Source organism: Saccopteryx bilineata, chromosome 4, assembly GCF_036850765.1.
Source record: "Saccopteryx bilineata isolate mSacBil1 chromosome 4, mSacBil1_pri_phased_curated, whole genome shotgun sequence".
Classification (NCBI taxonomy): Eukaryota; Metazoa; Chordata; class Mammalia; order Chiroptera; family Emballonuridae; genus Saccopteryx; species Saccopteryx bilineata.
Window position 1 is genome coordinate 251821066 of NC_089493.1, and position 72089 is coordinate 251893154.

The window sequence follows — 72089 nt, forward strand, 5'->3', positions numbered from 1 at the left end:
GCTGACCTCTCCTGGTGGTACCATGTGGCCTCCCATGATCTCTGGCTTCTACATTGGTTTGCCAATGGTTAGTACCAGCAGGAGATGAGGGTCAGGGAATTTACCCTCTGCATCTCTTCCTAGTAAGCAGAAGCTTGGCGGTGGCGATGTTCTTTACCTAAAGGTGACACCACCATCACATGAACCATCTTGCATGGCTGCAGTCCTCCCCAGCTTCTCATATCTACCACCTCCCTCTGCCGCTTCAGCTCCAAATTAGCATGTTGCACCAAAGAATGCCTCACCATTCTTGCCAGTTCCCTTAAACTGACACCACTACTGACATCATTGCAATTTGCGCCTTTATTAAACTTTAGTCGTTTACTTACCCCTTTGAATTTGCTATTTGTTTGCTTCACTGGCCCTGACTGAGACCTCAAGTTACTAGTAAAGAATAGGTATGCATCCAAGTCAGAGTGGCTAAGAATCCTGAAATACAAAGAAAAAAATTCAGTTACCAGCAATCTGGGCACCAAGAGAAGAGCCTAATTCTGACCCAAGATCTGATTAAACCAGGAACCTCTTCTACACTTCTTCTAATACCAACTAAAGCCACAAAGGGATGGAAGAGAAAGGTAGTAAATTCTGACAGAAAACACATGTAGGAGGGATTGGTAACAAGATCAGAGATGAAGTACAGAAAAATTGAACTCCACTAATCTAGAGACCACCACTCATGCTTTTTTCTTCCAAGTCTCCAAGTCTATCCTCAAACTTTCCCCCATTGTATAATTTTATCTATTCTCCTTGAGCTTCAACTATCATCTTAAACACAAAAGTCTTTCTCTAACCTAAATATTACTCTTCAGTTACAGATCCAACTGGTTGGATATTTCCAAGCAGCTCAAAATTTGTTTTATCCCAAACTTATCACATCTTTATGTTTTCACAGTAACTTGGCAACTCCTCTTGCCTTGCCTATTTCTGCTCATGGCACCATCTCCCTCTCATTCAGCCGTGCTCAGCACCTGAGGCGTTGTTTACTACCTTCTCCCACAATACTCATATCTAAATCTGTTGTCCAACAGAGAATCCAGATTGAGAGGCGTTGTGTATCTTTTCATGTGGGCTTCAGTCTTCCTCTCCAATCTCACCTCTTTTCTTTATGGTCTGCATCCTATTCCTAGAATAGACACAAACTGAACTTTATGTGTGCCTTGCTTTTATATTATTCACTGTAATAGAACAATCTTTTGACAAACAATCTCACCGGTAAAAAGGAAAAATCTCACTTTTTAGGATATACAAATCAAGCACCACTTCCTTCACAAAGTATTTACTCTTTCCTTTCTCCAAACCAAATGTTCTCTCTTCTTCTAGGTATTTTATTTACCACTCTTAAATAATTTATATTTTATTATGTATCATAATCACGTATTATTATTATTTATTTTTTTTATTTATTTTATTTTTTTTTTAAAGCTAGTCTTTTCTTTTTTTTTTTTTAAAGATTATTTATTTATTTACAGAGACAGAGAGAGTCAGTGAGAGGGATAGACAGGACAGACAGACAGGAATGGAGAGATGAGAAGCATCAATCATTAGTTTTGCGTTGCGCATTGCGACACTTTAGTTGCTCATTGAATGCTCTCTCACATGTGCCCTGACCGTGGAGCTGCAGCAGACTGAGCAACCCCTTGCTCGAGCCAGCGACCCTGGGTCCAAGGTGGTGAGTTTTTGTTCTAACCAGATGAGCCTGCGCACAAGCTGGCAACCTCGGGTCTCGAACCTGGGTCCTCCGCATCCCAGTCCGACGCTCTATCCACTGCGCCACCGCCTGGTCAGGCTATTATTTTGAATTATAGTATTATGGATAACACTATTATGTATTATAATCATGTATTATATATTATAATTATGCTACTAAAGTAAGGAAATTATTCCTATGGTGAATTTTAAATCACATGAAAGCACAAAGGGTCCATTTTGTTTTATTCTCTGCAGCACCTATAGCCAATAAGTAAGTTCTGAATTGTATTTGGTTGCATTGAATTTTTTGACATGTATATCAAATTTTCAGGCAAAGTTATTTATAAAATTAAACAAAGGCTATTAAAAATCCAAACTCTGCACATTATATATTCTTGTATATCTTCACACAAAACTTCATTTTTTTTACCATTTAGAAAATAAAACGAGTAAATTTACAAAACAATATTTAAGTTGGAAATATTAACCAAGTCAGTCCTTTAAAAGTGATGCTTGTGTTGATAGTTCACGTTAAACAGTTTTGGTAACAATGTATTTTTCTCTTCTAGACCAAAAACTATTCTGGACAAGCATGCAGTGTTGTTAGAAAAATGAAGTCATTTGTCCCTGCATTGCAGTTTTCCTGATTGGCACATATATGAAGTGGAGACTGAAAAACAAATGTTGTTTTGCAGGATGTTTTCTGTTTTCACAAGAACACCCACATTTGCTAAGAATGAAAAATTTGGACCTAAAAGCTTCTTCAGGAAATCTTTGAAAATCCCTTAGTTTGATCAGTCTTTCTACATATTTTTCTAATTATTTGGGACATCTGCATAAAAATATGTTCTTTGATTTAGCTATTCATTCTTTTAATAATCATAACTGAGTATTAGCATTATAATTTTCTGAATAACATTTATTAGATTCTTCTATAATAACAACAATGCCTGTTTTATACTCTTCCTGAAGCCCTCACCCACTTAAGAGCCATTCTCTAACCTGATATTAACTGTAACCATATGCAGTAGACCTCTTGTTTGTTTGCATTTCAGTTTCGTTTTGTTTTGTTTGCCTATCCTTTTAATAGCTCATTCTTCTGTTACAGTTCCCACTTACAGTTTTGGGAACCTCCCTTCCCCATACCTTCAGTCCTTGGGGTCCCTGTTGGTGAGATTGGCTCCATCCTAAGCTCTAAAAATGGGCACACAACTCCAGCCTGTGAAGTCAGATCACCATGTCTCCTGACTACAGTGCTTCATTCACAAAAGAATAACAAATCAAGGTGAATTCACAGGAATCAGATCAGAGACCCTAGAAAAGGGCTCTCCTACCAACAGGTTTGCTAAACAGGAAGAATACAGCTCAGAAACTTATGGGGTGATTCCTTCTGAGGAGGAAACCAATACAGGAGAGCAGAGAACCAAGAGGTGGAGAATATTTTCTGATAAAATTACTTGTGCATCTAGACTCACAGATGCCTTCCCTGAATTTTTTGATTATATAAGCCAATCCTTTTTAAATTAAGCCTGTTTATAAATCAATAAATTCTTTTTAATTAAATCAATTTGAATTGATTTTCTGACTCTTGCAAATGGAAAAATTTATATCAGATATGCCATGGAGTGCCACACACTCTTAACTGCTTTCCTCAGTGACCAAGGAACAGCGTTAGCCTGGTCTCCTACTCCTCTACAGCCACTATGATCATGTCTCTTTTGATAGCCAGATGGAGAACCCTCACCCACAAACTCAAGAAACCCCTTTGGGCTTTATTTTAATTATTCTCTGCATCTCTCTACATAACATAGCCATGTGCAACATCATTTTTCAAACAGTCTATTTACTGATGTATTTCCTAAATGTGTTTCAACTCCTTCTGCTGCTTCTATAGTTCCCAAAATGTGCTTTTAACTTTATAAATCATTTTAAATAGTCACAAGCACAATAAAACATATAGAAATAATTCACAATGACCATACAGATTAATAAGATCACCAGAGAGGGCTTTGAGATACATATTTGAAATATTGGTGATTCTAGAAATAGGCAGAGCAAGTACTAAATACAGGCTGAGGACCACATATAAGAGCCCCACCTCACTCCCAAACTGTAGCTCCACGTTGCCTATCCTGCTTTCTATGAAACCACCATTAACACGTCTACCATTTAAATTAAAAAAAAAGTGACCAGGGTAGTAAATGTATTTACCAACTTTTGCACCTTAAAAAATCCAGATATTTGGCATAATATCCATGAGTATATCCATGTCAAAAACAGAAAATATAAAAGTACAAGTATCCTGGAAAATCCACTACATGTGGATTTTGAAAGACACCACCATTCAACCTCACGTTGACAGACTTTCAGAAGATCCTGATTTTTTTTTTTTAGTAAAAGTTATAGAAAACTGGAATAAGACTTGAAATAAATTACTCTGCCTTCCCTCCCCTCAAAAATTGAGATGTGTAAATTTTCCAAGCCTCAGTTTTTTTTTTTATCAAAGCTGTTGACAAGGGACATTATATTTCTTCTGACTTTTATCTCACTATTCAGAAAGGATGACTGAAGTAGTCTTCATAATACTATACATCAGTCTCATCAATAATACCTCTGCTGTACTCCAATTTACATGAACTTATTATGAAAAGTAATTGACCACATAGAATTTACTGTGGGAGCTAACAAAGGCTGAACACAAAAACACAAGGAGATTGAGGAGGAAGCCTGGTGCAAGGTTATACATGTTGAGAAGAAAACCCCCTGGACCTGGAGGAGGGGGGTGGGGGGACAGTTGGGTCTACTTAAAATGCACTCAACATAAAATTAAGCTTTAAACTTTGAATAAATAAATGTCTTGCTAGACAGAAAAATTTAGTGCCCCAAATCCACTGGGCACAAGAGGATGGTTTTGTCACGCTGTCACTATCTGACATCATTGTTATAACACTCGAAACCTGGTTACTGGCTAATTTTACTATTCTTCCTCTTGTAAAACCAGATTCCAATTATTCACTTAAGATAACAGCTGGGGAGTGCTGACAAGGGTCAGCATCTCTGATACATACTAAAGTTTAAAAGTTTTCAATTTCATGTGCAATATTGAACACACTTTTTAAGTGGTTAAGATCACTGGTACTCTCAATTCCAGTACAATATTCCTGACAGCTAATTTAAAATGCGCAGAAAGAGGGGGTTGACCTAAAAAATTTTAAAACAGCAAATGTAAGGTCATAACACCAGTATTTCTTCTTTCCCAATTATATTACTGAAAAGTGACACTGAACATCCTTTACGGTTCCCTTCAGTGGAGAGTGTACAAATCGGAAAAGGGTATATATACTTTTGCTTTAAGTAAGGCTCAAAGATGTATGTTTTTCCCCTCATCCTGGAGACTGGAAATTAAAAATTTGGCCTATATAATTTTTATTTTTAACATAATATATATTAGGACAGATTCCGAAGGCAGTAAGGCCTAGGAACTCAGATGACTTCACAAATACATATGTGTGCATATATATTTTTACATATAGAGTACTCAAACCTGACCAAAAATAACACATTGAAGGCTCTCTCCTCTAACAATCTAAATTCCATCTAGTTCTGAATCCCTGTTCAACTTCTGCCTTCTCTGTGCTCTTCCCTTATAAATCCAGCCCACATTCGCCTCCTTTCTCAGACAATGATTCCTACTTCACAACCACCATCACACATATAATGAGTACTTAGCTAAAGTGTAGAACCTTATTTCTGAAGTCAATAGGCTACTCCTAAACCTGAAACAGTTTAAAGCTAGTTGTGAAGACAAAACTTAGACACTCAGAATTATAAACAACAGCTCACCACAACTATGGACCACAGAGGTGAACACAGGAATACGGAGTGAGAGTCCTCACCAAGGCCGGGCTGGTCAGAGGTGGGAAGGGTTGATGAAGGAAGTGAATTTCTTTTATTTATTTATTTATTTTTTATTTTTCTGAAGCTGGAAACGGGGAGGCACTCAGACAGACTCCCACATGCGCCCGACCGGGATCCACCCGGCACGCCCACCAGGGGGTGATGCTCTGCCCATCTGAGGCATTGCTCTGTCATGACCAGAGCCACCCTAGCGCCTGAGGCAGAGGCCACAGAGCCATCCTCAGTGCCTGGGCCAACTTTGCTCCAGTGGAGCCTTGGCTGCGGGAGGGGAAGAGAGAGACAGAGAGGAAGGAGAGGGGGAGGGGTGGAGAAGCAGATGGGCACTTCTCCTGTGTGCCCTGGCCGGGAATCGAACCCAGGACTCCTGCACGACAGGCTGACACTCTACCATGAGCCAACCGGCCAGGGCCGGAAGTGAATTTCAAGTTTGTCCTTGAAGAAGGCCTCTTCTCACATAGCCAGTTTGGAGGAAAGAGGTGGGGCAATATGAACGAGATGTCGAGGCAGAGATGGACCAATACAGGATAGTCAGGAAGACGTGACTTGGGCTGCAACTAGAAGCTTCTGTTTTAGCAAGTTCCCAAGTTCTCTTCATTGGTAAATTGACTCAACGTTAAATGCGCTATCACCTGTGAATGGAGTAAATCTCACCAACCACAGCAAAAGAAACTCAATAGCACATACTTCTAAAATAATTTAGTTTAGGTAGCATTAGAAATACAGAAGAAGGATGTCAAACTAGTGCCCACCCTGATTGGGGTTCATTTATATTGGTTGTCTCAATTTGGGCCATAGGACAATAATTGTGAATGAGTGCAATTAACTCTCACACTTGCCTTTCACTTACGAGCCAAACATAGACAGTAGAAAAAAGAATAAAATTTCCTTAAAAGTCACAATTGAATTTAAAATCTCCAGTGTGTGGGTTGAACTAAACTTAAAGCAACATGAAATAATAAAGGAGACTTTCTCCCTAAAACAAGGGACAGCCCTTTACTCTCTGTGGAAAATACGCATAGATTCTCAGAGGTTACACCTTGCTAAGTTGCTCTGCAGAAACCCAAGTTTCCCTTCAACAGCCCAGTGGTCTCAATCTTCGTTACATATTAAAGGCACCTGGAAAACTTTTTAATTTTTTTTAAATTTCTTCTATGAGCAGAAGAAAGAGAGAAGCATCAATTCATTGGTTCACTTAGTTGTTCCATTTAGTTGTGTACTCATTGATTGCTCTCGTGTGTGCCCTGACTGGGGGTTGATTCTGCAACCTCTAGTGCTCTGGGTCGATGCTTTATCCACTGAACCTCCCGGCCAGGGCAAGGCACCTGGAGAACTTTTAAAACCCACTGAAGACAGGGTCCCAACTGATCCACTAAAGCAGAATCTTCAGAGTGGAGCCCGGGCAGGTGATTTTCACCTGCAGCGGGGTTGAGCATAACTGACATCTCCCCTTTAACAGTCATCAATGGCCTTAACAGGTTAGGGAGGGCTCAACCATCAGCCCGTTTACTATCATTCTGTGAATACAAGAAATCATTCACAGCAAAGCATACATAAGCTTTAAAACTTAAGCTTTTGTCTTAGCTATCAATACTTGGCATAATTCATTAAGCAATTAGTAGAAAATCAGAAAAACTAATCAAGCAAAGTAGGCACAGCTTTTAAAAAAATTAGTGAAAGAAAGCAATGGAGATAAAAACAAGTAAAAGTAATTTTAGAAATAAAAGTTCCTGGGATGTACGAGTACAGTCAATATTAACTCAGTAAATATTTAGGATGACATAGATACTAACCCCAATGACAAAAGTAATACCTACCAGTTTTTATTTCTTACTAGCAACCATTCAGAGTACTAGCAGCTTCACATATTAAACCCAATCTTACAACAATTCTATGAGAGAATACACCACTTTAGAGATGAAAAGATAGGGTTCCTGAAGGCTAAGTCATTTTGCCTGATGTTACCTAACTAGTGACTGAATGAGGTGTCAAACAGATTTACTAATTCCTAAAGTGTCTCAAAAGCAATTTGATTTACTTATCATGACCCACTATTATACAAAGGCTCAGACTACAGCCTTGAGCGATATATATAGCTGGAAAAGGTTGGGTAAATATGAACAGTTATAAGTGACTTTTGAGTCTATTTAGTCTTAATTTAGGGCAAAAATCACTTAAACTTTAAATTGTTGAGCCCAGTTTAACTTCTGACTTATTGGATGGCCTCTTTGAATGTCATTCTGGCCAGTTTCCAACTGCCTTTCTTATAGGCAGCTTTCATTCACAGGCCCAATTTGCGAAGAATTCTCAATAGTTTTGGAGTAAGAAAATCTAAAATTTCATTTTTTGTGAGCTAATTCTTTCCATGGTACTAGTCTTTAAAACATTCTTTGTTAAACTATGTGGGTACTGGTAATGAGCCAGACCATACAGGAGTCAACATAGATCTTACAGGATAATACTTCCAAGTTTCGTGTAATCATTTCAATAAGTTCTTGAAAGTGTTTATAGCATTAACGGAGCCCTGTAAATGAGAGACTGCATTCTGTTTATAGAATGAGAACTAAGGGACACTCCAGCCTAAATCATCCAAAAATGACCAAAGCAGAGAATGAAAACAATTCCCCACGCAGAGCACAAGACCCATCCCACAAGAACTTTGCTATGATAATTTAAAATCTGGCTCACTCCACTTTCTAATCCAAATACCAAGAGAAAATAAGCCAAACAATTCTACCTTGAAGATTGGAATAGGGCTCCATAGAGTCTGAAGGAAAAATCCACTCCTACACTGAGACAGGGCCTTAAAATCCTAATCTAGTTTTCTTCTGTTTTCTTATTTGTTCCTTGGCGTGTCAGCCTGCTCCTCGTAATTTATTCCAGCTGTTCCTCCTGAAAGTCTGGCGTTTGCAATTTGCTGTGGGCCTCAAAAAGCACAAAGAAACCGTAAATCATCAAATGCTGATCACCAAGTCAAAGGAACAGATATTGCTTTTCCTAAGGGAAGACAGAAATGACTATTGGATAGTTGTAGTTTTAAATAATACATGAAGGCTTCCTTTAATGCATAAAAACCTGACAATGTCATGATTATATAGTCAAAATGTATTACATGTCCAAAGTACTAAAATATGAAAGATATAGTCTCAGGATATGTTGTTTTCTGAATATGCTAATCTTAATTGCCATAAATTTGCATTTCATATCATTTCAGTCTGAATATGAGCATATTTGATGTGAATCCAGTATCACCCACAATTTTTATTTTGCTATCTTTATCCTTGATTTTTAAAAAGAAGGGAATCTAGTGCTAAAATCGTAATTCTAAAGTTAAAATTCTTAATTAAAATTCTGTCAGTTTGCTAATTTTTCAGGCTTAAGAATAGATTAGTATAGTTTAGCAATAGTGGGTTCAAATACAATTAAAGTTGTACTTCTATATATTTTTCCATTTAAATGTTCAACCTTCTTTATGCTTATAAGTTCTATATCTTTTTTTTCCATTTCTACCTCTTTTTAAAGCAAAAATAAAAATTCTATTTCCTGATATACTTTATAGAGACCAATTGCTGTTAAATAAATCTTTCTGATTTATACTACGCTTATATTTTTGGGTCTGTTTCTTAAGACAAGTCTTTTTCATTGTATTGTTCATTGGATTTTAATTTGTATACTGTTATTCAAATAAAACATACCATTGTATTTTGTCATTTAAATTCAACATTTTGTTCATCAATGCTAGGTAAATGGCATTCAATTTGATAATATTTTATTTTTTTTTTAATAAATTTTTATTAATGGTAATGGGATGACATTAATAAATCAGGGTACATATATTCAAAGAAAACATGTCTAGGTTATTTTGTCATCAAATTATGTTGCAAACCCCTCGCCCAAAGTCAGATTGTCCTCCGCCACCCTCTATCTAGTTCTCTGTGCCCCTCCCCCTCCCCCTAACTCTCTCCCTCCCTCCCTCCCATGTCCTCCCCCCCCCCACCCTTGGTAACCACCACACTCTTGTCCATGTCTCTTAGTCTCATTTTTATGTTCCACCAATGTATGGAATCATGTAGTTCTTGTTTTTTTCTGATTTGCTTATTTCACTCCTTATAATGTTATCAAGATCCCACCATTTTGCTGTAAATGATCTGATGTCATCATTTCTTATGGCTGAGTAGTATTCCATAGTGTATATGTGCCACATCTTCTTTATCCAGTCTTCTATTGAAGGGCTTTTTGGTTGTTTCCATGTCTTGGCCACTGTGAACAGTGCTGCAATGAACATGGGGCTACATGTGTCTTCACGTATCAATGTTTCTGAGGTTTTGGGGTATATACCCAGTAGAGGGATTGCTGGGTCATAAGGTAGTTCTATTTGCAGTTTTTGAGGAACCACCATACTTTCCTCCATAATGGTTGTACTACTTTACAGTCCCACCAACAGTGAATGAGGGTTCCTTTTTCTCCACAGCCTCTCCAACATTTGCTATTACCCGTCTTGTTGATAATAGCTAATCTAACAGGAGTGAGGTGGTATCTCATTGTAGTTTTGATTTGCATTTCTCTAATAACTAATGAAGCTGAGCATCTTTTCATATATCTGTTGGCCATTTGTATGTCTTCCTGGGAGAAGTGTCTGTTCATGTCCTCTTCCCATTTTTTTATTGGATTGTTTGTTTGTTGTTGAGTTTTATGAGTTCTTTGTAAATTTTGGATATTAGGCCCTTAAAATTTGATAATATTTTAAATGGTGGGGTATTAAAGACCTTATTTTCTGTAACATTCCTTCTTTAATACATGGCACAAGTAGAATTTCACTTTATTTTTTGCTTGAAATACTAATGTGAAATTTTAGGAGATTCCATGGATAAATGTAATCAAATTCAATTCAAAACATATTTATTGAACACCTACTATGTGCCAGGAATGGTTTTAAGCTCTACAGATATAGCATAAAACACAACTGATAATGGTTCTGCATTCCAGTAGAGTTGTCATAGTAATAGTAAATATGTGTCAAGTCATAAGTGTTTTTTTTTCTTTCTTTTTTTTCTTTTTTGTATTTTTCTGAAGCTGGAAACGGGGAGAGACAGTCAGACAGACTCCCGCATGCGCCCGATGACCCGGCACGCCCAGCAGGGGGCAACGCTCTGCCCACCAGGGGGAGATGCTCTGCCCCTCCGGGGCGTCGCTCTGTTGTGACCAGAGCCACTCCAGCGCCTGGGGCAGAGGCCAAGGAGCCATCCCCAGTGCCTGGGCCATCTTTGCTCCAGAGGGGAAGAGAGAGACAGAGAGGAAGGAGAGGGGGAGGAGCGGAGAAGCAGATGGGCGCTTCTCCTGTGTGCCCTGGCCGGGAATCGAAACCGGGACTTCTGTACGCCAGGCTGATGCTCTACCACTGAGCCAACCGGCCAGGGCAAGTCATAAGTGTTTTAAGAATAAAAGTGGGATAAAGGAGATAGTTGAGATTGAAGAAAACACTCTACATATGGAGGTTAAGAAAGTCCTCCTAGTTAGATGCTTAAGCTGAGATCTAAAAGAAGGAAGAAAATAAACTAAGAAAATACATGGGGCAGAAAATTTTAGATGTGGGAAGAGGCAGTGTAAAGTCCCTGAAAGGTAAATAATTATGCTTGGTGTGCAAAGACTAGCAAAGTCCTTGTGGTGGAATGAAGTAGAAGAGTATAAGGAGAGACGATAGAAGATGAGGACAGGAGGTCACAGGAGTAGAAAAGAAATGGGGAGCAGATCCTGTTAGGCATTGCAGGTCAGAGCAAGCATTTTAGAAATGTAAAACCATCTGAAGATTTTGAAAAGAGAACTGAGAACATCTATCTCTCATTTTATAATGCTCTATGAAAAACAGGTTATAAGGATAGGGTTGAAGCAGAGAGATTAATTAAGATGCTATTGAAGTTCTAGACAATACATGAGGGACCTCAGCCCAGCAAAGTAGATGTAGAGGTAGTAAGAAATAGTTTGATGCAAGAGATCCTTTGAAGAAAGAATCAAAAATGGTATGGATAAGATTGTTGCAATGGTGGTATGAGAGGGAAATTCAGGATGACTCCAAATTTTCACCTGATCGGCTGGAAGAATGGAATTGCCAGATACTAAGAAAAAGAAGAAAACAAAGCACAAGTGTAGGAAAAGGAATTATTAGTATGGAAATTCCTTTTAAAATTAGAAATAGTACTACCATACGATCCAGCATTCCCACATTCTGGTATATAGCCAAGGAGATGAAATCAGTGTCCTGAGATATCTGCACTCCCATACACAATGTCAGTAGATAGATGGTAACGGATTGAAATAGAGCAAATGATTCTGGAGGTAAAGAATTAGAAAAAAGACAGAGAGCTAAGAACTGCATTGAAGACTCTTGTTTTTGCAAACCCAAAAAAGGCAAAAGGTGAGGGAGAATACTCAATTTTAAATATTTCAGACTATTCCTGCTTTTAATGTTACAGGGCACTTTTATAACTATAAATGATTGGCAGTTATTGGAAGTTCTCATTTTCAGAAGAATCAGTACTAATGAAGCTAACTAACATCTTATTTATTTGCTTGCTAAGCATCAGCAGCTAGTCCCAGCTGATCTGAATATGAGCAAAATAACCGTATTTTCCCATGTATAAGATGCTTCTTAATTTTGGGGCCCAAAATTTGGGGGGAAATGTATTATATCAAGTTATTGAACTCAAGTTTTATTCATCATAAATTCATACAACTCCTCATTCACGCGGAAAATAAAAGCGGGAAACGTAAGTAAAAAGAAAAAAATCTACAACCAGTGTATAAGACGCACCCAGTTTTTAGACCCCAAATTTTTCAAAAATAGGTGCGTCTTATACACAGGGAAATACGGTAGTTCAGGCATCCACAGAGTTTGACATCCCTGAAGGGAATTGTGCCATTGAATAATGTCCTTTAAGAGAAACAAATATAGGGTAATGGAGCATGATTTGACTTTGGGTGATGGGTGTACTGCAAAATTGACTGTCCAAATGATGTGGAGATGTTTTCTCTAAATCTGTGTACTCTGGTTGACCAATGTCATCCTATTAAATTTAATTTTGTAAATAAAAAAAAATAAAAAAGAATAATGTCCTTTGAGATAACCCAAAGGCTCTACCCAGCCATCTGGTGTTTAAGAAATTGATAGGGCTGCTCTAACGGAGTATTTATATTCCAATGAAGGCTCCTCACAGCTGGGTTTCCAACATCAGCCTACCAGGCATCTAAACAGGGACAGGCTATTTATTTATTTCTATCCCACTGTAGTCGTCAAGATGGCCCCAATGATTCCAAACTCCTGATTATTAAGACTTTTGCAGCCCCCTCTCACATTGACTAGGGCTGATCTGTATAACCAATAGGATATAGTGAAAATGATGGTGGGTGACGTCAGAGGCTAAGTCATGAAAGACTTCAGAGCTTCCACTCACTCCTTCTTACATTAGTCACTTGGGGGAAGCCAGCTGCCGTGTTTCCAGGACAGTCATGCAGCTGTAGAGAGAAAACCACTTGGCAAGGGACTGATGCCTCGTGCCAATAGCCAGTGAGGAACTGACACCTCCTATCTACAGCGATGGAAGTGAACCATCTTGAAAACATTCTCCAGAACCTTCAGATGACTGCAGCCTTGGCCAACAACTTAACTGCAACTGCATGAAAGACTCTTAGTCATTAGCACTCAATTAACCTTGCCCCAGATTCTTGATTTATAGCATTCAGGAATAATAAGGATTACTATTGCTCTAACCTGCTAAACTATGGGATAATTTTATATATAGTAATAGGTAATAAACACCTCCATAGTCTTTACTGTCCTATACCTTTTGTCTACACATTTTATTTACAGTTTGAGTTGCTCATGAGGAAACAGAGGTTAAAACAATAGTTCTCAACACTGGTTTCATAATGGAGTTCATTTCAGAAGTTTGAAATATATGCACACTTGGTTCCCAACCCCAGAGATTCTGATTTTATCATTCTGGGTACAGCCTGGACATAAGAATTGAGTCAAAGTTATATTCAAACATGTACTATATGACTGCAGATGAGATAAGGAGCCAATTGGGCCTGACAAATACTCACTTCTTTGCAAAAGTAAAAGGCAGGGTAAGTGCCCTTTATGGGTCAGAGTGTTCTAGATATGGACAGTCTGCAAAAAGAGTCAGCCATGAAGGTCTAGCTCTCATCATTTGCTAATGATCCATACAGAGCAAATATAACTATAGCTGGAGGTACCGAGGAAAATCAAGGTAAATGTGGGCTATTGTCCACCTGACCTCAACTTACACACCACTTAACACATGTTGTTATGTGCCTACAGTTTCATGAGAGATAATCTGAACTAATTTCTTTTTTTCACCCAAAGTTCTGTGGCATTCCGTCCTTCTCATGCTCCTATACACCTACATAACATACCCAAGAGTCAAAATATTTTCAGTGGTAAGAAAAAGAAAACCTGACCCAATCATTTTAAAATAAAAGTGTATTCTCTCTAATGACACAAAGCTCAGATAGAACAGTTTAGAGTTGGTTAACTGAGTGATTCATTGATATCATGCACATAGGTTCATTCCCTCTGTTACATATTCAAGTGTTCCCCAATGGACACAGATAGTTGCTTCAGCTCTGAGCATGGAGAGAAAAGGAGAAGGGTGTCTCTTTCAATGGATGCCTTTTTTTAAAAAAAAATTTTTATTTATTCATTAATCTATGCCCTTTTATCAGAAAGGGAAAGAAAGAAACACTTGTACACAGACTTCCCAGAGATTTTATTGGTGTGAAGACTGTTACATGCTCATTCCAAGCAACCAAAAGGAAAGAGAATAGGAAAATATGATTACTAAGGATGGACAGGATTTACTCCACAGAACTAAAGAAAGGATCAATCACACTCACACACACACACACACACACACACACACATGCTTACTTCATATTATTGACTTGATATATTCCATCAATTGGAATACTTTCAATTGCATATAACAGATATGTATCAGGTAGCTATTGTGAGCTGCAAAACACAAACATGAATTCTCAGTGGCAAAAAACAAAAATCACATATTTCTCAGAAATCGGCATGTTAGTATTAGACATTTAGTTCTGTTCATCTCAGCCAGATCCACTCACACATCTGTGATTCCTTTCATGTTCACTGATTGAGGGTAGGCTCGTCTAAGTAATGCTGCTTGAAGTTGTGGGCAGGCTGGACTTTGCTCCTCACAGTGGGTTGGGCTGAGTTCTGTCTATTCCATGTGTATTCATTCAAGGGCACATGTTGAGAAGCAGAAGATACCCAGAAAAGCTTTCTTATGGCAATGGCAAAAACACAAGGAGACAGGCAGAAATGTGGTGCCTCCTAAGGTCTAGACAGAGAAATGTCACCCAATTCCATTGGACAAAGCAAGTTCATGACCAAGGTCAAAGTCAAGATATAAGAAACATGCCAATAGAAAGAACTGCAGAGTCACATGGCAAGAAGTTTGAATATAAGGAGAGGTTAAGAATTGAGGCCAGTCTTTCTATCACAAATACACCATCTGGCTTTTTTTTTTTTACCAAAAATAAAATTATTAGAAAAGTATTAATGACTCACATAATTGATGAATATTTAATGATCAGGCTTAGAAAATAAATATCTCTGAAAAACCAAGAAGCTGAGAGCACAATAGTCATTTTTATCAGTAATAATCTCCCAGGAGACCACTACCACCAGACACTCTGCCACTGTCACTCCTGTGAATGAACCCCAGATGTCTTGTCTTGATTCATTCAAAAGTTAAAATTCTTACAGAAGCATCCCAGCAGCCAAGGATAGGCCATGCCCACCACAGCATTATCAGGATCAGGGAAAAAAGGACCTAAACTTTTACATTTCCATATTGAGAGTCGGACACTGCCTCCACTAAGACTACTCACAATTTTCCCATGATATGAGGGAACTTAGATGCCAGAGAGAAAAAGACAATGTGAAGTGGCTGCAGACTATGGCAGGGATTCTGTGAATGGATAAAAGGCATTCCATTACCACAGCAAAACATCCCTTACAAAGGACAGTACTTCATGCTCAACAACAGGAGGGTGAATCATTAGAACATTCATGATTAATCATCTGAGGCTTAGCCAGTATTTAGTAGAAACACACTTTCAAACAACAATTTTTTTGGGATCATAGAAGAAAGAAATCTGTTAACCCCACAAACCTCTTTCATTGTTTTGCTGAATATACTCAAGGAAATTAAGTATGTTCCCAATTTTACACTCAACATTTAAATAATCTAGTATACATGCAAAAGATATACAGTTAACGCATGTTCAAACAGGCTCAGGAAAAATCACTGAGTCTTGAAATATTCTAATTCAAAAGGCTTTTTTTAAGGCTGAGAGATCCACACTAATATGGTAAGTGTTCAATTCTACTCATGGCTTTAGAAGATCTATAAATTCAAATAACTATTATCATGCTTAATATAATTCCACCCAAGGGATATAGACTGCAGTATCAGATTAGATGAGATGAATGAAAATAGAAGATCTCATTTTTTTTCTCTTCCTAATTCACTTTTGGATATTACCACAATGACAAACACACTGAAGAGAGCCGCCTTAATAAATGGCAAGTTTTATTAAATGTGTAGAGTAAATCAAATCTATATCACAAAACAGCCATTCGGTTGGTGAAGAGAAGTGCAGGAGGAGCAGAAAGGTAAGTTAGAAAAGGGGAGAGAGGGCAGGAGGGAGAATCAGGAAAGGAAGGGGGCAGGTGAGAGGCAAAGGGAAGGAGAAGCAGCCGCCATCAGCTCTCACTGCTTTCAGCACACAGAGGCGCGCTGGGTCATTCATGCTTTAAGTAGGGCTGCGAGATGATCAGCATCTGCCTGCAGAAAGTTTAGCATGTCCTCTTATGCAATTTTCTTCTTAAGGAGTTGGGGCTCCTGCTGTCAGATGAAACACAATGGCTCTCAGTTACCCACACCCACAGTTGTAGCCTGGGCTCTTGTGATCCCAGACTACTCTTTTCCTTTCTTTTCTTTTCTTTTCTTTTCTTTTCTTTTCTTTTCTTTTCTTTTCTTTTCTTTTCTTTTCTTTTCTTTTCTTTTCTTTTCTTTTCTTTTCTTTTCTTTTCTTTCTTTCTTTCTTTCTTTCTTTCTTTCTTTCCTTCCTTTACTTTCTTTTTTTCTTTTTTCTGGAAATAGAGCAAGGATGTCCTCATCACAGGTGACAACTCAAACTGAAAAAAGAGAGGAGAATAAGAAATACAAAATTAGGGCAAATTCTTAAGACCATGACTTCTCATCTAAACAACTTTCTGGGCAGCTATAGTTTTGTTATTACTAATGCTCTTCTAGATAGATGGTCCCCATAGAAGTTCTTTGGTCATTAACTCTTTCTTTCTTTCTTTTTTAGGTGAGAGGAGGGGAGATAGTGAGACAGACTTCCACATGCGCCCCAACCGGGATCTACCTGGCAAATCTCATCTGGGGTTGATGCTCAAATTAACTGAGCTATGGCTATTAACTCTTAACAATATTCGGCAGAGCCCCACTTTTTTTTCTCTCCAGATTCTTCTACTAGATAGAATGCCTGGAAAAAAAAGTGAACCATTAATTTCTGTATTGAAAGTAATAATAGACTCAGGTATATCAAAACACATAATGAAGGAACATGCCCAAAATGCCCTGAAAGTTTATACCATAGCAGTAAGTTTCAACTGGTGTACCACAAGAATTTTTAAAACATGCAATACCTGACTCTTTAGTCAGGGGGGGCACTGAGCTCTTTTCACTTAGATTGTCAAATAAAAAAATGACAACAGCCAACACAATAATAGCCGTTCAGTGCGAATGAATCAAAATTATACCTATATTTTTGTCAGATCGGCAAAAAGTATGATATATTTTTTGTTTGTGCTGAAAAATTTTAATAATTAGTTTATGTGTGCCATGAGATAAAAAAGGTAAAAAGTCACTGCCATAGAGGAAGGAAAATGAGTAAAAGTAACTCCATTCGGTTGTAAGTCTCATCAAGTCATGGCACAATTTGGAGTCTTCTTTAGTAAAATAAATAGCTTCTTAATTTATGCTATTTTTAACATTCTCCATTAAATATAAGTACTTTTGCATATATACATTCTAAAAAGGCCATCTAGTTCTAATTAGATCTAAATGAGAGTAGAAAATTAGCTGAAATGTCCACAATTTATGCTCAATAAACTATAATAATTTAATTATCTGAATAGGTCCTTATCTAGAAGAGAACTTTCTATTAAAAATGATGTACTCTTTCTTTATCTAAAGCAATCCAAAGATTCCAAACAACTAATTACAGGGTCATTTTCTTTTTCCTATTCTTGGCTGAAATTAGGCAGACAGTGTTTTAAATCATTTTACTTCTAGAGTAGAAAACTCTCTAACAAATTATGGTTCTCAATGGTCATACTAATAATTAATTTTAGTTCTTGATTGCACTGGTATAAAAAAAAAAGAGTCCTGGTTTTAAAAGTAGAAGAATCTTGCCCTTTCTTCAATTCCAGAAAATCATTGAATAAGTATAAAATTCTTACATTCTTGTTTTTTGTACTTAGAGCATCCTGTTTTTTATTTATTTATTTATTCCAATAAATGTTCCTACAGGCTTCGGGCCTGCTCAATTATTTGCCTGCCTTACCTCTGCTATTCAAATCCCTGCCAAATTCCAAATTAATTCTATTCAGCATTTAATTTCTATACTCAAACAATAAAAGAATATTCTCTAAATGCTAATCTGCTGTTTATTCATTTTCCTCTTACAGCTTCAGTCCCCCAGAGTTTGACATTTCAATAAATCCTTAAAAGGGATTATAATGCTGCCTTGCTATATTTTGTTTTCTCCAAGAAAATGAATTAAGAAACTTCCCCACCTTTAAGCCTTTAAAATATTAAAAATAAGCCTATCTTTCTTTATCCAGAAAACAGCCTTTGAATGTGGAACTAATTCTAAACATCTGGAATAAAAAACAGTCCCAGGGCTACAGAAGATGAGTTCGATGGATTCTGGCAAAATTGTTCCTATAATATGTTGCCTTCAAATCAATATGATCACCCTCATTCTCATAGGGTGCTAAAGCAGAAAGTTCCATATGTGCTTATGCAATATTATAAAGATCCTTGCATTTGTTTTTCCTGTGACTCTATGGCCCTTGTGCTTTCCTGTCATTGAAAGCAATCTGTGCACAATGAATTGAAAATGCAATCCCTGATGCGATTCTTCTTAACATTACAAATTGAGACAACAGATTAGAGATTTTGGCATGATTAGGGGGAAAGAAAACTTAATATGCAGGGGCCAATTAATCTGAAAACAACTAACTGAATTAAGAGCTATTCGCAGCTGACTTGCTAAAATCGAGCTGGCTATATGAAAGGCCCAAAGCGATCCTATTGTTCTCATGCCTTCATTGCCAAATACAGTGAGTGGATACAGACTAGTGCTGGGCAAGGCCTACAACTGTCTGTGCTTTCCTGTTTATTCCATCAAGTTCATACCTGTCACACAGGTCAGAGTTACCTAACAGCTGCCACAGATAACAAGGGCCTCACTTCCTCAGACGTTCACTGTGTGTGATCAGTCTTACCAAGGTAACGAACCCCTGCAGCCATGATGTTTTCACAATTTTAAAACCTGAATTGGTCCATGCAGTTGGTAAGTGCTTAAACACTTAGGATGTGGGAGTGACATTTCCTTGCAGAGCGCAGCTCAGTGTTAGCTCAGCAGACAAAACTGATGCACTCCACAGTCAGTGTAACCCACCACCCTTTTCAGAACCATGACAGGGAGTTCAGGCAGTCAAAATCCAGAAATATGTTCTAAGTGGAAATCCATTTGCATCTCTGGTTTCATGCTGGTGTGCCCTCCTGCTAAGTTCCTACTAATGACTGAACATTTTGCTTCCACTTCCAATTCAATTTGTGTCAGTCCATATCCCAGGGGCAATGGGGTGAGGAAGCCGGGAGACAGCAGGAAACCACAAACTCGTTAGGAGAGAAGAGAGTAGAATATGGGATTTATAACCAGTTGTCAAATTGGACAGGAATGAGTGTGAAGACTGACCACAACCTAGGGAAGGTGGAGAACACACAGCATCACATGAGAGGTATTTTAAGGGATGGGGGGGGGGGTATGGGCTGCATCACTTTTATCAACCTTTCATGGCCCCACCTACCCCAGAAATACAGTCTAGCCATGCACTCAGGATGGGAAATAAGTGGATTAGAGAACTGGATTTCATGAACACATGATGGTCTTCAACACAGCAGTCTAGAATTTAAGCTCACATCTATCCATCCATTCACTTAAATTCAACCCTTTTATGAAAGTTTTCAATTTCATCTCATTTAGAGGAAGATTTGCCCAGCTTCTGAACACAAACACTAATCTATTACATTTGGCAAATAACTCCACCTTGTGCTACCCCTTCATTGTTATCCTATTGCTGTCAAATTATTGTGTTGTTTTGGACATTTAATGGTAGAAGTTTTGTTTCTCCAAATAGATTATGAGCCTCATAGAGATAGAGAGTATGTCGTACTTCTAGTTCATACTCCTATAAACACATATCGTATGTGATTGTGGCCACATGCCTCCTCTGCCCTTCCTCATATTAGGTGTTTTACTGGAATATGGTCAGAGCCTAAGGCTCAGAATCTGTAAAACTAACACGTCAATGGTAAACACCGTTGATTTCCAATGCAAAGGTCAGTGTTTGGGGTACTAGTAAGGTGACCAATCATCCCCCTTTAGGGAAGACAGTCCTTTGGTAAATTACATCTTCCCTCAAAAAGTGTCCTCCTTCATGTCCTCCTTTTTGTTATTGGAAGACTAATCTGTAAATGTCCGTATTCAATTGATCCAGAGTCGATCCATTGCATGTGATGTGACATATTTGTATTTGACATGACAATTCACCAAAGATCAGCGCAGTGTGGTGAGGCGTGATTATGAGATGCAGCCGTTCTGCATGGGAGACTTTGAGAGAGTGTGCGATGTACCGAGAGCGCAAATGGCTTTGTGTACTTCTTACTGAAACACGACATGGCACATAAGACATTGTAGACTCATGATTATTTTTTTCTCGGTGAATATTCAATCACAGACAGGTAAGTTCACATTTTATTAACTCATTATCTATTTAATAATTTCCAAATATGTATAATTTTATTTAAAAGCATTTTCCCGAAATTCAAGTTTTAAAGTGAAAATCTAACCTCAAACCATATTTATTAATAATGCATTTTGATTAAATAGTTGCATAAACAGACATTTTTAAAATTAGAAAATGATAAATATACCCAAATATCACTCCAAATTAGTGGTTTTGTTTGATATTTAGTTTTATTAATGAGTAATTTTTTCTTACTATTATTAAAAATTAATAGGCACATAAGCATAATTACAATATAAAATATTACAAGTTTTTATTATGCATTTATCATATTATAGTGTATTATTGTTGCAATGAATAAAATGTTTCTTTTATTTACAATATTGTTTTCTTCAATTTATTTTTGTCCTCCTTTTCATTGTAAAAAAGTTGGTCACCTTAGTACTAGAGATCCAATAGATGTCAACTACAGTCTACATCCTCAGTGGACTTTGTGATGATAGATATATGCATAAAGTTATTTTTTTAATAGTAAATAGGACTTTTGACATAAAATGGTGGCTTGGCTGTGTGGATTTATTTCCTGAAAAACCTTTAGCATAACCTCAAGGAATAAAAAACATTATAAATCCAAAGGACAAAGAAAGTGGTAAAAGAGACAATGGAAAACAAAATGTGTTCATTAAAACTTAAGATGGACAGAGGATTGAGAAGTGATGTGTGACTTGCATGAAGAAAGCCAACACCTGCTAAGAAGGATACTGATGAGGAGTAGACTGAGAGAGTCTTTAAGCTTAGACTCTGGACAGCTCTCAGGAAGGGTGGAACCAGGTACTTTGGGAGACAGAGACAAGAATGAGAATATATAAGTTTTCACTAGCCACTACATGTCTTCTCTACCCAATGCCAGGTAAGTTCTCCTCCCCATCTTTTCCAAAGGAGAGGCATGTACTCTCTAGAGATATTGAGTCCAGGAAGACATGGGACTTGGAGACACTGAACTCAGCACTGAAAGTAAGGTGTTCAGTTGAAAATGAAGAATTAAGAGAATGCCTATTGTTAAAGCAAAAATTATTCTGACACTTGTAAAAGATGGTAAGGGAGATTTTATTCAGGGAGACTATTACAATGGGATTTTTTAGTAGAAGAAAGAGACTGGGCTCAAATCTGAATACAACAAGGAAAAGTAGGAACTTATAGCCAAGGAATAGGATCTGGGTCCGTGGATGAAAAAGTGCTAAGAAACATCAGGAATAAAGAGGGATTTTGGCTAAACTGACTTTATAAGATAATGGCTGAAAGCAAGCCAAGGTGATAAGATATCAACATTGGTGCATAAGGAATTTAATCAGATATCAAGGGTGGTCAGATACCAAAGATGAAAGATAAAGAACTTGATCAGATATCAAGGTTGGGTGATTTTCGCTAAACTGCTGAACCAGCAAGAGTTTTTCTAAAATTGGACCAAATGGGGCAATGGCAGAACCCAAGGATGAGGCCTAGTCAAAAAGAAGACTCAGAGGAAACTAACAAGTTGGAGCACATGTCAGTCATATGCCAACAATTGGGTACAAGAATGCCGTTATATTTCTCAGCAGCATGTCTAAGAGCTAGAAGAAAACTAGAAAGTAATGTCTCCAAAAGTATCAGAGGAACTTATTTTCAATCTAGAATCCTATATTGTTAATTTGATTCCAGTGTGAGAATATACTCAAAGCATGTTTAGATTATTGAAATATCCCCTAATTTTTGTGAGCCGTATATTTTCTACTTTGTAGATGGAAGGTATTAGGTGAAACCAGATTCTTTGTCATAATTACATTCATGTTTCAACACATGAATTGGGGGGTGGAGGTCATAAACATTCAGTCCATTGAAAAATTCATCTATAGTTAAACTGGAAAATCTAAAACAACTGCAACAACAAAAGCCTGATCAGTTTTAAGCTCTATCAGATTATATTTAGCTGTTAATTTTCTAAATGTCTAAAATAATATGAATTTAGAAGTGGTTTGAAATGAGAGCAGTATTACTAAGTCGTGTTTAACTTATTTGTATACTTGGCTATTTTAGTTTTTAAAATGTACAATATAGTCATATTTACAAACAACAACTAACCTCATCATATTTGTCCTACATATTCTACTAATCCTTGCTACTGAGTCCTCAGTGCTGACAAATCTCAGGCTTTGCTTTCATTTAGGGCAATGTATAGGCCTGACCTGTGGTGGCGCAGTGGATAAAGCGTCGACCTGGAAATGCTGAGGTCGCCGGTTCAAAACCCTGGGCTTGCCTGGTCAAGGCACATATGGGAGTTGATGCTTCCAGCTCCTCCCCCCCTTCTCTCTCTCTCTGTCTCTCCCTCTCCTCTCTAAAATGAATAAAAAAAAAAAAAAAAGAAATTAGGGCAATGTATGAAGTGCCTCTCTTGTGCCTCATGTCATTCTTGCAAATTTAATTTTATTACAACAAACACAGACTCTCATGTTTCCTTTTCCTTACTTTTTCCTTTGTAGCTGAACTTCGTAGAAATGTTTTTAAGTCAGTGTATTTCTTCTATGTAAAAGAGAAAGAGAAACTGCTTATGATAACACTTTTCAAAGATTTTTAAAAAAGAACTATCATATAGACATATTATATAATCGTTTTTTAGAATTTTTTTTTCTGTGTTGTTGTTTGCTTATTTGTTTGTTTGGGTGGGAGTAGCTCAGGCTAACCTTTTTTTGTCTTAGCCTTTCTTGCTTTGTAAAGTATGAAAGGGCCTTATTTTCTGTTGCTAAAGTTAATTTGAGGACAGCACCTTGCTAGCCAATTTAATGGATCTGAATCACTGCCTCCAAATGGTGTTTTATTTTTGGATTTTAGTTTTATTTATGTATTTATTCTTAAATATCCAGAGGGCAGTCAGGGGCCACCAGAGATAGGGAGCTGTGGTCTACCAGAGAGAGGCTGCTGTCCCTTCAGTGGGGACTTATAGACTCCTTATGGCACTCTCCAATTCTCCATTCCCTGCAGATGATCAGGAACTGTGACAACAATTGAACTCCTTTTCACAGCAGCTTCTGTGTTCTCCTTATATGATGTCTTAACATCTGTGAGAACTTTTCCTCATGAAGAGCTGTCTCTTCCTCTCAGTGCTAACCCTCTCCCTCCATCTTTGATTCTAATTCCAAAAGGAAATTACTTTAGATGACTTCTCCTGAATTAGTCATAATTTTTTTTTTTTTTTTTTACAGAGACAGAGAGAGAGAGTCAGAGAGAGGGATAGATAGAGACAGACAGACAGGAAGGGAAGGAGATAATAAGCATTAGTTCTTTGTTGTGGCACCTTAGTTGTTCATTGATTGCTTTCTCATATGTGCCTTGACCGTGGGCCTTCAGCAGACCGAGTAACCCCTTGCTCAAGCCAGCGACCTTGGGTCCAAGCTGGTGAGCTTTGCTCAAACCAGATGAGCCTGTACTCAAGCTGGCGACCTTGGGGTCTCGAACCTGGGTCCTCCGCATCCCAGTGTGATGCTCTATCCACTGCACCACCGCCTGGTCAGGCCTGTCATAATTTTTGGTGATTTAATTTTACTCCATTCTTTCAAAAATACAGGCTTCTTTCTCAGCACCTCCTGTGACCTGTCACTCTCTTCACAGCACCATCATCCTTATTTACTGCTAAATTTTCTGGATGAATGCTTTCTATTAATTTATTTCATTTCCTTACCATTCATTTTTTTTCTTATTTGTAAATATCTTAATTTTTGTTGTTTAATGAGTATCTCCAATGATTTTTCAATCACCTGGACTCTCATTGTTCTGACATTGTATTTTGTGCTCTTGAAATTCTCAGTTCCTTATGCTTACCTGTTTGAAATAGAACTCCTCCTTGGCTTATGTTTTCCCCATTGTTTCTGAACTTGAAGCACTCTTTTATAGCTCGGGACTCTGCTTTTCTCTGTGCATACTCACCCCCTCAAGAACTTGATAGGCTTGCCTTTGAGTGTTATCCATGTTCAGTTTAACTCTTAATAACTATCTTCAGTCCTTCACTCTAACCTGAGCACCATCTACAGCATCAAGCACAGATAAACATGTGGTAAACATGCATGGTATATTTATTGAGTTGTTATGAAGGTAACATGGTATGAACTTTTATATAAATATTTCACAATTTTTGGTTCCTAAGCTGAGAAGACTCTAGCTCGGTTAGTCAGAACGTTGTCCTGATATGCCAAAGTTTTATTGCTGGTCAGGGCAAATGCAGGTATTGACCAATGAATGCACAAATAAACGGGACAATAAATCAATGTTTTTTTCCTCTTTTTCTTTCTGTCTCTGTCTCTCCCGCCCTTCTCTGTCTTTGTTTCTCTCTCTCTCAAATAAATTTAAATCAATTAAAATTTTTTTCTGGTCTGAACAGGCAGTGGAGCAGTGGATAGAGCACCAGCCTGGGACACAGAGGACCCAACTTCAAAACCCCAAGGTCTCTGGCTTGAGTGCAGGCTCACCAGATTGCGCACAGGCTTACCAACTACAGTATGGGATCATAAACATGACCCCATGGTCACTGACTTTATAGCCCACAGGTCATTGGCTTGAAGCCCAAGGTTGCTGATTTGAGTAAGGGGTCACTGGCTCAGCTGGAGCCCCCTAGTTTAGGCACATATGAGAAACAATCAATGAACAACTAAGGTGCTGCAATGAAGAATTGATGCTTCTCATTTCTCTCCCTTCCTGTCTGTCTGTCCCTATGTGTCCCTCTTTGTCTCTCGATAAAGTATTCTGTGTTAGCTTCCTCAGAGAAAAAGACAAAAGGGATGTTCCTTTTTCTAACACTTAAAACATTCCTTTTCATATTGTATTGGCCTAAGTGCCAACTAAAATTGAATACCCTGTTTTGATTACAGTCCAACATCTCTAAAAAATGATAATAAAGCTTCAAGTTCAAGTTGAATTAGTTCCAGGATTGGTAAGGCTAACCCATGGGGGTAGTGGCAATATTCCATCATGTTTTTTATAAGGTGTTTTTCAAAACTTCCATCAAAGAAACCAGATTTCAGAATAACTTTTCTATAGCGATAGTTGTCTCTGAAGATTTTGAGTCTATTCTGAGGATTCATGTGTTTTAGGGAATTGTTTCCTCATGAGCTTTATAGTTATAAAATGGGAGATTATTTTTAGTATGGCTTGTGTTTCTTCCTGTGAAAATTCCTTGTGGCCTGGATTTTGGGAGCTTCTCTCAAAACATGCCTCTGTTTGTTTCTGCCAAACAGACTGGGCTTACATTAAGTTTTGGCTGGGTGTTTTCTGCACCTCTAAAGAACTTATATGTTTGGGCTCTAAACCCATGTGGGGTACAGGCCTAGCTTTTCAGTTTTCCACCAGTGCCTTCCTTTTTCTTTCCTAGAGAAAAGCTCCTATCTCCTTGGTCTACTTTGAATTTCTCTGGTCCCCTTTTTCATGTCAGTGATAATTCCTGGTGTATCTAGTTTACAGCCGTAATACCAGTCACAACATTCTTCTCTGTGTCTTCATTTCTTTATCCTTTTCTGTGTGGATGTGGACTCTCAGCCTCTAGTGACCACTGGATTTGATTTCTCTTTCTCAACCTGGACGGGGAGGAGCTCTCCAGTCCATGAAATACTATCATGTGTTGTGGATTTATTACTTTACTTTTTGAAACATTATGAGTAAAATACTAAGTGTCTTTAACGATATTGGACAGGTGATCATTCTGTTGATCTAAACCAATTTGAGATCTCAATGGTTGCATAAGAATTTTATACCTGGGGGAGAAGATGAAAGCATGGGACAGTTATTCATGGATTTCTCTGACTTTGTATTCCCTTCCTCACTTCCAGCACTGTGACTGGTATTATAAGGGTTCAAAATCTGAACCTATGTTAGTAGTTAGGAGTAAGAAGCCAGAAACGTATTCAAGGAGAACCCTGTGCCAGTTTACCTGGTAAGAACTGAATCAGACTTAGATAAACCAGAAATAATGAAGGAAAGTGTGCGTCCCTTAGGTGGGGTGATAAACTTAGGGCTTGTGTTCATGAGCAGCATTATGGTATTGGTGCTGAAGTCATTGGCTCAGAAGCCAGATTGCTGGGTTTGAATTCTGCGTACATATTTTACAAATCCTGTGACCTTAGGTAATTAATTTCTCTGTGCCTCAGCAACTCATCTATCTATAAAATGGGAATTATGAAAGGACCAACCCAAGGGTGGGTAGGAAAATTACGTAAATTAATGCAGGAGAAACACTAAGAGATCCTGATACAAAGCAGGCATGTGTAGTATTAACTGATATCTTGATGGCAGTAAGGATGATGATGTTCTAAAGCAGGAATTATAAACCTAAAGGCATTCAAGTTCAAATGCTTTTAAAATACAGTGGAGGTAAACCAAACACTTTTGTCAATGTTTATTCCTAACTCAGTGGTCGGCAAACTCATTAGTCAAGAGAGCCAAATATCAACAGTGCAACGATCGAAATTTCTTTTGAGAGCCAAATTTTTTAAACTTAAACTATATAGGTAGGTACATTGTTATTAACTTAATTTGAGTACTCCTAAGCTGGCCAAAGAGCCACACTAAGGGGCCAAAGAGCTGCATGTGGCTAGTGAACCGTGATTTGCCAACCTCTGGCCTAACTAGTTTATGAACTCTAGTAAGGATAGACATACACAATTATTGGAGAGTCATTATAGGGAATAATTGTTCAACTAAAGCCAAATAATATGAAATCCAGCAAATTTTGGAATAGTGGCCCCCATAAAACAGCATGTTTTATCAATCAATAGATATTTATTGAGTATTAAATATGTAATAAATATTTAGTTGTATTAATTATTCAGTGAGACAGTAAAGCTGTTTCTTTTTTATAAATGCTGCAGACATCAGTGGTTTATTGTTTGTTTAGTCCAAATACATTCAAAATGAAAACTGAAAGAATACTTTCCACCTGAAACAAAGTAGATTCTACTATCATATAATGGTTAACATATTACAGCAATAAAGATGATAATCCGCTGTCTTTTATACCTACTAAAAAGTCAAGATGGTAAAGCCAATTTTGTTGCAATAATGTCATAAGGATAGAATATTACCATAAAAAGATTAGCAAACAATACTAATGGTCAATTCAGTTGTTTATGAGGGCTATTTCAATTTTTGAGGGGTCCCAAACTGACCATAATCACATGCCACTTGGAGGGTTTGTCCATGGCTCTCTTTATGTGTTGGGGAAATACAATTAAAAGCAAAATCTTCTCCCAACCCAGAACCCTTTCTGCAAAGTTTGGAGAGAAGGAAAACATTTATTTATTTATTTATTTATTTATTTATTTAGAGAGGAAAGAGAGAGAGAGAGAGAACTGGGGGAGGAGCAGGAAGCATCAACTCCCATATGTGCTTTGACCAGGCAAGCCCAGGGTTTTGAACCGGCGACCTCAGTCTTCCAGGCTGACGTTTTATCCACTGCACCACCACCACAGGTTAGGCAATGTTTTTTGTTTTAGTTATTTTTTTTAATTGAACAAACATTAAACTAGAATGTGAGGCACATCACAGGCAACCCATTGACGGCTTACAAAAGATGGAAATGAATTTCTCTTCTTCAGATTCTTATTCTTTTTCTTTTTCTTTTGTATTTTTCTGAAGTTGGAAATGGGGAGAGACAGTCAGACAGACTCCCGCATGCGCCTGACCAGGATCCACCCGGCACGCCCACCAGGGGCGGACGCTCTGCACACCAGGGGGCGATGCTCTGCCCCTCCGGGGCGTCGCTCTGCCGGGACCAGAGCCATTCTAGCGCCTGGGGCAGAGGCCAAGGAGCCATCCCCAGCGCCCGGGCCATCTTTGCTCCAATGGAGCCTTGGCTGCGGGAAGGGAAGAGAGAGACAGAGAGGAAGGGGGGGGGGGTGGAGAAGCAAATGGGCGCTTCTCCTATGTGCCCTGGCCGGGAATCGAACCGGGGTCCCCCGTACGCCAGGTCAACGCTCTACCGCTGAGCCAACCGAACAGGGCCAAGATTCTTATTCTTATAGTTGTTCTTACATGTGCACCACCTGAACAACATTAATTCCCACTTCACAGAGGAGTTGTTAGGGTACAGATAAGTTTTTTACCTAATCAAAAGTAGATAGTTAAAACTAACGTTTTATATATATTGTTTAAATTAGTAAGAGTAGAAAAGATCTGATTTAATTTTTTCTTGCATTGTTAAAATATGGTATTTCTTTAATGGTATTTCTTGGATAAGAAATGAGGAAACTCCAGATAACCCTTTATATCAGTTAATATTCTATTACAAGAACCTTGGGGAGAAACTCTTGCCTATTTTAATTAAAGAGAATTGCTCATTAATTCCTTAATATGCAGACCATTTACTGTGTTAAATCAGCCTGATGTTAGAAATGTTTAATTGTTAACTAGAATTGGGTTGGTAGTATTTTATTCTATTAGGAGATTTTCAAATGTTCTCACCAACTGTGAATTTTAGATAACTAAATGATCTGAAAGAAAGAAAAAGCAGAGGGATTTAAATTTATGAAGAATTCCCTTTATGTGCTTGACATGAGCATAAGGCTAAAGATAAGGAATAGAAGATCTCAGTGTGGTTGTGATGGTGCTGGTAGTGGTGGTTCTGGAGTGAGGGTGATGGGGAGGATGTTGGCGATGTTCTTCTTGCCCTCATTTCTTATTTTCACTTTAGGAGACTATCTGCTTTTAGCTTTTGCTAAGGTACAGTGAGGTTGTTGAGCTCAGTGACTGATTTATGGAATCAAGGTTCAAATGAAGCTCCCTGATGACTCTCTTTTTTTTCAGTCTGACATTTTATTACATGGGTTGTAACCTTCTTCTGTGTGCTGTTTTAATTCAGGTTCTTATCTCACAGAAACCTTTTCTGGTGACAAAGTGAACACATTTATTTGGAATAAACAATTTTCTGTTCCAGTTCTCTTTTTCTTTCTTTTTTTTTAAAAAAATATAACTGTTACACTTTAAAGGCATTATTTTTTATAGACATCAGGCAGTTCAACTTGAAGTTGGTTTTAGTAACCTGCAGATATGTTTTGCATCATTTCTGATCTTAAGGTAGGAAGTCTCCTAGCTTAGCAAATATTCTTGCATCTTGAATAAGTTTTATCAAAGAATTGGGAACCAATTTTTATAGCTCAAAAAATTTGATGAGCTTTTGAAGACAGTCTTTCTGGAAAAAATATAATGATTAATGAATCTAAAGTATAAAACTAAAAGCTTGAATTAGATTTTGTTTATAGTAGTTTAGAAGTGTGTTGGAGAACAGAATTATTCATCTCTTGGCCAAGAGAGAGTCAAAGAACAGCAACAGCAGCTTATAGTGTTCAACTTGGAATGAAACACACAGTTTAGATCAGAAGACAAAAATATGACTCCTACTTTTTTCCTCACTTCCAAGTCTAGATGTTGTGACCTTCCTGTGTGGACATTGGGTCCTTTCTATATGGAGAAATAAATAAGGGCTTGGAGTAAAAATAGTTTACTAAGACTCTGTTTTTTGGGGTGGGGTGGGGGGTTGGAGTGGAAGGCTCAACCACTTTGTAGAAGCTCTACTAGTGGGAAGTGACTATGGCTAGTGGAAGAATGATCTTCACACTATTGTATTACTACCTGGATGTAGGTACCTCAAACTAATTTTGCCTAAAATTGAACTTCATCATCCCCACTGATACTGCTACTCTTAATGTTTTCAGTCTTTGTAAATAGCTCTGCAATCTTTCTATTCCCCCTAGTTATCCACCTGGCTAGACTCTTTTTTTATATTCCACTATTGAATTCACAATTTAACAGGTCCTATTGATTCTCTACACTTTATACATTTTTTATAAATTACAAAAGTGAATACTTTTTAAAAACTAATATATTTAAAGCATATACAGTGTAGAAAGCAGAAAGTGAAAGTTTCTGCTTTCCCCTTTTGCCTCCTGAGATTCTAAGGGGCTATTGGCTATCTTGAATGTGTCTCAGAGGTATGTGCCCTGGAGCAGGAAGCTTAGGTGTGCCCAGTGTGGGCTGAAGCAAGGCCCAGGTACCTGGCACATGTGCAAGGCTGGTCAAAGCTTGTATAGATGTGGCTGAGGCAGCAATGGCTGTAGGGAAAGGTGGCGCTGGGGTGAATCAAGTTGTGTGTGAGAGGTGTTTGATACAACATCCTTATAGAATTTTATCTCTATTCTATACATATATAATCAGACATTTTAAAAATATCTTATTTAGATATTAAACTTAATGGGGTGGCATTGGTTCATAGGAACACAGACGTTTCAGGCATTTCTTTTAAACTAAAACTAGATCACATATTTTGTTCTACATCTTTAAAAACTAAAATAAAAGTATGGCTGACAACTTTTTCTGTCTGTACTTAGTAGAACTACCTTATTCTTTTTCTTCCCCTGACACCTTTATTGAGATATAATTGACATATAATATTTTAGAAGTTTAAGGTATATAACATGTTGATTTGATGCACTCATATATTGTGAAATGATTACCATTATAGTGTTAACCGACATCTCTATCACATTACATAGTTACCATTTCTTTTTTATGGTAAGAACATCTAAGATCTACTCACTTAGCAACTTTTACAGCATGAGCACACTTGAGGATTTAAGAAAACATTGTTGTGATTGAATAATAAAGAGTGAGGAACAGGTGGTTTTGAATTATGCCTAAAGATGTAGAGGCCAGACCTTGTGGCTACATTATATTAAAGAATGGATGTAAAACTGAGATTCATGGATGTAGATAAAAGTGAAGTGGTTACCAGGGAGAGGGGATTTGGGGAGTGTGGGGGTGGAGGAGAATAAAGAAGGAGAAATATACGGTGATGGGAAATGATTTGACTTTGGGTGATGGGTCCACAACATAATCAGCAGTTCAAATGTTATGGAAATATTTACCTAAAACCTATATACTCTTATTGATCAATGTCACCCATTAAATTTACTTTTCTAAATAAAATTATTTTTTAAAAAAGATAAGCATTTTGATCGCTGTCCTAAGACCCTTGGGAAGCCTCAACCTAAGGCTTCAGTGTGGAAAATTTAAGGTTACTGTGGGTGAATAAATTAAGAGGTGAGTGCAGTTTTTCAGGGACCCTTCCTTCCTGAAGTGCGTTCTTTCTTTTTTTTTTTTTTTTTTTTTTTGTATTTTTCTGAAGTTGGAAATGGGAAGGCAGTCAGACAAACTCCCTCATGCACCCGACCGGGATCCATCTGGCATGCCCACCAGGGGGCGATGCTCTGCCCATCTGGGGTGTTGCTCTGTTGTGACCAGAGCCACTCTAGCGCCTGAGGCAGAGGCCATGGAGCCATTCTCAGTGCCAGGGCCAACTTTGCCCCAGTGGAGCCTCGGCTGCGGGAGGGGAAGAGAGAGACAGAGAGGAAGGAGAGGGGGAGGGGTGGAGAAGCAGATGGGCGCTTCTCCTGTGTGCCCTGGCCAGGAATTGAACCCAGGACTCCTGCATACCAGGCCAACGCTCTACCACTAAGCCAACTGGCCAGGGCCTGAAGTGCTTTCTTAAATGTTGGTTGAGTGAATGAAGTGACCACATGCCAGTTGATACTGATAATTGTTATAAGCAATAAAACAGCAAAAATAAAGGTGCCCAGAGAGACAATCTGTGAAATTTGATGAGCAAATCTAATATAGAGAATAAAGAAACAATTTGTAATAGATTTGCAAGTCATAGGATCAAAAGATTTTATTAATAGTTTCATTGACTGGCTAATGAAATTTATCAGGACTAAAATGTAAACAGTTCAGTAGAAACTTATAAATTTAGATCATCAGGTTATATAGAAGCTTTCTTAAGGAAATGCTCCATGCCTACCGAATATGTTGTTAACTATGGTGGTTAATGAGGTCATTTGTATAAAGGCAATAATTTGTCAGTTCTTAAGTTTACTTGTTAATGAACTCTTGCTGAATATATTGAAAGATTGGAAGGTTGTTAGTAATTGCAGTTCTTTAATTGGGAGTCATAACATGTTTGAGGTTCCGGAATGGGTTTCAGGATGAACAGAAGTTAACTTAAAAGAACACTAACATGGCAAGACCTATAGATACCCAGTGAGATGATCCAGTTTGGGCAATAAACAATCAGAAAAGCCCTTGGAAAATCATGTTTTGGAGACAGGAAGCAGAAGGAAAATGTAGAAGGTGGAAATAAATGCCCCACACAATAAATGTGATAGGAGCCTCAACTTCTGCCTCTGTCTAAGGTTAGTTCTGGCTTTCAGAAGGCTGTTGAAGATTGAATGTTCCTTCATTTCTGATGTGCTCTAATGTTCTAATGGCCTTGTCCTTTCATCAATGCTGGTGCCTGTGGGCATCTAGACTTTCCAATACTGATTTTATATTTCTTTCTGAGCAAATCTAGATGTCATTTGCAAGGCATTAGCTGCCCTAAGAGCATGTTCTGTTCCCAAATCCCAGGAAACCACCACCACAACAGGAATCTAGGTATCTCGTTTTGAGTGGTAGTTTATGTTGACTTACATGAAAAGAAGCTGTTGCGATTAATCCACGTGCTTCTTTAGGCCGTCCCACATCCTGGAATTACAGAGTTTTGCTGCAGTAGATCTCCACACAGGATCCCTTATTCAATGGCCTTAATTCATCAAAAAGGAAATTGAGGCCTGTTAAAGGCCAAGTTACTTCCTTACTTACAAAGCAGGTGTTAGGCAGAATATGGTAGGAATCAATTTGTAACTTCTGCTTCCCTACTGAATACAAAGAAGAAGAAGGAGCCGAGCTCAGTGGGATTATGACTGAGAATTTCTCAGGTTTCACTAAATTTCTCTCCCTCGTGCCAAATTTTGTTAATCGTTCCACACGAGGCAGCAGAAGTGTCCTTGAAGGCCAAGGAATGAAATGGCTTTCTGAACTTGAAGGAAATGGTCCTGTGTTGCTGAAGAAGCCTACTTTTATGAACGTGGCTTTTATTTTATTAAGGGCGTTTTAAACAAGGACTTTCTGCCTTTGCCAAAGATGTTAAAAATCAAGCCTTCAGGGAAGACACTTCTGTCTCAGGAGTCAGGCGGGAAGGAAATGGAACAGGGTAATCTGTGACTGTTTTTGTATCTCCCCAGAGCTCAACGTGCTACAGATGTCAGTATAGATAAGTGACCTTGAATCAAAGCTGCCAGCACACAAATGCAGCGTTTGTGAGCATGTCTTAGAAAATGCTCCTCCCAAACCCCAAATTCTCTTTTTTATCAGCTTCATGCACTGAAGCCAACTTCTGGCATTATGTATACAAAAAACAACCATAAACCAAGTACAGTTTCCTGAACTATTTGAATATTTTCCTTTCACAGATCAGCCAGGGAGCTTTATGCTGGAGTTTAGAGGCGGCTGGTAAGGTACAGCAAGTGTTGTAGTTGAAAAAATTCTGTCAACCCTGGTTCATTGGTTCATTTTCCTTTTTTGCTTTTTTGGTATATTTTAATCCTTTTTGGCCTCAAACTTTGCTACAAAATAACATCATCTTCCATTTCAACTTCCCATTTTGTTCTTGTTTTCTCTCCCTTATGACCCGTTCCCTCTGGGTGCATGCGGTTCTCCTTGGTGGCAGCAAGGCACCGAGCCAGCAGCCTGAGCACAGGTTGCCCTGGTTGTCAGCAACCCCTGAATGAGTTCTTTCAATATAGTGGTATGGGAGCTGCAACACGGGCTCCGGAAGGTCCGATTTACACATCTACATTAATCAGTCGTCTCAGGGAAACAGCATTATATCTTCAGTGTCCAAGATTCCCTTAATCCATTTGTCTCTCTAATCCAGGCTCTTCCCCAGGCTCCAACCCCACCCCCATTTAGCTAGTTAGACCTCATGTTTTGCATTTCAAACAATTGCAGTTTAAATAATGTCATTGGTGGGAGAGAGTAATCTGTAAACAAAGTGATAAGGGCAGTGCCTGTTCATTTAAGCTTTAGTAATGGTCATGGATATCTGGTTCTTCTGTCCCTTCAGATGCCTTAGAAAGTACCCTTCTCAGCTTCCTGAATTTACATTGAACAGGGCTATGTGATTACTTACGGCAAATGTGTTGTGAGTGGAAGTGGTCTCAGTCACTTTTGGGCCAGGACATTGACTTGTCTAAGCAGGCATGTCCAGCAATCTTTTTCCCTGCCACGCCACCTATGGAGACCCAGGTGGAAGCAGCCTGACTGCAGAGCTATCACAGGGGAGACAGGGCCTTGGAACTGCACCTGGCCCCACCATGCCCTCTGTGTAAGAAATAAACCTTTATTATGTTTACACTGAGACTGTGGGAATTATTCAAACCTCTGTTTGCATGTAGCCTGTTTCTCTATCCTGTTTGTATTCCCAATGCCCTGTTGAATGGCATGTATTTTCTCAAAATAATGGGCAACACATTTTATTTCTGCTAAGTAAACATAAGCCAAAAAGTTACAGTTATAACTTTCCCTCCACGACACCTGTTACAAACTACCTGTTAATAACTAATTTCACATTCTCATTATTTCTTCCTTCTCTGCAGTATTTTTCACTTTTGATCAAAATCACCTTCCTGTTTCTAAAATTATAAATTCCTGAAGGATACACAAGAAGGTATTTTTTCAACTGTGTTTCTATGTTATAGTGATGATGGGTTAGTTATTGCATTTATGTTTCTTTGTAATCCTCATAGCACCCTGCAGATAATGAAAAGCAAATTACAGGCTCCCAGAAGGGATAGAATCACTGTTGTCAACCAAGGCTCAGGGAGAGAGTATATGCTTCTGGATGACAATTATTATAACTGATACATTTAAAGTACATATCCCATACATAATAGTTACTAGAGAAACATAACCAGTAGGATACAGGACATATAAGGAATTGGTTCACATGATGACGGAGGTGGAGACATCCCAAGATCTGCCATCTGCAAGCTGGTGTAATTCAGGGAAATTGATGGTGTAAATCCCTGTCCAAGGATCAGAGAAGATGAGATGAGGTGTCCCAACTCACTCAGTGAACAGGAGAAAGAGGCACATTTCTCCGTCCTCCGCCTTTGTTCTCTTCAGGCTTTTGAAAGGGTTGATAATGGCCACCACACAGGGGCAGTCAATCCACTTTACTTGAGTCCACCGACTCAAATGTTAATGTCATCTGGAAACACCTTTACAGACACAGCCAGAAATAATGTTTATTCTGGACGCCCCGTGGCCATTCAAACTGATACATAAACTTATCCATCACGCCATGCTATCTTTAGGATAAACCTAGCAGGAATGTTGGGATAGTTCTTTTTGTTGTCAATACTGCTTTTATTACTGTTATTATTATACTATTATCTCTAATAGAGCTAGAAATAGAGATACAGACAGAAAAGGAGATGAATACATTTTAGAACATTGCGTGACTTGGCCAATGTTCCATATTTCATGAATTGCAAACCATACTAGGTCCTTGAACTCTAAATAATTTTTTTCTTTCCTATTGGCACACCTGAATGCCCACTAAACACTTGACATTAGAACTAATCTCCTTATCACAACCCACTGATAATTATAAATTTGTAACATTCTTCAAGTACTAAAGAAAAAATTTTATTGATTGCTTTTAGAGAAAAGAAGCAGGGAGAGAGAGAAACATTGATTTGTTGTTCCACTTATTTATGCATTAATTGGTTGATTCTTTTTTATAATTATTTTTATTTATTTATTTTATTTTTTTACAGAGACAGAGAGTCAGAGTGGGGGATAGACAGGGACAGACAGACAGGAACGGAGAGATGAGAAGCATCAATCATTAGTTTTTCGTTGCGCATTACGACACCTTAGTTGTTCATTGATTGCTTTCTCATATGTGCCTTGACCGTGGGCCTTCAGCAGACCGAATAACCCCTTGCTTGAGCCAGCGACCTTGGGTCCAAGCTGGCGAGCTTTTTGCTCAAGCCAGATGAGCCTGCGCTCAAACTGGCAACCTCGGGGTCTCAAACCTGGGTCCTCCGCATCCCAGTCTGACGCTCTATCCACTGCGCCACCGCCTGGTCAGGCAATTGGTTGATTCTTGCATGTTCTTGTATGTGCCCTGACTGGGGGTCAAACCTGCCACCTTGATGTATCAGGATGATGCTCTAACCAACTGTGCTACCCAGCCAGGCACGTTCTTCAAGTTTTAAGGAGGTAAAGCATGATGATTGAGTTCCCACTCTTGATGCCCAAATACCTACATCAGTTGTAGCACAATGCACAATCCAATCTTATACTGCATATCTCCCAGTGTCTTTTTTCCTTCTGAGTTTTTGCTCTTCCTGAGGGGCAAAATCCAGTGTTAATCTTTCTCTCTTAGTGTCCTTTGTTGAGAAGTGTTTTCTCTGTGGGACATCTTCTCTTACTACTTTACAGATAGGTTCTTTTATTTTCACAGTAGTGAACACACTTTTCTAAGGGACATGTCAAGTTTGTTTTATCTTTTTTGGGTATTTGAAGTTCTAGTAAAAAGACCAACTACCTTGAGGCATCACCCTCTCTGGTAGGGTTCTGTGTTGTTCGTTTAGATGAATGAGGCCCATTTAAAAGCACTTTTACTGGGCTTCTCATGAAAAGACTTACAATATTAAAGGTTTAAAATCTTATTTTAAAATGTTCTTTTTAAAGTCATTAAAGAGTTATTTTATCAGAGAAATATATGTCTATGTTAAAAAAATAAAAAGAATAGTTTATAATAAGTTTTTTGCCTTCACTCCATTCTATTCCCAGTTGTCCTCACCAGGTGACTGATTTATTTTAATTGTTTCTGTCTTAGTTCTTCTAGTCATGACCTTCATAATTCTAAGTAATATGCTTCCTCCTTTATTTTCTGATTCACGATCATTAGAGGACAGGTACTGACAGTCCTTGCATTCCTAAAGATGAGAATTTATCTCCTTCGTACAATTCCTGCTACTTTGCTTCTTTTCTCTTCTCTCCATTTCTTCTAAGTTATGCTATAAAATAATTCTATTGGTTCTTCCAATTTTCAATTTTATATATATATATATATATATATATATATATATATATATATATATATAGTCTACCGGAAAGTTCTGTTCGTTTTTGGAATAAAATTAATACAAATTTTTCTTACCGTCAATAAACTTTATTAACTAATATAATTGCTATTATTATAATGATTTTTTGCCAGCGTGAGGGTAATTTGTATATCTCATTTTTGAAAAATGTTTTATCTTTTGATGCGAAAAATTAAACCAGTGCTTGTTTGATATCTTCTTCATTTTTGAGTTTTTTGCCCTTCAAAAAATTTTGTAAGGACAAAAACAAGTGATAGTCAGTATTATTCCTTCACCAAACACTTCCAATAAATTTCTACATGCTTCCGTAGCATTTCTTCCTTGTTGAAATTTGTAAAAATTACAGTGGCGTAAATGAACTTTATCAGTAGCCATGGGTACACTATCGCTTCACACATAAGACTAACGTGAATCAACTTTGTTTTAGTTAATTTGCTATGTCAGTATGTATACGTTAAGTGATAAAAATAGAGAGGCACACATGCACCAAGTAAATATGTGCTTATGTGTCGAAACTTGTGATAGAAACGGACAGAACTTTCCGGTAGACCACACACACACACACACACACACACACACACACACACATACACACATGGCATTTGCTTTCAGTGTTCTCTTATGAATCCTTGCTCTATAACCTGGAGGTTTTTGAGTTGCTAACTTTTTTCACACATCACTTTCTTTCACTTCATTTGATAGTTATACCTCTACCTTTACATTTTCAAATTGAAAACATTTCCAATTTATTCTGCAATCATAATTAATCTTGTTCAATTCTGTGGGCTAATTTTTAAATCTGAAAACTAATGAAAAGCTTTCCATCATGATGGCTGTATTAATATGTTCCCATTTCCTCCTCTGTGGGTCTAATGCCAATACCCCCTTCCATTAGAGAAAGAAGCAGCATCAAGCCAAATGGGGTATTTTTTTTCTTAAACTGCAGCAATTTCTCAAAATAATGCACACTGTAGTTTGCTATACTTTGGGGTCATGACTCTTCTATGTCATTTTAGTTTTTTAGTTTGTTTTTTTCTTCAAGATTCTCTTTTTGTCTTTGTATTGCAGTTTGAATATGATATGCCTAGATGTAGGGTTTTTAGGGTTCATTTTGGGGGTTGTTATTTTTTGGCATTTATTCTGTATTATCTGAACTTCACTTTTGATTTGGTTGCCTGTCATTAATTTTGCAAAATTCTTAGCCATTATTACTTCAACTATTTCTTCTGTTTCTTCCTCTCTTTCCTTTTCTTCTGGAATTTCTATTACGTGTAGGCTGTACCTTTGTAATTGTGCCACCGTTTTTGATATTGTTACATCTTTCTAGTTTTTATTTTTTTCCTGTTTGCATTTAAGTTTGGAAGTTTCTACTGACATATGTTCAAGTTTATTGTTTTCTTTCCCCCTTGGCTGTGTCCAGCCTACCAGTGAACTTTATTTTTGTTACTTTGTTTTAATTTTTGTTATTTCCTTTTGATTCATTCTTAGAATCTTTTTCTGTTTACATTGCCCATTGGTGCTTGTACCAGCTCGTAGTAAATTAATTATAGTTATTTTAAATTCATGGTCTAATAATTTCAAAATCTCTGCTCTATTTGATTCTGGTTCAGATGCTTGCTGTCTCTTCAATTTTTTTTCTTTAATTTTTTGTTGAAAGCCAGGCATGATGTATTGTGTAAAAGATCTGAGGTGTGGGGCCTTTAGTGGGAGGTTTTATGTTTACCTGGCCAGGAGTGAGGCTGTGTTGATTGTTTGCCATGGCTGTGGTGGCAGAGGTTAAAATTTCTGCTGGTGTCTTTGTTTCGGTCACCCCTGTTTTTGTTTTTTTCTGGAGATTCTTATAGAGCAGGGGTCCCCAAACTTTTTTCACAGGGGGCCAGTTCACTGTGCCTCAGACCATTGGAGGGCCGGACTATAAAAAAAAAAAACTATGAAAAAAATCCCTATGCACACTGCACATATCTTATTTTAAAGTAAAAAGGCAAGGAGTGACGTCACGGAAATGGCGCCGTGAGCAGCGCGTCCGAGAGATCTCCCCTAAATCACAACAAATTTATCAACTAGAAACAGAAAAATTTATCCTCGGAGCATTCCGGAGTTCCACACAAACTGAAAGCGAAAGGACTGTTATCACTTGAATCTGAGAGACGAGGGTGTGGAGGAAGCTACCGCAGGGACGTTCATTCAAACCGCGAGGGAGTGCGCCTGTGGTGAGTCAGCCCACACTCAGGAGCCGTGAGCAGCCACGGACGCGCGCCCGGTCCGGTTGCAGAGCGAGCACCGCCCGCACTCCGGAGCGGCGAGCAGCCGCTGGCGAGCACCCGGTCCGGTTGCAGAGCGAGCACCGCCCACACTTGGGAGCTGCGAGCAGCCGTGGGCGCGCGCCCAGTACGGTTGCAGAGCGAGCACCGCCCACACTCGGGAGCAGTGAGCAGCCGCTGGCGCGCGCCCGGTCCGGTTGCAGAGCGAGCACCGCTAACGTTCCCAGCGGCCCTGCGCACCGCGAGTGAGAGTCGCCAGCAACTGGTGCCCGGAGCACCCCATTCGCGCACGTGCCCTGGGCATTCCACGCGCCCAGAGAGCCCTACTGGCCTGCACACCCAGGGTGCCCCATTATCCTGCGCCTGGTGCGATCCAGCTGCCAGCGGTGGGGCGAGCGGGAGAGGCACCAGGGCGGTCTTCCCTATTTGGGAGATTCTCTCCGTGGGCGGGGCACCTCACCCAGCCATTCAAGCTAACAATCAAGCATTGGGGGAGGGGCGCGTGCAGGCAGCCTAAAATACCTTCGGGAACACAGCTGTGACCCAATCACTGAAATTAGCTTAACCCATGAAATCTGCGCACCCTCGGTTCTAATTGATAAGATCTCACTCAGTTCAGCGACCCAAGACAAGAGGCGTGATATTTTTTAGTGCCTCTCGCTAAAGGGGCGGGGGCAACTTCTGATTGATAGAGCCTCCATATTCAGGGATAAACGCTAACAAGAAGGACTTGGCAGATAATAAGATCTATACTACACTAGTCGCAAGCAGAGACTAGTGCCTCTTCTTCCCAGCCAAAACAGGCTACAAAGTGTGGAAAGCCTGGGTTGAGAGGTCCAACTGAATGCTAGGCGCTGAACAGTCACCTTGACAACAATTGACTCCCACCCCCGCCTGATTACACTGGAGGCCCTGACTGCCAGAGCCTTTCCCAAAGCCTTGCACTGAGTGGGGATAGAGTGGGGATTTCCCAGCTCTTTGAGCTTCTTACTCCCCAGGCAGAAGCAGTTGCAGCCTTATAGCTGGATCACCAGGCTGCTAATTCAGGAAGGGGGGACTAGGAGAGAGAATCCAGGAAAGCAAACTCTCTCATCGTTGGACCCTGCAAACGCCAACAAGCCTTGACTACCAGCAAGACTAAAGCCAATTATATGACATTGCCATAGAATCCCATCAACTGCAAATCCCTACCTAAGTGTGACACAGGGGCAGAGCCTGGGGTACAGAGTCACCGACCAGGAAGAGGGAGAGAAAAGAAAAAGGAAGCAGTTAACCTCTCAAAATCAAGAAAAATCCACAGACTTTACAACTTGTTCCACTAATTTTTTTTTTGTTGTTGTTTGTTTCTTCTATCTTATTGCCTTTATTTCCTCCACCTCGGTCCTTCTATTCTCTTCCCATCTTATGCTTCCCTTTTCTTGAACTACACTACCCATGAGTGTTACATTTTATTTCTCTTCTTCATCCTCACCCTCCTTTAAGGTTATACTCCAAAACACTTAACTCTCACTCTCTCCTCTTTTTTTTTTTTTTTTTTGCTTTATTTTGTTTTTTTCTCTTCCTTTTTTATTTCTTCCTTCGTTTTTCTCTTTTTCTTGTATTTTCCTTTCTATTCGTTTTTTCTTTTCTCATTTTACTTTCCTCCCATTTAATCCTCAATCACGAACAAATTAGTTAATTTGGGACTCAAGGCTTTTTTTGGCTTTATTTTTCTTTTTTGCTTTTGTTTTTGTTTTTTTCTTGTTTGTTTATTTTTGTGGCATTTTGGGTCCTCCCAACTCAAGGTCTCCATTGTATTTAGTCTTCGCTCCACTTAATACAACAGATTTTTACTTATTATTTTTATTTTTTTCTTCTTTATTATTCTTTTTTTGGTCCTTTTTTCTGGTTCCCTCTTATCCCTCTCATTATATCTCTTAGTTGACCATCACTTACAAGCAAATCATCTTATACTTGTCTAAGATTTTCTTCCTTTTTTTTTTTTTTTTTTTTTTTGCATTTAGTAGGTCCCTACTCCCTTTTTTTGCCCCTTGAACTCTTCACCCCAAATCAGGCCCTCCATTATACGCACGATATTTCCCTGAGGAGGGGAGAGGAGGGAAAGAGAAGAAAGAAAAAAAGGGGGAAATAATAAATTATTACTGGTTTTTTTTGTGGGGTGTTTTACCTTTTTTTTTTTTTTTTTTACTTTTTACTCTTTATTAATTCTAATTAGTGCTATCAACAAGACCACCCTCAGATGCCAATAAAAAGAGGAAATCGAATATTATGGACACAAAAGAAAGAGAGGTAACACAAATAGATGTGGAAAAATCTATGGAGAAAAGACTTAACATATTGGAAGCCTTGGAGCTAAATGACAGAGAATTTAAAATAGAAATCTTAAAAATACTCAGAGATATACAAGAAAACACAGAAAGGCAATATAGGGAGATCAGAAAACAACTCAAGGAACACAAAGAATATATTACCAAGGAAATTGAAACTATAAAAACAAATCAAACAGAAATGAAAAACTCAATTCACGAGCTGAAAAACGAGGTAACAAGCTTAGCTAACAGAACAGCCCAGATTGAGGATAGGATTAGTGAAATAGAAGACAAACAACTTGAGGCACAACAGAGAGAAGAAGAAAGAGACTCAAAAATAATAAAAAACGAGAAAGCCCTACAGGAATTGTCTGACTCCATCAGAAAGAATAACATAAGAATAATAGGTATATCAGAGGGAGAAGAGAAAGAAAATGGAATGGAGAATATACTCAAACAAATAATAGACGAGAACTTCCCAAGCCTGTGGAAGGAACTAAAGCCTCAAATTCAAGAAGCAAACAGAACACCAAATTTCTTAACCCCAACAAACCCACTCCAAGGCACATCATAATAAAGATGACACAAACCAATGACAAAGAAAAAATTCTCAAGGCAGCCAGGGAAAAGAAGAGTACAACATATAAAGGAAGGCCTATTAGATTATCATCAGATTTCTCAGCAGAAACTCTACAAGCTAGAAGAGAGTGGACCCCAATATTTAAAGCCCTGAAAGAGAGGAACTTTCAGCCAAGAATACTATACCCATCAAAGCTATCCTTCAAGTATGAAGGAGATATAAAAACATTCACAAATACAGAAAAGATGAGAGAATTTATCAACAGAAAGCCCCCACTCCAGGAAATACTAAAGGGAGTTTTCCAACCAGATTCAAAGAACAAAAGAAAACAACACCACAAGTAACAGCTCCACCAAGAACACAATAAAAACAAACTTAAACTGTGACAACAAAGGAAAAAAAGGGGGGAAAGGATGGAGATTAACAGTAGCAAAGGACGATGAAGTGCAGAAATACTTATAAGATAGGGTACTACAATGAATATGGTAGGTACCCTTTTCATTACTTAATGGTAACCACCCTTAAAAAAACCACCACAAAAACACTTGACTTAAAAAAGGTAGCAACAGAGGAAAGAAGTATGGAACACAAACAAACAAAAACAAATGATAGAAAAACAAAAGAGAAGAATCAAACTAGATACAAAACTAACAGAAAGCAATTTATAAAATGGCAGTAGGGAACCCACAAGTGTCAATAATTACACTAAATGTAAATGGATTAAACTTACCAATAAAAAGACACAGAGTAGCAGAATGGATTAAAAAAGAAAATCCAACTATATGCTGCCTACAAGAAACACATCTAAGCAACAAGGATAAAAACAAATTCAAAGTGAAAGGCTGGAAAACAATACTCCAAGCAAACAACACCCAAAAAAAAGCAGGTGTAGCAATACTCATATCTAATAATGTTGACTACAAGACAGAAAAAGTACTCAGAGACAAAAATGGTCATTTCATAATGATTAAGGGGAAGTTGAATCAAGAAGACATAACAATCCTTAATATATATGCACCAAACCAAGGAGCACCAAAATATATAAGACAGCTACTTATTGACCTTAAAACAAAAACTAACAAAAATACAATCATACTTGGAGACCTCAATACACCGCTGACGGCTCTAGATCGGTCATCCAAACAGAGAATCAATAAAGATATAGTGGCCTTAAATGAAATACTAGAACACCTGGATATGATAGACATCTACAGGACATTTCATCCCAAAGCGACAGAGTATACATTTTTCTCTAGTGTACATGAACATTCTCAAGAATTGACCATATGTTGGGCCACAAAGACAATATCAACAAATTTAGAAAAATTGAAATTGTACCAAGCATATTTTCTGATCATAAAGCCTTGAAACTAGAATTCAACTGCAAAAAAGAGGGGGAAAAACCCACAAAAATGTGGAAACTAAACAACATACTTCTAAAAAATGAATGGGTCAAAGAAGAAATAAGCGCAGAGATCAAAAGATATATACAGACAAATGAAAATGAAAATACGACATATCAGAATCTCTGGGATGCAGCAAAAGCAGTAATAAGAGGAAAGTTCATATCACTTCAGGCCTATATGAACAAACAAGAGAGAGCCGAAGTAAACCACTTAACTTCACACCTTAAGGAACTAGAAAAAGAAGAACAAAGACAACCCAAAACCAGTCGAAGAAAGGAGATAATAAAAATCAGAGCAGAAATAAATGAAATAGAGAACAGAAAAACTATAGGAAAAAATCAATAAAACAAGGAGCTGGTTCTTTGAAAAGATCAACAAAATTGACAAACCCTTGGCAAGACTCACCAAGGAAAAAAGGCACAGGACTCAAATAAATAAAATCCAAAATGAAAGAGGAGAGATCACCACAGACATCATAGATATACAAAAAATTATTGTAGAATACTATGAAAAATTATATGCCACCAAATACAACAATCTAGAAGAAATGGATAAATTCCTAGAACAATACAACCTTCCTAGACTGAGTCATGAAGAAGCAGAAAGCCTAAACAGACCAATCAGCAGGGAGGAAATAGAAAAAACTATTAAAAACCTCCCCAAAAATAAAAGTCCAGGCCCAGACGGTTATACTAGTGAATTCTATCAAACATTCAAAGAAGACTTGGTTCTTATTCTACTCAAAGTCTTCCAAAAAATTGAAGAAGAAGCAATACTTCCAAACACATTTTATGAGGCCAACATAACCCTCATACCAAAACCTGGCAAGGATGGAACAAAGAAAGAAAACTACAGACCAATATCTCTAATGAATACAGATGCTAAAATACTAAACAAAATACTGGCAAACTGAATACAACAACATATTAAAAAAATAATACATCATGATCAAGTGGGATTCATCCCAGAATCTCAAGGATGGTTCAACATACGCAAAACGGTTAACGTAATACACCATATCAACAAAACAAAGAACAAAAACCACATGATCTTATCAATAGATGCAGAAAAGGCTTTTGATAAAATACAACACAATTTTATGTTTAAGACTCTCAACAAAATGGGTATAGAAGGAAAATACCTCAACATGATAAAGGCCATATATGATAAACCATCAGCCAACATCCTATTAAACGGTATAAAACTGAGGACTTTCTACCTTAAATCAGGAACAAGACAGGGTTGTCCATTCTCTCCACTCTTATTTATCGTGGTGCTAGAAGTTCTGGCCAGAGCAATCAGACAAGACAAAGAAATAAAAGGCATCCATATCGGAAAAGAAGAAGTAAAGCTATCACTTTTTGCTGATGATATGATCCTATACATCGAAAACCCGAAGGACTCCACAAAAAGATTATTAGAAACAATAAACCAATACAGTAAGGTCGCAGGATACAAAATTAACATACAAAAGTCCATAGCCTTTCTATATGCCAACAATGAAATATTAGAAAACGAACTCAAAAAAATAATCCCCTTCACGATTGCAACAACAACAAAAAAATACCTAGGAATAAACATAACAAAGAATGTAAAGGACTTATATAATGAAAATTACAAAGCATTGTTAAGGGAAATCGAAAAAGATACAATGAGATGGAAAAATATTCCTTGTTCTTGGATAGGAAGAATAAATATAATCAAAATGGCCATATTACCCAAAGCAATATACAAATTTAATGCAATTCCCATCAAAATCCCTATGAGATTTTTTAAAGAAATGGAACAAAAAATCATCAGATTTATATGGAACTATAAAAAACCCCGAATAGCCAAAACAATCCTAAGGAAAAAGAATGAAGCTGGGGGCATTACAATACCTGACTTTAAACTATATTATAGGGCCACGATAAGCAAAACAGCATGGTATTGGCAGAAAAATAGACACTCAGACCAATGGAACAGAATAGAAAGCCCAGAAATAAAACCACATATATATGGTCAAATAATCTTTGATAAAGGGGCCAACAACACACAATGGAGAAAAGAAAGCCTCTTCAACAAATGGTGTTGGGAAAACTGGAAAGCCACATGCAAAAGAATGAAACTCGACTACAGCCTGTCCCCGTGTACTAAAATTAATTCAAAATGGATCAAAGACCTAAATATAAGACCTGAAACAATAAAGTACATAGAAGAAGACATAGGTACTAAAATCATGGACCTGGGTTTTAAAGAACATTTTATGAACTTGACTCCAATGGCAAGAGAAGTGAAGGCAAAGATAAATGAATGGGACTACATCAGAATAAAAAGTTTTTGCTCAGCAAGAGAAACTGATATCAAAATAAACAGACAGCCAACTAAATGGGAAATGATATTTTCAAACAACAGCTCAGATAAGGGCCTAATATCCAAAATTTACAAAGAACTCATAAAACTCAACAACAAACAAACAAACAATCCAATAAAAAAATGGGAAGAGGACATGAACAGATACTTCTCCCAGGAAGAGATACAAATGGCCAACAGATATATGAAAAGATGCTCAGCTTCATTAGTTATTAGAGAAATGCAAATCAATACTACAATGAGATACCACCTCACCCCTGTTAGATTAGCTATTATCAACAAGACGGGTAATAGCAAATGTTGGAGAGGCTGTGGAGAAAAAGGAACCCTCATTCACTGTTGGTGGGACTGTAAAGTAGTACAACCATTATGGAGGAAAGTATGGTGGTTCCTCAAAAAACTGCAAATAGAACTACCTTATGACCCAGCAATCCCTCTACTGGGTATATACCCCAAAACCTCAGAAACATTGATATGTGAAGACACATGTAGCCCCATGTTCATTGCAGCACTGTTCACAGTGGCCAAGACATGGAAACAACCAAAAAGCCCTTCAATAGAAGACTGGATAAAGAAGATGTGGCACATATACACTATGGAATACTACTCAGCCATAAGAAATGATGACATCAGATCATTTACAGCAAAATGGTGGGATCTTGATAACATTATAAGGAGTGAAATAAGTAAATCAGAAAAAAACAAGAACTACATGATTCCATACATTGGTGGAACATAAAAATGAGACTAAGAGACATGGACAAGAGTGTGGTGGTTACCAGGGGTGGGGGGAGGAAGGACATGGGAGGGAGGGAGGGAGAGAGTTAGGGGGAGGGGGAGGGGCACAGTGAACTAGATAGAGGGTGGCGGAGGACAATCTGACTTTGGGCGAGGGGTACGCAACATAATTTAATGACAAAATAACCTAGACATATTTTCTTTGAATATATGTACCCTGATTTATTAATGTCATCCCATTACCATTAATAAAAATTTATTAAAAAAAAAAAAGTAAAAAGGCAAAACTGAAATAAATACAATATTTAAAATAAAGAACAAGTAAATTTAAATCAACAAACTGACCAGTATTTCAATGGGAACTATGCTCCTCTCACTGACCACCAATGAAAGAGGTGCCCCTTCCAGAAGTGCGGCAGGGGCTGGACAAATTGCCTCAGGGGGCCGCATGCGGCCTGCGGGCCGTCGTTTGGGGTCCCCTGTTATAGAGTGTGATGGTTTATTTCATGTGTCATGTTGATTGGGACATGGAGTGCCCAAATATTTGGTAAAACATTATTTCTAGATGTGAGGGTGTTTCCAAAGGAGATTAGCAATAGAATTGGTAGACTGAGGACGGCAAATTACCCTCCCTGAGGGGTGTCGGCCTCATCAGTCCACTGAAGACCTAAATAGAAGACAAGGTTGAGTAAGGGTGAATTCTTTCTCTCTGTGAGCTAGGACATGGGTGTTCTCCTGCCTTCAGACTGGAAGTAGGACAGGAACTTATGCTGTCAACTTCCTTGACTCTGCTTTCTGTCTCCTAGAAATCTGATGAAATCCTTTCTAAGCTGATGACCATGTCCCATTCTTTGCATTGCTATTATTCTATTAATTCTCTGTGTTTATTGTGTGATTTCAGCAGAATCTTTGGTGAAATGTTGTTGGGCAGATAAAATATATTATGCTCACTTTGTTAAAGATGACGCTGCCCACGTGGAGGCCATTGTCCAGGTGATATTAATGTGTGTTGGGGGTAGGCTGTGGGAAGGCAGAATCCTTGTAGCCTGGGGCTTGGTTTTAGGACTAAGCCTTTCCCACCCTTTTTGATGTGGGATGGTACAATCCTATCATGCCTCAGAAAGTGACTTTGTATTAGAGACTTCCCTATTTTGTATATTGGATTAAAGGTTTGGATTTCTACACTATAAAATGGGGGCAGAACACGAGCTTGCTCTCTTGGTTCCTGGGATTAGCGTTAGAGAGCAGAGCAGAGAAAGGCCACGTGGAGGAGGCCTGGAGAAGCAGCCAAGATGGCGGAGTGTTGAGTGAGAAGCCAGTTAGTGCAGAGTTTATGCAGGGAGAAGGAAGGAGATGGGGAACAGAGGTGAATAAGTCTGGTGAGCTAGAAACCTTTGATTCTAGGAGAACTCAGATTAAGTCAGTAGCTTTGTGAGCACTGAATGTGAGTGGGTTTTGGAGCCCAGTGTGTGTTTTTACTTGCCCACAGGGTGCAAGCTAGGATTAAAGATGTTGGCCCATCAGTTTTTGGCTCCGTTGTTTCTTTACCAACTGTCCGAATCCAATGCGAACCTGCATGGGCCGGGCTGCTGTGGTGGCCCTGGCCGTGGCTACTGGCTTTACATTTGGCGTAGTCAGCAGGATTCGATACAAATCAGTATGGAGTCACCACCACCTTTGAGTGGTGGAGTAGAGGATTGCCTGCTGTTATGGTTCCCCATGGCTGTCCTTTTGGGGACCATAGGCTGGCTGACTTTTACAGCCATGTGTGAGGAAACTGAGAACTCTGTGGAAGAGGCTGCCCGGGACCTGCAAACTGAGCAGTGGAAGGAGCTGGAGCAAACATGGGAGAAACAGATGTTGACCCTGGAGCAGGAGGAAGCGCTGGAGGAGGAGGCCGACCAGGTTTGTGAGATTCGCCTGGAAATGGAGCAAACGCTGGAGGAGGATTCACAGGTTCGTGAGTTGCAGCTTGCCCTGGACATTGTGGAGAGCCAGCAGCGGCAGGAGGCAGGGGCTGAGGCTGAGGCTGAAGCTGAGGCCGGGTCCGGAGCTGCAAGGTCTGCGAAGCAGAAGACTGCAGCAGCCTGGGGCTTGAGACTGGCAACGGGAGCTGGTGTTTTCAGTTCCTCTTTGGAGGATGAGGAGAATCAGGCTGGAGTTGCAATCCGCAGTCTCCATGAGATGAGAGCCCAGCTGGAAGCAGCACCTACTACGGCCCTGGTAGGTCTGCAATTTGGGGACATAGGGCTGGACGCTACGTGCTCCTCTTTGGGATAGTGTAAGACCTGCCAGGACGGCAGGGATGAGGGGGGTGGCTGATGCCCCATGTGTGTGGACTGATTTCCTGGACTACGACCGGAGTGGGCATTGGCTCCTTTGTTGAATGGACTTACGGATTTTGGACAATGTGAAATACCCTGATGGGGGTAGGGAGTGGCTTTGCTGGAAGCACTCCCATGCCCTGGGAAGCTATTCCCATGGCTAGAAAGAAGGCCGAGGACATTTTGCGCTTTTGGTAAAAGTGCTCAGAGATTGGTGAAGTGTACCTTTGTGATTGTTAAAACTGTATGATTTTTGCTGTTGTAATTTGTGTAATGTGCTAATTTCCTTGCACAGGTATGCTGGTGATGTAGATTGTGGGTAGTAAAGTGAGCATAGGGGTGGATTGTTGGGCAGATAAAATATATTATGCTCACTTTGTTAAAGATGATGCTACCTGCGTGGAGGCCATTGCCCAGGTGATATTAATGAGTGTTGGGGGCAGGCTGTGGGCAGGCAGAATCCTTGTAGCCTGGGGCTTGGTTTTAGGACTAAGTCTTTCCCACCCTTTTTGATGTGGGATGGTACAATCCTAACATGCCTCAGAAAGTGACTTTGTATTAGAGACTTCCCTATTTTGTATATTGGATTAAAGGTTTGGATTTCTACACTATAAAATGGGGGCAGAACACGAGCTTGCTCTCTTGGTTCCTGGGATTAGCGTTAGAGAGCAGAGCAGAGAAAGGCCACGTGGAGGAGGCCTGGAGAAGCAGCCAAGATGGCGGAGTGTTGAGTGAGAAGCTAGTTAGTGCAGAGTTTGTGCAGGGAGAAGGAAGGAGATGGGGAACAGAGGTGAATAAGTCTGGTGAGCTAGAAACCTTTGATTCTAGGAGAACTCAGATTAAGTCAGTAGCTTTGTGAGCACTGAATGTGAGTGGGTTTTGGAGCCCAGTGTGTGTTTTTACTTGCCCGCCAGGTGCAAGCTAGGATTAAAGATGTTGGCCCATCAGTTTTTGGCTCCGTTGTTTCTTTACCGACTGTCCGAATCCAATGCAAACCTGCATGGGCCGGGCTGCTGTGGTGGCCCTGGCCGTGGCTACTGGTTTTACAAATGTAGATGCTTAATCTATCTCCTTAAGACCCCAATACTAATTATTTTAAAATTGTCTCATTTAGCTAAATGAGATATGAATAATTCTTTTTATAAAAACACAAGCAGCACATAATTATATAGTTAAAATCTGTCTTTCAGTCTTACGCACTTTCCCTTTGCTTCTTCCTCATCAGGTGACCTTTGCTAGCTGTAACTGCCTCCCCATCCTGTCCACCCTTGACCTCCTTATCTGTAACCAATGTGAATAGTTTAATATGTAGCTTAGTGGACTTTTAAAAAATTTCATTTTGAATCAAATGGTTTGTTTTATTTTATAACAAATGGGATTATGCTCCATGTATTATTTATATAGCTTGCTTTTTGGCAAGACTATTAAATAATGTTTTAAATCTTTAGTCAAAGTTAAATACATTTCATCCTCAATATGAACTGAATTTTTCCTCAAAATAGCTATTTTGGATGTGATATGTCTGATACCATTTCATAATTATCAGATAATTATTTTGTAATTTAGAATCTACTGACTTTTAATTAAATTATCCCTCTTAAGCATTTTTTTTTCTTTCACAGTGAATTAATTGTACAAAAAATAGAAATTCTAGGCTTCTTCAAGCCAAAGCATTTCAGCCTTTATTATCTTTATTTTTTATAAAAGAAGAAACTGAAGGTCAGAAATATTGTGGTTTTCCAAGGGTCACGTGGATAATGGCAGGTTCCAAGTGGGGCTCTCAGGTGTCCTCATTCATGGGCAGTGTGCCCTTTCAGCCAGGTGTTACTTCCTTGCTAATTGAAAACCCCACCTCCCCCAGGAGAGAAACTAAACTACTAATAAATGTGAAATATTCTTTCAACCTGAATAAAGTCAACCTCATGTTGGTAAAATAAAGTCAACCAAGTAGTAGGTAAAATAAAATTTACGAGATATATATCCAGTAGCTCCAGGCATACACATGCACAGTTAAAATTTCTTACTATATGATAAGCAAAGATAATCTGGAGTGTGTGCATAAATGTCTCTAGACTGACTTCCCTGACATCCGCTCTCCTTTCTTCTCCCACCCAGTACAGAGAGTTAACTATTTCCTTTTTTGAACTTTATTGTTGTACTTTTGACTCTAGAAATTTGTTTACATGTGTATCTCTCTTGGTGTTAGATTTCTAGATTATAGGGACTTTGCTTATTCACGCTTGAACCCCAGCACTGAGGCTGATGTGGCTCACTAAATGTTTCTTGAATGAATTGACAATCTCTCTTCCAGTGTTCCAGTTCTTAGGATTTGACTGTAAAGATAACTAACTGCAGCCCATGACGAATAATAATCATATGAATAACCTTCTAGGGAGGAGATTAAGCTGTTTTCATGACAGTTATGTGATTAGACAGTAAAATGCAAGCTGGAAAGATCACATTTGTTTTGCAAATCTCTGAATCTGTGGGCTGAAAACACCACAGTTTCAGAGCTTGTGCAGGGAGTAAGCACATCCCACATTGCACTGTGTTTTGGGGTGAATATGTTTTTAGCATCTCCCTTGCTAACCAGCAACACCCCTCACCTTTTGTTTATTTTAAAGCATATATCAGATTCAGTTCTTCAAAGAGCTAAAGTAGCTAGCTAGCTAGACCTTAACATTTTACTTTCACTATTTTTAAAAAATTTATTTACAGTAACCTTCCACTAAATTGATGCTTTTCCCTTTATGATGTTAGCATATAATTTCCTTTAATAATAAATTTATGTTTTTAAAGTGGGCCAATTTAAAGAAATATAATAAGTAAATGATAGCAGAGGAAATGTGCACACATGATTAATAATGGTGGCAGTGGTATAAGAATATCTGAAATTTGGCCTGACCTCTGGTGGCGCAGTGGATAAAGCGTCAACCTGGAAATGCTGAGGTTGCCGGTTCAAAACCCTGGGCTTGCCTGGTCAAGGCACATATGGGAGTTGATGCTTCCAGCCCCCTTCTTCTCTCTCTCTGTCTCTCCCTTTCCTCTCTAAAATGAATAAAAAAAAAAAAAAAGAATATCTGAAATTTGAGACTGAGTTACAGCATAAGGTTAGACCTGGCTTCTAATACCAGCAGCACATGTACCACAGCCAACTGTGTGCAGCTGTAGAGTCTGACTGGAGTGACTCCGGAGCATGCTGTAGTGGGGAGATGCTGGCCTAAAGTGAAGGTGGAGCATGGTCCAAGCCCTGTTCAGCTTTAGGAAGACCAGGGCTGTGAGGGGCAGGCCCTGTTTGAGTCTTCTATTACCATCAGCATCACACTTCTCAAGAGTCTCAATTTGTTCACTTTTCCATGTACTCATGTACTCCGGTTTGGTTTCCACTATATTACTCTTATCAATGTAGCTCTCATATATTCAATAATGATCTTCCCCAGAAGACAGTCCTCAACACTCACCTTGCTTGGCCTTTCACTATTTTTCAGTGTATATTATCTCTCTACCATTCCTTACACAGTCTTTTCCCTTGACTTCCAGGACACCCTGTTCTCCTGGTTGGCCTTTTAGGTCATATGGTTTCAAGAAGGCAGCCAAAGTGATAGAAGTCACCCTTGTAGGCGATTCTAATCTCTCAAACCACTAAATCTTGAGTTTTCTCACAGCTGACTGCTCGGTTCTCTTTTCCCTTTGTCTCTTTTCCTGGGCAGTCAATTCATTTGCAGGGCTTAATTCTCACCCCTGTGCAGAAGGCTTGCAGATAAGCAGTTCATGCCAGACCTCTTCTCCAGACTCTAAACTCATCTCCCCAGTTGTCTTCTTGACAACTTCATCTTATGTACACCTTAGATCCAAATCAACTCTTAAATTGTCCTCCTTCCTACTCCCTAACTTCATTAAACCTACATTTTCCCTCCAGTTTTCTTTCTTTCATTTAAAAAAAAATACACAAGTTTTATTAATAATGAACAAAGTGAATAGATATTTAGCAGATAAGAATGTCTGCTAGAAATTCTTCTTACTAAAAACTGCACTTTTTATGATTCAATATTTTAAGAGTTGTGGCTTTTTATATTTGTATGAACATTTGTATAGAAATGCTAGCAATACTATTTACCAAATGCTGGTGATTTATAAATGGTTAAACTTGTGATAATAGTTTTGCTTTCATCTTCATCCAATGCTCGAATCATTTTTTTATTTTTAAAATTTTATTTAGAAAATTAAATTTTACAGGATGACTTGGTTAATAAGAGTACATGTGTTTCAGGTAAACATTTCTATAGCATTTGAACTGTTGATTATGTTGTATACCCATCACCAAGGTCAAATCATTTTCTGTCACCTTATATTTGTCTCTCTTTACACATTTCCCCCCACCCCTTCCCCTAATCCCCTCCTCTATGTCCTCCTCCCCCAGTAACCACTTTACTTTTACCTTTGTCTGTGAGCCTCAGTTTTATATCCTACCTATATGTGAAATCATAGAGTTCTTAGCTTATTCTGATTTATTTATTTCACTCAGTATAATGTTCTCAAGGTCCATCCATGTTGTAAATGTCACTATGTCATTGTTTCGTATGGCTGAGAAGTATTCCACTCTATTTATGTACCATAGATTCTTTATCCAATCTTCTATCAAGAGGCACTTTGGTCGTTACCATGTCTTGGTCACTGTGAATAATGCTGTGATGAACATGGGGCTGCCTGTGTCTTTATGTACCAATGTTTTCAAGTTTTGGGATTTGCTATCCAGTAGAGGGGTTGTTGGCTGATATGGTAGTTCTATTCTTAGTTTTTTGAGGAACAACCATACTTTCTTCTATATTGGTTGTACTAATTTGCATTCCCACCAGCAGTGAACGAGGGTTTCTTTTTCTCCAGAAGCTCTCCAACACTTGTTATTACTTGTCTTGTTGATAATAGCCAATCTAACAGGGGTGAGGTGATATCTCATTGTAGTTTAATTTGCATTTCTCAAGTAGTTAGTGAAGATGAGCATGTTTTCATATATCTGTTGATCATTTGAATGTCTTCTTGGGAGAAGTGTCTGTTCAGGTCCTCTCTCCATTTTTTAATTAGATTGTTTGCTTGTTTGTTGTTGAACTTTGTGAGTTCTTTGTATATTTTGGATATTAACCCCTTATCACAGCAGTTGTTTACAAATATGATCTCCTATTTAGTTGGCTACCTGTTTGTTTTGTTGTCAGTTTCTTTTGCTGTGTAGAAGCTTTTTAGTTTGATATAGTCTTATTCATTTATTTTTGTCTTTATTTCTTTTGCCTTTGTAGTCAAATACATAAATTGTTCTTTATGGCCATGGTCCATGAGTTTAGTATCTATATTTTCTTCTATGTAATTTATTGTTTCAGATCTTAGGTCTTTGATCCATTTTTGAATTAATGTTTATGCAGGGGAACAAACTGTAGTCAAGTTTCATTCTTTTGTATGTGGCTTTCCAATTTCCCCAGCACCATTTATTAAAGAGGCTTTCTTTTCTCTGTTGTGTGTTTTGGCTCCTTTGTTGAAGATGATTTGTCCATATATATGTGGTTTTATTTCTGGGCTCTTGATTCTGTTCCATTGGTCTGTATGCCTGTTTTTCTGCCAATACCATGCTGTTTTGAATATCGTGGCTGTGTAGTATAATTTGAAGTCAGGTAGTATGATACCTCTGGCTTCATTCCTTTTCTTCAGGATTGCTTTGGCTATTTGGGATTTTTTATGGTTCCATACAAATCTGGTGATTTTTTGTTCTATTTCTTTAAAAACGACATTGGGATTTTGATGGGAATTGCTTTAAGTTTGTATATTGCTTTGAGTAATATGGCCATTTTAACTGTTTTGATTCTTCCAATCTATGAACATGGAATATTTTTTCACTTCATTGTGTGTTTTTCAATTTCTTTCAACAATGTTTTGTAGTTTTCAGTACATAGGTCCTTCACATTCTTTGTTAAGTTTATTCCTAAGTATTTTATTTTATTTTTTTGTTACAATTGTAAAAGGAATTGTATTTTTAGTTCATTTTCTGAAGTTTCATCATTGTTGTACAGGAAAGCAATACACTTTTGTATATTGTTTTTTGTATCCTGAGACTTTACTGTGTTGGTTTATTGTTTCTAATAGTTTTTTGGTGGAGTCTTTGGGGTTTTCTATATACAGAATCATGTTATCAGCAAAAAGTGATACTTTTACTTCTTGCTTCCCAATATGGATGCCTTTTATTTCCTTCTCTTGCCTGATTGCTCCTGCTAAAACTCCCAGAACTACGTTGAATAAGAGTGGAGAAAGTGGGCAGCCTTGTCTTGTTTCTAATTTTAGAAGTAAAGCCTTCATTTTTCACCATTAAGTATGATATTAGCTGATGGTTTGTCATATATGGCCTTTATTATGTTGGGGTACTTTTCTTCTATTATGATATTATTGAGTGTTTCAAACATAAAGGAATGTTATACCTTATTGAATACATAGTTTGGTAGAATTTATTAGTGTAGCCATCTGGTTGTGGACTTTTATTTTCTTGGGTGGTTTTTGATAGATGTTTTTATTTTCTCCCTGCTTATTGGTCTATTTAGGTTTTTGACTTCTTCATGACTCAATCTAGGGAGATTGTATAGTTCTAGGAACTTATCTATTTCTTCGAGGTTGTTGAATTTGGTGGCATATAATCTCTCATAGCATTCTACTATGATCTTTTGTATATCTTTGATGACCTATCTTCTTTCTCAGTAAATGTTACTGCCTTCTACACCTTACCAAAGTCAGAAACCTAGAGTTACCTTTGTAAACCCTGTATCCTGTATCCAATCTATTCCCAAGTTTTGTAAGTTTTACCACTTGTTTTCCACACACATTTCTCTACTTCTGGATCATTATCACTTCTATTGTCCTGTTCAAGCTACCATCTTCATTCCTGAACCATTTCAATGGCTTCTCTGTGACCCCTTTCCTGTTTTTCTTCTGTCTTCTCCCCTTCCTCCATTCTGCTGTTTACTCTGTAGTGAGAGTGCTCAGTTCAGATGTTACAACCTCACCCCTTGCTTGAAATTTTTTTTGATAACTTCTCATTGCTTTTAGAATAAAGATACAAATCCTTAATGTAAACTTTAAGATCCTGCATGATTTCACCTCCTCCCCATAGGCCTCAGCCCACTCCCCACTCTGCCTGCTTGTTCACTAAACTGCATCCTGATTGTTTACCCCAGTACATACTGTTCCTTCTGCCCGAAATGCTTTGTCTGTTCTTCCCCCAATACTTCCACATTTGCCTACTCCTGACAAGGTCAAGTGTCCAAGCAAGGATCACTGCCTCAGAGAAACCTTACCTTTGTTTCCCTGACTACAGCAAACCCTCCTGTGATGTGCTAACATGACAGCATATAACTTTCCTTCATAGCACTCAATTATGATCATCATTTCCCCTCTATTTATGGGTTTATTAGTTTGTCTGTCTTCTGTGCTAGACCATGCATTCTATAAGGGGTGCCCAGATCATGTTTGTTTTTGTTTACTTGAGTCCTCCCTTTTTAGGCAAATCACTGGCATATACTTGGTGCTTAATAAATTGTCTGGGACAAATAAAGAACAAAGAAAGACAATGAAGTTGGGTGTTGGACAAAAGGGAAGGTAGTGATATATAAGTGAGCAAATGGCAAATAATCTTTAGCATCTTCATTATTTAGCTATGGTTCTTACTAGTGAGGATGAGTAACTTCTCTATCTAATTAATTATAATTGGAGACAGTAAAGAGAGTAAGAGTACCTGGTAGGCCCTGGCTGGGTGACTCAGTGGATAAAGTGTCAACTCAGAGCATCAGAGGTCACAGGTTCAACTCGTGACCAGGGCACATTCAAGAAACAATCAATGAGTTCAGAACTAAATGGAACAACTAAGTGAAACAAGTTGATGCTCCTTTTCTCTTTCTCTGATGTTCTCCCCCCCCCCTTCTTCTTTCTCTCTCTCAAATCAATGGAAAAATAAAAAAAAGTTCCTGATAGTGTTGCTCCTTTGAATACTTCTAGTCCCTATTTTGCATTTTGCTTCATGGGCTGGGTTTTGATGTGAGAATATACTTTTAGGCAATGGTTAATTGTTGGAATTGAAATATGGAAGCTTCGCTTGATTGAAAATATTTTTATTGATTAGAAAGATTTTCTTAGGATAGGAATATGTAAAGGCCATTTCTATATTCAAAAATTGAATAGTTTGCATGGTATAAGCTAGATCTTTTGTGAAGTACTTGCCAAAAAGTGAATCTCTGTTCATTTAAAACTTTGTGTGCAAGTAAAATTGCCTGTCATGGTTTGAAAGGATTATTTATAGTTTCTAAACATTCATCTGTCCCAACTCAGCTGATATATTGCCTTTACAAAATGGAAATTTAATTTCATTAGAATGTTCTATTGTCCAATGTATATACCTTGTTTTAACGTGATTACATTCAATTGCTTCACTTGCTATATTAGAAAATGACAAAGTATATTAAAGTTTTTAACTTTTTACTATAATATGTACTGGTGACTGTGACTAATATCATTGATGATTACCTTAAAAGATAATCACTAGGAACAGTACTGTTGAGCATTGACCCAAGAAAAAATAGTTCATGCTAATATAGAAAAGAATAATAATAGAAAATGACTATTATAATATACTCTCCAAGGGTAAAGCCTTGCAAGGCAGAAAACAGAAGGGTAGAATTTAAATGACATATTAATCTTGAAATAGTTTTTTTGGTTTATATTAAATTTTATTGTTTGGTGTTAAACATATTTCAGTGGAAGATGTATGAATATGATTTTTTTGGTAACTAAAAGTTTTGGATTCCTAATTTTTTGAATTTTCTATATTTATGAGATGATACTGATTGGAGGGAGAGACAGACTGAAATCTGACAAAGTGGTCTCAAAGATGCCGTGTACCTTAGAAACTAGGATACAAAGATGCAATCAGAATGAAAGATACCTGTCAAAATTCAGAAATTGGCTCTGTTGTGCTGTTTGGCCAAATGCTTGCTGCAAAGGAGAAGATGCCATCTGCTTTAGCCATTATTCACACTGAGGGGCGCATGAACAGTAATTTAGAGCATATGATTAAGAATGACACTAATATTCAAAAGTTTGAAGGGAAATGTACACATCTGGTGTTCAAAACTTAAGTTCATTTTTAAAATTTAATTTAATTTATTGTGTTTAGTGTCAGATTCTAGTGTCACCCCAGATGTATTCCCCCTCCCCTGTATTCCCCTCAACATTTCCCTTGCCCCCCCTCCCCATAACATCCTCCCCCCTTCCCTTCAGGTTTATCCCATCCTATCCTCCCCTTTCCCTCTGTCCTCTTTTCCTCTGGTCCCTTTGATCGCTCCTCTGTCACAATTCTGTTCCTCAGTTCACATTGTTCCTTGGATTCCTCAAATGAGTGAGGTCATATGATATTTTTCTTTCTCTACCTGGCTTATTTCACTTAACATAATAGTTTCCAGGTCCATCCATGTTGTCGCAAAAGGTAAGATTCCCTTCTTTTTCATGGCCCCATAATATTCCATTGTATATATTTACCACTGCCTTTTAATCCACTTGTCCACTGACGGACACTTGGGCTGTTTTCAGATCTTTGCTATTGTGAACAATGCTGCCATAAACATGGGGGTGCATTTCTTTTTTTGAATCAGTGATAATGGTGTTCTTGGGATATATTCCTAAAAGTGGGATGGCTAGGTCAAAAGGCAGATCCATTTTTAATTTTTTGAGGAATCTTCATATTGTTTCCCACAGTGGCTTCACCAGTCTGCATTCCCACCAGTAGTACAGGAGGGTTCCCTTTTCTCCACATCCTCGCCAGCACCTATCATGTGTTGTTTTGTTCATTTTTAAAGACCAATTTGTATGTTTCAGGCAAGAGCAATCCATTGGATTTTAAATATCTTGTCCTCTTCCACAGGTGTTTTTTTGTTTTTGTTTTTGATTTGTTTGACCATGACATTTGAATTAGAATGTGTTTCCCATAGCTACCGTGGAGGAGTAAGTGACTTTGGTGGGCTTTGTTCTCTCAGCTTCTACAAAAACAAGGGGCTTGTAGAGATCATTGGCTTTACCAGGAATAAACTCACTGATTGAAACTGCAAGTTTTGATCTTAATTTTCCATTGTATTCTGAGAGCCACACCATAAAACTAAGGCACTGTCACCTTTTTCTCAGTTTCTGCTGGTGGCTTCAAGCAAAAGAATTTTTTCTGTCAGGAAAGAAAATTTTATTTTCAGGTAAAAGGCACAATCATGGCAAAGTTTTGAGATAATCATAAAACTTGTCAAATGATAGCATACTTTATTAAGGTGTCATAATAACTCAACTTTCAGGAGCTTTGAGCAACTATTGTTTAGTTTTAATAACAGTGGAGACATATCATGATCAAAAGATTAAAAAAACCCATTATTACATGGCTCCAAAAGTCAACAGGGTCTATGTGTATATACTTAGGAGATTTATTTTTGCAATAAAATAGTAGTTTTGTAATATTTGATTATTGGCTTTTCTCCCAAACCATAGAAGCAATTGGTATTAATGATTGGGTAGTTTTACTTTGGAAAAAAGCATATGTCTGTCTTATGGGGAAACAATTTATAATTTTAGCTGTTTGATGGAATGGATTAATTCAAATAAATCTATCACAGATTTATTTTGTGTCACTTTTCTTTCCAAGAACTAGTCTGTAAACTCATTAAGGGCAGGGGCTATGACCTTTGTTCACCTATGGCTGTTTAAACTTGGGATATGATATGTACTCAATGAATATTTGTCTGGGTGGTGGGATGAATAAGAAATCATTACAGCCTTTTACTAATATTATTTAATATGTCACATATATAAAGAAGACAATTGCTGAATGTACTTGCTGATTGCCCACCATCATGTAGTATACTATGCAAATATAAATTTTGGGGCTCTGGTGACCATATTAGAGGAAGGAAAAAACAAAGTGCAGAAATAGGATATACCCATATTTTTCCATGTATAAGATGCACCTTAATTTTGGGGCCCAAAATTAAAAAAAAATGTATTATTTAAAGTAATTGAAACCAAATTTTATTCATCATAAAATTCATACAACTCCTAATCACTGTCAAAACTCCCATCCATTAGCTTGTCCTCTTCTGTGTCTGATGACGAATCACTGTCTTCAATAATGAGCACAAAAACAAGCGTGAAACAGCGGGAAATGCAAGTAAAAAAACATACAACCACTGTATAAGATGCACCCAGTTTTTAGACCCCAAATGTTTTGAAAAAAGGTGCGTCTTATACATGGGGAGATATGGTAACTTACAATAATTAAACTGAAAAATATTAATTTCTACTGATGTCAAGTACATACTGATGAAAAGGTTCTCAAGATGATTTGTGTACATGTATTTTGCCTTGTGAAATAAATGTATTATGAATAATAGATGTGCATTGATAATATATTTTATTTTTTATTTTTATTTTTAAAAGAGTGAGAGACAGGAAGGGAGAGAGATGAGAAGCATCAACTTGTAGCTGTGTTACTTTAATTGTTCATTGATTGCTTCTTATACATGCGTTGACTGGGAGGCTCCAGTCAAACCAGTGTGATCCCTTGCTCAAGCCAGGGACCTTGGGCTCAAGCGAATGACCTTTGAATCATGTCGATGATCTCACACTGAAGTCAGCAAGCCCACATTCAAGCTGGTGAACCTGCACTCAAGCTGAATGAACTCTCATTCAAATCAGCAACTTTGGGGTTTTGAACCTGGGACGTCAGCATCCCAGCTCGACATTCTATCTATCTACTGTGCCACCACTCATCAGGCAGTTGATAATATATTTGAATGCCAGGGGGAATTTACTGTGTAAAATAATTCCTACAAAAGAATTACTTGCAAAACTGAGCATAATTATTTATTTTTTATGTAACTTGGGATTTCAGTCTTCAGAAAAACATAAAATGTAGAATAGTAGTACAAAGCTCCAAGCATTTCCTGTGATAAAACTAAACATTCCTTTTATGTTGCCACAGAATGCCTTCTATCATGGAATTTATATAAAGTGATGTCAGAATCACGTCTTGCTTTACAAATGAAATGTGAATTTTGTAACATGAGGCAAAACAGACAAAAATAAACCTAATTTCATCAGTCTTCTGTAAGGTTATTTTTCACTTTGTTTTTCTCATGAGTATCTTGACCTAAAGTCAGGTTGGGTCCACTCATCTATGTATAAAAATCTATACATATAAAATCTATATTATATATATATATCTATATTTCTCTCTCTCTATCTCTCTATATAATCTATATCTATCTATTTATATCTATATAGCTCTACCTATCTATTATCTATATCAATATTTAAAAATGCTTAGAGGAATTTTTTTAATTAATTTATTGATTGATTTTTGGAGAGAGGAGAGATAGAGATGGGGGAGAACAGGAAGCATCAACTCACTATGGTTGCTTCCTGTATGTACCTTGACCAGGCAAACCCAGGGTTTTGAACTGGTGACCTTGGCATTCCAGGTCGACGCTTGATCCACTGCACCACCACAGGTCAGGCAAGGAATTCTTGAACCCAGAATTTTACCAGGAGTTTTTTAGAATGACTGATGCAATAATAAGAACCATGCTCAATTCATTATTGAAGAATGTATAAGAATAATTACAGAGTTTTTTTATTATTAGTTTGGAGTTCTCTCTGGTGTGGTGATAACTCCTTACCTATGTAGATAACAGTGTTTGGCACATAGTAGATGCTTAACAAACACTTGTGTAAATCACCAATTATCAACCTTTCAAATACCCAGGGTCCTTTTGTATATATTACTTTGACTTATTCTCAGGATGTACCCTGTGATTCTCTATCTTATTTTAGGGTCCTTATTACTTAAATGAGTACATATTTATAAATTTGTAAAAGAGTATTTGGTACATTGTAAACATTTAATAAGTGCTATTAAATAAAACAACAAATAATATTACTATTTACTTAAAAAAAAGATAAAGTTCTTAGAATACCATAGGGATTGGGGAAAGATAGAAAAATTTAATGATGTTTTAGTTAAAGGGCACTAGGAAGCAACATATTATTAGTAAGTGTGAATCAAGATAGTAGAATACCAGCTAAATAAAGAGGTGACTGTCAAGAACTATTAAGAACCTGGGTGGGATTTTATTCTTCTACCTTCAAGCTGACAAATTAGTCACAGTTTCATGGAATCTGATGAATAGCCTCCAGAACTCAGACTTCCTGTTGAGAACAATTATTTTGTTATCCTGAACAAATTTTTTTGACTGCATCCCATAGCAAGTTCTCTAGCTGCTGACTGCAAATCCATTTAACGATTTGGTTTCAGCAGCCCTAAGCCTGGAGCACAGCATGAGCCGTCACTGGTGGCAATATTTGGTAGCATTTTTTTTTATATAGCCTTTTGTCACAATTGGGTGAACGTGTGGACTAGAGATCCAGAACCCTATTTTTGGTGGAGAATTTTAAAAATTCTTCTTACTCTCAGCATCTATTGTTTGCTTCAAAATTTGGAACACAGGAAATCTCCTTTGACTCCTGCTTATCATTTGACAGCTGTTCCATTTCAAGTTGATGGAGATGTTTATAATGTATTTAAATCTATGTCCTTTCTTTTTTTTATGTTGTGCCCACATCTCTCTCTTTGGAGTAGAAAGGTGAGAGTTAAAAAAGTGTGAAGCCACTCTATCCATCTTGACCAGTTTACTCTTCGAGGTGATTTTAGAGCTGTGATTTTAGGCCAGTGTCATTCTCTTATTCCATTTTATAATGCACTCAGCAGGTTTGCTTCCTAATTGGGATGATGGTCTTTGCACAAATAATTGTTGCATCGGCTGATCAGTGTTAGCGGTTGGAAAGTGTTTTAAAATGTATTCATTTAGATGTTAACATCCTGCTGTAGTGAATTAAGTTAGCATGTGTGTGTGTTTTTTTTAAAAAAATATCTCAAGAAAAATATATATTATTACTACATTTCCTCCCGCAATTGGAAAAGTTCAACTGTTATTTATTTTTTATGACTCTAGAATGGAACATCAACCACATGTTAAATTAAATATTAGGTTATAGCATTAGAGCAATTCTTTTGGGGAAGTTATCTAGGAAACAGATGGTTGTTAGTCCCACCCTGTAGTGGGAGAAAAGATCAAGTAATCTTTTGAAGTGTCTCCTTGTTTCAATAAGTTAAGTGTGAGATGAAGACACAATGTTGATTCTCTCTGTTACCACTCAGAGTAGGTGCTGCTTTCTTTAGTTATTATTTCCCAAGGAGTCTTTACCAAGTACTGTTCAGCACCTCATATGGTTCACAGCTCAGTAATGAATGAACACTTCAATGACTGCTAAGTTTAATTTAAGACAGATATGCCACCATTTGGAAAAGAGGGGTCCAAATCAATTACATTTAAAGTACCTGTGGCATTAGTACATTTGATTACTCAGGTATTTACTATTTTATCTAATTTTCAAAGCGTTATTATTGTTAAATTTTTTTCAAATAAACATTTAACATAGATTTAACTAGTATGCTGGCAACTTATACTTGGTTGTATGACTATAGTGACATGTTTAACTACACCTGGAACATTCACATTCTATTTTTAAAATACACATCAATCATTTACCAGATTCTTTCTTGCCTCAAGAGACATTCTCAGTGATGATACTGTCAAGGAAACACTCTGAAACTGTTACATAAAAGAATGTCTTTTTAAGGAAAATTTTTCAAAATGATATTTCTATTTTTTCCCAGATTGTATAAAATTATAATTTTTAAGCAATTCAATTTAAGTGAATAATTTATTAGCAATCCATGTAATGTTATCGCTTGGAAATATCTGTCAAATACAGACATTTTTGAATTTCAAATTTAAATAATTAGATGTCACTAATACCGTGCAAAGACCTATTCAGGAGATTTAAAAAATGATATGATATCTGAGTCTCATGTTAAACATATTAAATTTCAATGAAATCTTCAAGATGCAAATAGCATAGGTTTTTAGAATTAATAGAAAAGATATTCCTCTATTTTCACATTGACAGAGTATCTGAGAGAAAAAGAGAAGAAAAGCAATGATTTCAAAAGTGTAAATTTCAAAGCCTTAGGAACTTAATAGGAAGTACCACAGAACAGCAAGTCCATATTATTTATCTATTCAGGCAATCATGTAGGAAATGAGAGTTGGAGACTCTGATGGGCACAGATTTCTACCTTTAGCACTTGCTGATATTTATTTCAAATTTATGTTTTAGAATTTTAGGATATGACCTCAAATGAAAAGTTTGAAGGAAGTATATATCACATATATTTTGTTAAAGAATACTGATCTGTATTATATCATAGAATATTTAAATTTGAGGGGACTGAAGAGATCCGTTAACAGATGAGGAAATATGCTAAGAAAGGCTAAGACAGTTGCCTAAAGTTACTTAGGAACAACAGTAGAAATAGAATTTGGTTTCCTGATTCTTGTTCGGTGCTATTTCCATATTGTTGGCTTAAAGAACTTAGGCTACCATTCTTCTCTTACGATTCTTTCCCAACTATTAGCACTACTGATCTTCACCTGAAATGTCACTCCACATAGCATCTTAGATATTCATTCATTCATTCATTCATTCATTCATTCATTCATTCATTTTAGAGAGAGAGGACAGAGGGGAGAGAGAGAATAATATCAATTTGTTGTTCCACTTATTTATGTATTCACTGATTTATTTTGTGTGTGTCCTGACTGGGGACGGAACTGCAACCTTGGCATGCTGGGATGATGCTCTAACCAAATGAGCTATCACGCTAGGACTTAGATATTATTTGAAGAACTCTGTGCGTTGAAATAAACAAAAAGTAAAAAGTAGATAAAGAAATGTTCTGAGAAACATATAGGGGTCTTAAGACACATCAAGGAATAAAAGGCTATCAAATATAAAGAAAATATAATAGTCCAAATAGATTTTGATAGTCAAAATTATGAAAATGGATAAACTTTGGATGGAAAAAAAGTGAAAATAAGATATAAGGAGGAAGCCAAAGACTATGCTTTCTCTTGTGTATACATATTATAAGATGTTGCACAGACAAAGCAAGCTAAGATGGTATTCTTATCCGGCTTGTCTCTGGGAATATCAGCATCTTGACTGACTTTTGTCAAGTAGACTCACCTAGTGATAGAAGGGTATTTATACTCTGGAAATTTTCATGGTAGCACAAAAATTGAATGAGTGCTGCTTATCAATGATCAATTTTGGTTAATAATCTTATCCACTAAAGAGGCTCTTACTCTTTTTTTCTCCAGCTATTTTTAAGATTGCCTCACTGATTTAAGTTTTCACCAGGTTGCCTAGTATGTACCTATATGTAATTTTTTGTTTGTTTGTTTGTAATTATTCTGCTTAGGGTTCATAATGCCTTTGGAATCAGTGACAAACATGTTTGTTTTTTTAATCAGTTTTAGACACATCTCAGACATTACTTCTTCAAATTTTCAAATATTGTTTATATTTCATTTTCTCTTTCTCCTTCTGGGCCTCTAAATACATGTATGTAATACCTTTCCACCAGTGGTGGGATTCAGCCTGTTCGCACCAGTTCAGCAGAACCCATACCTAATTTTTTGTTATGTTCTGTGAACCGGTTGTTAAAATGGGTCTTGTGATCAGGGTTCTCTCTAAGGTGGGCGCCTTGCCCAATGTGGAAATCACAAATTTACATTCCTTACTCTTTTTTTTTTTAACATTCATCTGTGCAACAGTGTGTTCTAAGTGCCCATAGTAATGTTTATTCCATCCATAGGTGAAAAATATTTGATGGAGCTATGCTTGTAATATTTATTCATTTCATAAAACTCATTATACCTTTGATGAAATAATATATTTTAATTCCTTTGTATTTGTTACTTTAGTAAACAAATATATATCATAAAGAGAAAAGTGCCAAACAACCAAGGGGTAACAAGCTATCATTGGAAATAAGTAACAGTTTTATTGTTTCTTTGTCAGGTATTATTTAATATTTTTTCATTAATATTTTAAAACTTTCTTATAATGTAATCTAGTTTTGTGTATCTCCTATTGTTCTTATTTAAGTATTAAATGCATGAAATAATAAACTACCTTTCAGTATATTATTTGTTCTATACTTAAAGAAGTCGTTAGGGCAGAGTACCGGTTGTTAGAGTATTAGAATCCCACCCCTGCTTTCTGCCATAGGCAATTTGTTGTTAACACATTTCTTTCTATATCTTCCATCTTTTTTTTTTTCAAACCATAGGTAGGATATTTTGTTCTGACCTTTCTTCCATGTCACAAGTTCTCTCTATAGCCATATTTAGTATTATTTAGACATATACTGAATTTTCATTTGGCTTATTTTTGTTATGGCTTTAGTTATCTGCTTTACCCTAATTACTTTCTTTTTTTTTGTGTGTGACAGATAGGGACAGACAGACAGAAAGGGAGAGAGATGAGAAGCATCAGTTCTTTGTTGAGGCATGTTAGTTGTTCATTGATTGCTTTCTCATATGTGCCTTGACTGGGGGGCTACATCAGACCGAGTGACCCCTTGTTCGAGCCAGCGACCTTGGGCTCAAGCTTGTGAGCCTTGCTCGAACCAGATGAGCCTGTGTTCAAGCCAGCAACCTCGGGGTTTCAAACCTGGGTCCTCCGTGTCCCAGTCTGATGCTCTATCCACTGCGCCACCGCCTGGCCAGGCCCTAATTATTTTCTTATATTAGGCATATTTATCATAATGCTCTTGTCTCAGGGAACCCTGAGTGACTATTTCTATAATATATTATTTCTCTGGATTTTAGAAACACTGTGTTGCCTAAAGTTACTTAGACAGACAATATCTCCTATTTTGCTTATTCATTTTTCATCAAGTACTGGATATTACTTATCAAAAATTATGAGTCTAATTTGAGGATTATGATAAATCTTCTGTGAGAGGATTTATATTTGTTTCTGGAAGGCAGTTGGGGACACTAGCAATTCCAGGTTACTTTAATACAATTAAGGGTTAAAACAATTAAACTGGGTTTCAGGCAGTTTGAACATTGTCTTATTTCTAATTCTTAATTGTTCCCAGGATGTTAAACTTTGTGGTTTCAGCCCAAAGTTTGGATGGTTTAACAGATTACTCTCCCCTCTTGACCCTTATTTGATTCCTGATTTCTAATTTTGATTCTCTTAGGCTCATGAATGTACTGCAAGCTCTGTTTACCATCTCAGGCTTTCCTATTAAAATGGACAAACACCCTTAGGACACAAGCAGCCCTCAAAGTCCCAGTTATTAATCTGGATCTTGTTCCCATAAGCAGCAGTGGGATTCAAATAATTTAATAACTCTGCTCTTAAGACCGTTTTAAGTATAAAAAAAAGATATACCAAAAGGTAGTTTATTACTTCATGCATTTAATACTTAAATAACAATAAAAGAGGTATACAAAACTAAATTATAAGTTTTAAAATATTAATAAAAATATTAAATAATACCTGACAAAAACAATAGAACTGTTATTTAATGTATTTCCATATTTATTCTTGATTGGCATCCTCACTTGCAATTTTTTTTTACCTATGGATGGAATGAACATTCCCATAAGCACTTAGAATGCGCTGTTGTGCAGATGCATGTTAAAAACAAGTAAGGAATATAAATTTGTGATTTACACATTGGGCGGCTGCCTAGTTGGCCACCTTAGAAAGAACCCTGATTACAAGTGCCATTTTAACAAATGGTTTGCTGAACTCAACAAAAAATTAAGTATCAGCTCTGCTGAACTGATGCGAACTAGCTGAATCCTACCAGTGCCCATGAATCGTCACTGCCTTAGGAGTTCTTTGATGCCACTGCACAGACTTTGTTTTATTTTGTCCAAAGTCTTATTTTCTTTTAGCAGAAAAACTGGTCCAAATTATCTAGTCTTCCATTATTAGAAGCAGACCTTCCAAATTTTATTTTTAAAAATTCTATCATTTTTATGTACTTGTTTTTATTTATTTATTCATTTATTTTTTACAGCGACAGAGCGAGAGTGAGTGAGAGGGATAGATAGGGACAGACAGACAGGAATGGAGAAAGATGAGAAACATCAATAATCAGTTTCTCGTTGCAACATCTTAGTTGTTCCTTGATTGCTTTCTCATATGTGCCTTGACTGTGGGCCTTCAGCAGACTGAGTGACCCCTTGCTTGAGCCAGCGACCTTGGGTCCAAGCTGGTGAATTTTGCTCAAACTAGATGAGCCCAGGCTCAAGCTGGTGACCTCAGGGTCTCGAATGTGGGTCTTCTGCATCCCAGTCCAATGCTCTATCCACTGCGCCACCACCTGGTCAGGCTGTACTTGTTTTTAAAGTTTCATTTTTCTAACATCAAGACTTTTGAAGAACAAAGCTATTGTTTATAGTTTTCCCACTTTTACTAGTTACATAAAGCTACACCATAGCAAAAAACCTTTTAAAAATATTTCTCATTGATTTGAGGGGAGGCAGAAAGGAAAAGAGAGAGAGAGAAAGAGAGAGAGATAAGTATCAATTCATTGTTCCACTTAGTTGTGCATTTATCCATTGCTTCTTATATGTGTCCTGACCAGGGATTGAATGTGTGACTTTGGTGCACCAGGACAACACTCTATGCACTGAGCCACTTGACCAGGGACACACACACAAAAAATAATAGTATTTTTAATATGTTTATTTAAAGGTCTGTGGATAGATAATTCAGTAGAATATTTTGGTAATAAGGGAAATACAGTCTGCTATATTTTTCAGTGAATCATTTAATACCAGCATTGTTTCAGCTGATACCACATGCGTTTCTACAGGCAGTTCAAGTGATATAATTCCTATATCACTTGAACTATATATATTTATATTTTACTATATATTTCTAAACCATATATTACTTAATTTTAGTTTTTTAAAATTTTATTCCAAAGCACGACCGCCTGAAAGTACACCATCCATAGTCTTCTGGGGTTTATTTCACTCATATTATTCTACTAATATTTTCATTTTTGCATGAGCTAGATAGAGTTCACCTGTTTTCATTGCTGCATATCCCATGCAAATTCACCACAATTCGTATATTCACTTGTTGTGAGCATTTTACAGGTTTTGTGTTTAATATAATGAACAAATCTGATTTGAAAACTCTTGACATCTTACTTGGCATAAAATTATAAGATATTTATTTACTGGTACTATTCATAAAGTGGAATTTCTGGATTTCTAGTTTGTAAATGTTCACATTTAAAAATATGACTATTTGGCAGCCCTGTTACCATGGGGCCAGTGGGTGTGGCTTCTACTGGGTTATTGAGTACACACTTGTTGGGTCACTGAACCGGGCACTGGATAGGCAGGACTGACTCTGGACCGTGGTAAAATAGGCTGGAGCTAGGTCACAGAGCTGCTTAAGGACAGCAGTCAGGTCCATGGCTGGTAGGTCTCCTCCTAGGTCCCTTGGCAGAAAGGGAAGGATGATGGACAAGTGGGACCACAGCTGGTGCCACAGGGAGATGGTTCCATGGGAGATGGGGCTATTTCTAGTCTGTGGGAGAGCCTCAGTCTGACATCAGGGTTGAGTCTGCCATCTTAAAGCAGCTCTCTTCAGTCTTGGGCTCCATCAGTGTTTCTAAACCTCTTACTTGGGTTTCGAAGCTCCCAGAAAGGTATTTTGTCCATGGGATAACTGTCAAATATTTGTTTCTGTGGGAGGACATGGGCTGGGGACATTATATTCTGCCATGTTGCTGAGGTTACTCTGTAAAAAATCTTATTGGTTCCCATACTCTCTCGTTAGGTTAGATTTATTGATTTTTGCTTATTGAGTGAATATAAAAATGATACCTTACTGTAGCTTAGATTTGAAGCCTGTGATTATTAATGAGATTAGACAACTTTTTAATTTATTGACAATATGTTTTTCCTATTCAGTGGAATCCCTATTCCTGTCTTTTTTTTTTTATTTTCCCATTGGGTTATTTGCTTTTTTCTTATTGGAGTTCTAATATGTCTGCTTGGCACAGATCATTGAGTTTTATGTCTGCAGATGTGCCCCCTCCTCCCCGCAGTGTATAGCTGGCATTTTCACTTTCTTAAGGTATCATTTAATTAAAAAATATATATTATTTTAAGATAATCCTTGTAGGGTGTAAACTTTGTTTTTACGAAGGAATAATTTGTCTAGCTTACTGGGTGAAAATCATTTATCACTTGGATATTAGAGGGTTGTGAAGAACCAGTGTATCTTTCTCTGCAACTTTCACTTCTAGTCTGGTCTCTCCAGAAATGGATACAACTAACCCATAAATTTCCTCAAGTTTGAATTGATAAGCCAGTTGAATAGAAGGCTAAAACTCCAGGCATCTCAGGTCTAGTGCTTATTCCTATCCCAGAAAAAGAGAACTTTTACTCTTTGTTAAGGCTCACATCAAACCAGGCAGAGCTTCAGCATACATCTTAGTAAGCATTGGTGGGTGGATACTCATGCTGCTTTTATTGTATTTCTCAGCCAGGTCTAAGTTGCAAAGACAGCTGAGTCCATGTAGGCTACAAATAACTCGTATAAATTTTATCCTGGCATACAAATGCAGTCCTTGATCAGCTGCCCCAAATTCCATTTCTATTTATGTGAACTATGTTCTGCACCAAGGGAAGAAACTGTGGAGGAGCTAACTGCTCAGAATCACATGAATTGTGCACTGAGAACTTTCTACTCTCATTCCACATCATGGACTCATGTAGGTTGCAGAAATATACTAAAGAACAAAAATGAATAGATACTCTTAGTATATAGGGAATAGTGCAAAAAATATAAAGAGGAAATGAATATAGTTTGTACTTTATACACTTTCTTTCTGCAATGGCTTTATTTGGAATTCAAGAATAATCTGGTTTAAAAATATGCTTTGGTTTTGTTATTAGAATACAAATTTTGGGGAAAATCATAAGAAAAATAAGATAGAACAGGCAAATTAAATTGGAGGAATAGAGACATGGTCTTAAGAAAATGATTAAAATCTTAGTGGTCTGCCTAGCTAGATATGACCCAAAATAAAAAAAAAATGTAAAAATAAGAAAATAAGACTCAACTTCATTGCTTTTGAAAGTGGGATTATAATGGAGGGATTTTTTTTTTCAATCACATTAAGATTAGAGAGGGCGATTAGGGCTTAAGGAAATACAGTGGTAGCCTATTAGCAGGATCAC